The sequence below is a fragment of the Esox lucius genome, chromosome 20, assembly GCF_011004845.1.
Source record: "Esox lucius isolate fEsoLuc1 chromosome 20, fEsoLuc1.pri, whole genome shotgun sequence".
NCBI classification, from domain to species: Eukaryota; Metazoa; Chordata; class Actinopteri; order Esociformes; family Esocidae; genus Esox; species Esox lucius.
The window spans coordinates 368,672-440,760 of NC_047588.1; the positions used below are offsets into that span (position 1 = coordinate 368,672).

General features: G+C 42.5%; 1 protein-coding gene across 3 annotated transcripts; it reads left to right on the forward strand.

The window, feature by feature from the left end:
* Window positions 1-2,674: 2,674 nt before the first annotated feature.
* Window positions 2,675-29,818, forward strand: serinc2l (serine incorporator 2, like). Of its 3 annotated transcripts, none has more exons than XM_013132828.3 (10): window positions 2,675-2,799; window positions 3,376-3,537; window positions 19,449-19,636; window positions 23,823-23,902; window positions 25,062-25,199; window positions 25,832-26,001; window positions 26,200-26,290; window positions 26,830-26,980; window positions 27,156-27,368; window positions 27,859-29,818. In XM_013132828.3, the coding sequence occupies exons 1-10, from the start codon at window positions 2,761-2,763 to the stop codon at window positions 27,995-27,997; spliced, it is 1,371 nt and encodes a 456-aa protein (XP_012988282.1). In that variant the 5' UTR covers window positions 2,675-2,760; the 3' UTR covers window positions 27,998-29,818. The 3 variants fall into 3 exon arrangements, with proteins under 3 accessions (XP_012988282.1, XP_012988284.1, XP_012988283.1); XM_013132830.3 differs by lacking the exon at window positions 2,675-2,799 and adding an exon at window positions 2,827-2,931; XM_013132829.3 differs by lacking the exons at window positions 2,675-2,799; window positions 3,376-3,537; window positions 19,449-19,636 and adding an exon at window positions 22,767-23,411.
* Window positions 29,819-72,089: the final 42,271 nt, after the last annotated feature.

The window sequence follows — 72,089 nt, forward strand, 5'->3', positions numbered from 1 at the left end:
GAAGAGGATCATTGGACTTTTCCATATGAATATTGAAATCGCCAAAAATTTTAATACTATCTGCCATGACTACAAGGTTAGACAAGAATTCTGGAAACTCAGTGAGGAACATTGTGTATGGCCCGGGGGGCCTATAAATAGTAGCTATGTAAAACGATTTATCGGCCTGGTTAACTTTCATTAGTAAAACTTCAAAAGAATGAAACTCAGTGATATGTTTGAGAGTAAATTTATATTTACGGTCATAAATATTAGCGACACCCCCTCCTTTTCGGGATGCAGGAGGGATATGATCACTAGTATAACCAGGAGGAGAGGCCTCATTTAAGACAGTGAATTCATTAGGCTTTAGCCACGTTTCACATAAACCAATAACATCTAGTTTATGGTCAGAGATTAATTCATTTACGGCAACTGCCTTTGGAGCAAGGGACTTAACATTTAGGTGTCCCATTTTGAGATGCGAGGTGATAGTCATTTTTATTTTTATTTCTGACCGAGGCGGAGGAAGGCTTTATCTCAATAAGGTTGTTTTTGTTAGCACTACCTTGTTTAACTTTTCTCAGCCTGGAACGAGTCACAGTGGCAATAGGTAAAGCTGTACTAACTACTCTGGCTATGCTATCGACAGACTCCACTATGCTAGCAGGCTGGCTAACAGCCTGCGGCCTGACCTGCACCCTATCTCATGTTAAGGCTATAGGAGTGAGACTCCTGTCAATGTTCCTAGATAAAAGAAGAGCACCACTCCAGCTAGGATGGAGTCCGTCGCTCCTCAGCAGATCAGGCCTGGCCCTATTTCTGGGAGAGTCCCAAAAAGAAAGCCAGTTATCTACAAACTCTCCTGCGACAGGCAGAACTCCGTTTTCAGCCAGCGATTGAGTTGCGCAAGTCTGCTGTAGAGCTCGTCACCACCCCTAGCTGGGAGGGGGCCAGAGACAATTACTCGATGCCGACACATCTTTCTTGCTAGTTTACACGCTGATGCTATGTTCTGCTTCGTAACCTCTGACCGTTTCATCCTAACGTCGTTGGTGCCAACATGAATAACAATATCTCTGTACTCTCTATACTTGCCAGTTTTAGACTTCGCTAGCACCAACCCCAGATTTGCGGCTACGTCGGTGGCTCTGTCCCCCGGTAAACAGTGTATGATCGCCGGCTGATTCTTTAGTCTAATACTGAGGGTAATGGAATCGCCAATGACTAAAGTTTTCAGTTTTTCAAGGCCACCGGTTGAAAATGCCTGCCGATCATTCCCCTCCGAAGACGGCTCGGGCCTGGGCTCCGACTCCAGTGGGGAAAACCTGTTGAAAGTCTCAGTTGGATTTAGCAACGATTCAGGTTTAACTGGTCGACGGCATTTCTTCCCAGTGACCAAGAGAAAGTTCTTGCCCGGCTGCAGGAGCTGTGCCGGGGGGCTAACAAAACTATAGTTTCTTCCTGGTGGCACTGACGCAGTTTTTTCTATTTCTACACTAGCATAATCCTTGCCTGACATTCTAACTCTGCTATCTTTAACTGAAGACGATAGTTTTCCTCCGTGTTGTTGCTACAACAATTACAGTGATAAGGCATTTTAATGATACTTAGCCTCGGGTGTTCAGGGGTGAGTAGTTCCGTTAATTATGTCCATAAAGAGTCCCGGTGTAGTAAAGTTGGGTAAGAGGTCAACAGATAAAAATATTGCGTTGGTTAAACTCTTAAAATAGAATTTTGACCAATTAGTTTATATAGAGTAAATTCAAAAAAAGTTTGGCAGGTAGCCAGGTAGGTAACAGCAGGCAGCATACAGCACGTCAACAATCCCACAATGCAGTTCGTGAAAACCAATCAAAATGTCTCAATCAATATCCATGTGAGCTGTCTCAAGGCGGCTGGGACAATAGTCACCAAGAAAACAATTGGTAACACACTACGCTGTGAAAGACTGAAATTCTGCAGCGCCCGCAAGGTCCCCCTGCTCAAGAAAGCACATGTACAGGCCGTCTGAAGTTTGCCAATCTGAATGATTCAGAGGAGAACTGGGTGAAAGTGTTGATGTCAGCTTAGACCAAAATCGAGCTCTTTGGCATCATCTCAACTTGCTGTGTTTGGAGGAGGAGGGATGTTGCCTATGACCCCAAGAACACATCCCACCATCAAACATGGAGGTGGAGACATTATGCATTGGGGGTGTTTTTCTGCTAAGGGGACAGGATAACTTCACCGCATCAAAGGGACGATGGACAGGGCCATGTACCGTCAAATCTTGGGTGAGAACCTCTGTATGAGTCAATATGTATTTTATATCAATTGAGTTACATTGTGGAAAAATAGGGTGTGGAAATATTATGTTGCTAGATGTAGCACACCATTCCCCATGATCAGACAGGTTTGTCTTACTCTACACATTCTCCTGGACATTTCCTACACTGCTTTCTCTGTGGAATATTCAAAAAAAGTTTATGAGCAATGAGGCAATATGTACTCCATATTCTATCATTGGCATTGAATTTTACCCTTGGAACGTGTTGGATACGCACTTTTTATCGAAATTACTCTTAAATATGATCATATTTGAATTGTTGTCAATGTTTTGAGCGGTACATTTTCTTAAACAATTAATAAACTAAATGTATCTCTTTTATTTTGAAAATAGTTTTTCCAGATTTTCGTGACCCGGAAGTGTTTCTTTAATGTTCCTCACAAGACGCTGATAGAAAGAGGACCAGGAATAGTAGGCGACGTTATCATCAGCCCTGTCAAAATCTTTCGAAAATGGGGGCCTGCATGGCCTTGTGTTCCCTTGCTAGCTGTGTAAGTACCGTAGCTATCGTCACGGAATCATTTCCTGCTTCGGTTTCTGTGTTGAAATTTCGTGGCTAGCTAGCTAGCAAGCTAACAAGCTAAATTACCTAGCAAAAACATCTCAGCTACACCCCACGCCAGGTATCTGTACAGTAGTATATTTGACATTACCTTCAGTTTGCTAACAGCCAAGTAAAGTTACGTCTATCTTGTAATGTTTGAATGTACCTTAATACCTTATCTTGTTAACTAAACTGTAGCCACAGATTACATAACATCTTTGCTGCAGTTGAACGTAGTAGAGACACGTAGTACTGCATATAACGTCTTCTACCACTGTAAGTTATAGTAGTACTGTAGCTAGCCAACCAGACGCAAGAAGGATGTTTATTCTAACCATTTGCGGTGTTCGGGATAGTGTGTACTATCAACAAACCTGAGTTAGTGCTTCTAGCATAATATCTTGCTGCTAGAAGAGCAGTAATGAAGTTTCGAATGGCCATCACTATACACCAATCTGAAATTTCCACCAGACTACAGTATTGATGGCGTCTTATTGTCGTACATTCTTTTTAATTTCTTTAGGCCTCCTGTCTGTGTGGCTCAGCCCCATGTCTTCTATGTAGCTGCTGTCCCTCCTCTAAAAACTCCACTGTCACCCGGTTGGTGTTCTCTTTTTTCCTACTCCTTGGGACCCTGGTGTCTGTCATTATGATCCTCCCTGGTATGGAAGCACAGCTCCAACAAGTAAGCATTGGGGGTGGGTTTTTGTCACACAATTGTAATAATGCAAGCATTTTTAAGGTTAGTAATGATATACAATGTCATAATTTTGTTAAATGGTCAATATCTTGTGTATCCTCTTTGTTTGAATCAGGTATATTGTAAACTGGTTGCGTTGAATCTGATGACAGCCTTAGGGAGAAGGGAATATGGCTAATAACTGCCCAATAACCAATAACTGCCAAATACGTTTCTTTTTTCTAATGCATCATTTCACACTAAATCACACAAATTCACAAAAATGACACAAATACAGACCAACAAACACAATACTATGTAAATGGTGCATCGTCTCTCTTATATCTGGGAGATGTGAGGGTCCATGCTCCAGGAAAACCACAAAAACAATCGGCACATGGGTTGGTGCACCAATCTCAAGTGAGACTGTAACAATGTGTGGAGTTGGGAATCCAGTGCATTTGTCTGAGTGGCACTTGACAACCTCTCCGGACTTGGAAAGCACCACATTCTTGGTCTAGTCATTGTGCTATTTTTGCCGGACTGCGTAAGCGGAGCCAGTTAAGAAAAGCAAATGTCTCTTACTGACTGACTGAGTGACTGACTGACAACCCCTTGTTAAATAGCGTAGTGGTTAGAGAAGCAGACCTGTGAACTATAGGTCCCAAGTCTGTATCTCCTCGCAAGCAAAGTGATGTACGCATTATGAATTATTCCGTATAGATGAAAACTTTGCTGGCTAAAACATAATGTAGGTAATATCTACATTATAGTTAGCCTGAAATAAAACAGTTTGCGTTTATATTGTGACTATTTCTGGTGGATTTTCGAAGTACGCATTCGTGCATGCGTTTTGGGTCAGGATAAACAAACACATTTGCTGGCCTAACAATGTAGTTACGTTATAGTAAGCCTTAATTGATACTGTATACAGTTATATTGCGACTGTTTCTGGCATGGAATAGTTCATCTTCAGTCTCACTTGCCATTGCTCTATTCTTATGATTATTCCTCGGAAGTTAGTAGAAAGTAGTAAGCCTATTACTGGCTAATAAGCTGTTAAAACAAGCAGTGGCAAAAGCAATACAGTTCATTGACACTAGGGTGGAGGTAAACTTAATAAGAAACGTTAGTCAGTTTAACACAATCCTCAATGGAGTCTAGCGACTGCTGAAACGTGTAATGTCGTGGCGTAGTGGTTACAGACGGTGTCTCTCAAGTGGAAGACCTAAGTTTGAATCTATTGAGAGCAACAACATTTATGAATTATTTCTGGTATATTACAAGATTCTCTCGTCTTTTCACTTGATGAAAAAATTTGTTATTGTCGCCTTTATTGATAGTTATTGTATAAATGTCATTCACAAATGAAAGAAAAAAGTATGCTGTTTTGCCATGAAAGAAAAAAATATGTTCTTATGAAATGAAACTGCTTTGGCAGACTCGCTAGCAATTGGAAAATTTATTCCAGTAATATAGTAGAGACTGGTAAAGCATATTACTGGCTAATACGCTGTTAAAATGGCCAGTGGCAAACGGCATACATAGACGGTGGAGGTAAACTTAGTAAGAAATGTTAGTCAGTTTAACTGTATCAGTGTTATTCACATATGGCCAGTTAACTACTAAAACGGCCAGTGGCAAAAGAGGATTTGTTCAGGATATACAGATGCCGGGTGTCAGTATAGACAAGAGGCTATATTGACAGGCGGCAAACGTACTGCTCTGTGTTGTAGTGGTTAACGACACAGCCATTCACAAGATTAATTAATTTACTGCATCTGCCTTTGGAGCAAGGGATCTAATATTTAGGAGTACCATTTTGAAATGCAAGGTGATAGTAATTTTTATTTGTGACAGAGGTGGAGGAAGGCTTGATCTTAATAGGGTTGCTATTGTTAGCACTACCTTGTTTAACCTTTCTCAGCCTGGAACGAGTCACAGTGGCAATAGGTAAAACTGTACTATCTACTCTGGCTATGCTATCGACAGACTCCACTATGCTAGCAGGCTGGCTAACAGTTTTTCTGGGAGTGTCCCAAAAAGAGAGCCACTTATATACGTACTCTACATCCTGCGACGGGCAGAGCTCAGTTTTTAGCCAGCGATTGAGTTGCGCAAGTGTGCTGTAGAGTTTGTTTACTCGATGCCAACACATCTTTCTAGCTAGTTTACACGCTGATGCTATGTTCTGTTTCGTAACCTCTGAGTTTTTCATCCTAACATCGTTGGTGCCAACGTGAATAAAAATATCTCTGTACTCTCTATACTTGCCAATTTTAGACTTCACGAGCACCACCCCCAGATTTGCTGCTAGGTTGGTGGCTCTGTCCCCCGGTAAACAGTGTACGGTCACCGGTGGATTCTTTAATCTAATACTGCGGGTTATGGAATCGCAGAGGACTAAAGTTTTCCGTTTTCTTCCTGATGGCACAGACAGTTTTTTTTTCCATATTTTTTTTCTTCTTCATTTCTACACTAACAATCTTTGCCTGACATTTGCGTCTGAAGCCGAGCCTCTAACTGTGCTATTTTAACCTGACGATAGTTCTCCGTGTTGTGTCGTGGAAAAATATATCTTCTCACCAAAAAGGATGCAACAACTCAAATGGATGCAATAACTTAGGAGTTTGTGGATTCAAATTAGACTTTTAATTAACAATCATAAAAGCAGAGTTAACCTGCAGGGTCAACTGTCTTGCCAACTCAGGATACACACATTTATACAGTGTTATCTTGCATAACCTTCCTGGCCATCCCCTTATGCTAATTCCTGGGCGGATCCTTCTCCCCATCCGCCACCATTGTTTCGCAACCTTCCAAGATCTGTTCCTTGTTAAATATTGGTGGTGCAGGCTTCAGAAACGTGTATAAAAATAATAGAGCCATTAGGGCCATTTATGTTACTTGATTATTATATTTGATTTGTTACCCATGCATTATTATTTCACTTGATTACCTTACATTAATGTAAGGTAATACATTAACATTAATGATTCATAATTCGGTGATGATTATACTGATGCATATACATTCAAAGTGTGAGTTCAGAGTTCAGAAACATCCTATGACAAACCTCTTATGTTTTTATATTCTATAGTTGTAGCTACAACAATTACAGTGATAAGGCATAGTAATGATAACTAGCGTCGGGTGTTCAGGGGTGAGTAGTTCCGTTAATTATGTCCAAAAAGAGTCCCGGTGTAGAAAAGTTAGGTAAGAGGTCAACAGATAAAAAATATTGTAGTAGAATTTGACCAATTTGTTTTTATAGAGTAAATTTGAAAAAGTTTGGCAGGTTGCCAGGTAGGTAACAGCAGGCAGCATAAAGCACGTCAACAGTCCCATAATATACAACAGCGTGTTCCAGGTCCTGCCAATATCCAGCAACTTTGCACAGCCATTGAAGAGGAGTGGACCAACATTCCACAGGCCACAATCAACGACCTGATCAACTCTATGCGAATGACGTGTTGCACTACATGAGGCAAATGGTGGTCACACCAGATGCTGACTGGTTTTCAGACCCCCCCCCAATACAGTGAAAATGCACATTTTAGAGTGGCCTTTTATTGTGGCCAGCCTAAAGTACACCTCTGCAATAATCATGCTGTCTTATCAGCATCTTGATATGCCACATCTGCGAGGTGGATGGATTATCTCGGCAAAGGAGAAGTGCGCAATTACACAGATTTAGACAGATTTGTGAACAATATTTGAGAGAAATAGGCCTTTTGTGTACATAGATAGTCTTAGATCTTTGAGTTCACCTCATGATAAATGGGGTTGCGTTTATAATTTTGGATTATTGTATAATAATAATTGTATTTGTATCCATACATTTGAATGCGCAGCCTGTGGCGCCCCCTGTGGAGCAATCAGGTCGGGTCTGTGGAAGGTATACACTCACCTAAAGGATTATTAGGAACACCATACTAATACTGTGTTTGACCCCCCTTCGCCTCCAGAACTGCCTTAATTCTACATGGCATTGATTCAACAAGGTGCTGAAAGCATTCTTTAGAAATGTTGGCCCATATTGACTGGATAGCATCTTGCAGTTGATGGAGATTTGTGGGATGCACATCCAGGGCACGAAGCTCCCGTTCCACCACATCCCAAAGATGCTGTATTGGGTTGAGATCTGGTGACTGTGGGGGACCTGCGTGAAGTTGGCCCCCCCACCAACGCAAAACGTAGTCAAACTATGCTCGTTCGTTTGTGCTGGTTTGTGCTGTAAAAAGTTTTGTTTGTGCTGCTTCCGTTTTTTAGATATTAACATAATATTTTTAGGTCAATCTGAGGTCAACCAGCCCCCCACATTCTCCAAATTCACCCAAAATAGTCTCGATCGTTTGTGCTGGTTTGTGCCGGTAAAAGTTTTGTTTGTGCTGCGTTGGGTTTTAAAATATTCAACATTGAATTATAGACGATGACGTCACCAGCCCCCCCACATGCTCCAAATTCACCCAAAATAGTCTCGTTCGTTTGTGCTACGTTAGTGCTGGTTTGTGCTGTAAAAAGTTTTGTTTGTGCTGCTTCGGTATTTTAGATATTAAAATAATATTTGAAGGTCAATCTGAGGTCAACCAGCCCCCCCACATTCTCCAAATTCACCCAAAATAGTCTTGATCGTTTGTGCTGGTTTGTGCCGGTAAAAGTTTTGTTTGTGCTGCGTTGGGTTTTAAAATATTCAACATTGAATTATAGACGATTACGTCACCAGCCCCCCCACATGCTCCAAATTCGCCCAAAATAATCTTGTTCGTTTGTGCTGGTTTGTGCTGTAAAAAGTTTCGTTTGTGCTGCGTTGGGTTTTAAAATATTCAACATTGAATTATAGAAGATGACGTCACCAGCCCCCACATGCTCCAAATTCTCGTTCCGTTTGTGCACAACTAACTGTATGGGAAAGACACTGAATGAGAGAGAATTATAGACGGTGCACCAGCCCACTTTTTTTTAACAGTAGGCTAGTTGAAGTAACAAGGTAAGACCTAAAGAATCGGCAAACCAAATGACAATATTCACTTATTGTTATTGTTATCCTGTGCGTTTTCAACTTTTAACGAACACTGATGCGGATCACAGGATGTGTGGATGCAACATAAACTTCAAGGTAAGTGTTTTTACTTACTGTATGCTGTGTTTTGTTAATAATATAAAAATTGTCACAAATACACACACCATAATCTGTTTGCTGTGTTTATACACATGTGTATTGTAAAGGCCTATAGGCCTATATGTCTCTTAAGCTCACTATATGGCTTTTTTTTTCTATTAAACATGACAAGCTCTATTTGCTATTTGCTTCTAGCCTTTAAAAACTTAAACTTAAAAACACTTAATACTGACAAGTTACAATCTGTCTTCAAACCAAATATACCACACAAAATAATAGACTTGAGTGCAAACTTCCATAAAATAGCACACTACTTCTCCTAACAGGAGTAGGAAAACAAGGGTGTGTGGCATACAAAAAAGTTCAACAAAAATAATTAAACAGTGCAATCAGTCTTTTGTGTATAATACAGCTTGTGGGCATATTTTGCTTTTATCTGACGCTCCTGTCACTCCACTTCTCAGGCCGTCATACATCTCCCAGACACATGGAGACCTCCTGCAATAGGCCACATAATTTCCAAGAGCATCCTGGGTTAAGCCTCCTCTAAAAGCAATGACTGCCCGTAAAGTAAATCTCTTTCGTCATTGACTTTTCAATGATAGTGGAGATGTGGCATTGTGCATCAATTTGGAGAGCACCAGACTTCAGTCGGACAGCTTTGAATATTTCGCTCATCATTTCTGCCCTCTGTATGTAGGCCTGTGCATTCAGACCCTTTGTGGTGATGGATTTCACTAGCTGGAGGAGGTTGTTGGAATCCTCATTGCAAACAATTTTTTCAAAAGTTACACTATAACAGTAAGCACAACATAAGCATTGACAAAAAGCATCAAATGCACATGTGTTCAGCACAGGGATTCTTGATTGCCTGAGTTTAACAAGCTGTTGATTGTTTCCATTTTTCAACAGGTCCACTTTGAGTCTTTTCCCTCTCACAGATGGATCTGCATGGAGCCATTCAGGACAAGGAGAGATGTATGAACTCCTCTGCCTCTTTTTGGGTGGAACTGCTAAGCCTCTCCAGTTTTCAACAGCTTCTTCATCTGTTGGATGGATGTTTGTGACAGTGTCAGACTTCCCAGAGCAGGAAGCATCCACCTCTGGCCTTCCATCAATCCTGCAGGTTGTGGTGGGTAGTGGACTGACTACTGTGTCGATCTCTGTTGCAACAGCCTCATCCTCTTCACCTTTTTCCACACTCTTTTGTTTTGCAGAAAAAATGCGCATGTTGCCTTCAATGAAGGACAGATGTCGAGCAATGAATCGATCCACTCGAATAGGCAAGTGTTCATGCTTGAAAAGGCAGCGTTTGATGTTTTTAAACTCGGCTTCGACATTGGCTGAACTTGCAGTGATTTTGGAGCTCCGGAAGTGAGGGATCATTACCCCTGTCCAGAGAGGTAAGTAATTTGCAAGCCAGATTATATTTGGAATAATCTCAGGGAGGAAGTGCATATTGTCATGATCACCATTAGATGTGGCAAGTGACCTGCTCTCCTCACATATATCTGTTACCCACTGCTGCAGGTCTGTCTGTGTTTGGTCACATGGATCCACTTCTTCCTGGTCCGCACCCTCTACATATGGAATGATGACACACTCTTCTGCAATTCTGGCTTTTAGGTATTTCTTGCACCTTTCTGAAATGAGGGGGGCTCCAGAGCTGTCACTGCCCTCTGTTTCGCTAAGAGCCACAATAGTAATGCATCTTAGTAGTTCTCTTGCATCGTCCATGGATTGTGACATAAGCTGAGCTATTGACCTAACAAAGAAATCTTTAATGCAATGTGTTTTTTTTTTTCAAGCAGTCCCACCGGCAGATCATCTTGATGCAGAGAGCAACATCAACCCGCACGAAACAAGGTGGGACTTTTGCTGACTCTCTACCGAGTAAGACACCACAACATTCATTGATGTAGGTCTTAAGATCAGGATGAGAAGTAAAAGCCTTGACCAAAGCTCAGAGCAAAGCCAGAGAAAAGTCACTCACAACCTCTTTTGGGGTAGGTGCACCGGCGCGTATCCATTCTGTCAGCCAATGTGTTATGGCATTAACATCATGTCTCTCTGACAGCATTTGCACCACTGGGACACTTGAGCTCTCACCCCCTGCCACAACACCCTGATAAAGGAATACATGGCCAGACTTGCCATTTGGTCTCTGTAGTTTCCTCACCACTGAGCCAGTTGCATCAAAACTCACAGTGGGGTTAGTAGATGTCTTTAATAATGTCTTGTACACATACATTTGTGTTTGGCTCCAATAGTGACAAAAAAACTTGTCTAGTCCAATGTCTTTAATGCTACCACTGTGAGGGGCACTATATTTTAGCATCTGCAATGACAGAATAGGATCCTTGTCGCCTAATTCCAAATCATTTCTCTCCTGCTTTGCTTTGCGCAGGGTGGCCAAATTAGGCAGATGACTTGGCTCAGGATCTCCAAAATCCATCAGCTTTATTGCCTCTGATGCCCTCCATACATGGGGTTCCTTTCTACCCTCACACAGTTCTTTGGATATCTGCACACGCAAGTTACCAGACATCGGACGTTTGGAACAGCCAGTATGCAGGGTGTCATCAGTGTTTTTTAGCGAACACCTGAACATCATTGTGCTGTTTATTTCATGCTTTTTGTCACATTTTATGTGAATTTGGCCACGACACTCCTTACAGTTGCCTCTGATTACAATATATTTGTCTGTGACTGATGGATAGACCTTGGCTCTTTTAAAAGTAAATGTGCAGGGGCATTTCACTTCTTGCCAAATGTGATGATTTATCACATGCGTCCAGATACCAGGCTTCAAAATTGTGTATTCCTTTTTTTTTGTTTTAGAGAACTTGTTTTTGTATGTCACTGTTTCAGGCATAAATTCAATCCATTTCTGAAATGGAACTTCAAAATCAAAAGTGCAGCAATCAAAAGGGACCCTGGCTCAAAATCAGTGTCATCACTACTGCCACTTGTTTCATGATCACTTTCATGAGTAAACCCTAAAGCATTCCAGATGTTGTGTCTGTTTAATTTAACAAAAGTGTATAGTGCCTTTGCAGTGATCTTGTTGTCTAGCTGTTTACTAAGCTCTGTCCAGATGCTCTCATTAGGAGTAGCTATGTTGCCATTTTGGATTATGGCCTCTTTTGATGAACACAGGACTGTGATAATGGAATCCCTGTCGACTGCTGGTTTCTTGGGCATCTGGCATAAGCAAAACATAATTACACTCAATTATTCTGATTCCAAAAAATATCATGTACAGCATAAATTTGTTTTAATATATTACTGTATTGGTCTGAATATAATGATCATATAATATAGTAAGAATAATGTAGATGGATAATATATCTTATATTAGGACCCATATGGTAAAGTTCACCCCTAGATTGTCATTTTTTTATTGAACTGAAAATTCATTTGCTAACACTATCACTAATTTAGCTATGAAATGTTAAATACAGTTGCACCATGGTCGTTTTTTAATACTAAAATGAAACTTTGTGCAACTGTAAATAGCATTTCATAGATAAATTATTAATAGAAGTGTTATTATTGAGGTTTCTGTTCAATAACAAGGTTAGCTCTCTTGAATGTTGTACAATATTCTTGCAGCTACTAGTATTGTAACAGACAGTTTTAAAACAATGTATACTTACATTGTTCAGAAATTTGGATTAGTAACGACTTTTGTAGTTTGATTTATATCGACCTTTTCTCCACTAACTCAACACAATTTTATACAAGAGCATTCTTGAATGGAAGTGTCACTTGCCCCTAGTGGTGGGAGTGGAGTGTAGCAGATGAGACTCGTAAAAATAAAAATAAAATACAATCACAAGACACTGAAGTGAGGATAATTGTTTATTGAACAAATTATGTGATGACAGAACGTCTTCGTCAATTCTACTTTAAAAGTGTGCTCTCCTCGAGGATAGTTTAGCTGTTTTCTTGCCCAAAAATGCTGAAGTTACATTTAAACTACGACTTGATGGCACACGCGCACAAATCCATTTTGCTCATAGAGTAGCAGAAGATAAGAGTGACATAGGCCTAATAAAAGAAAAACATTGTTTTTATTAAACACTACAGGACTACAAAAAACCTGATAAGAAATTGCATGTTCTATTAAATCATCTTTATTAGCATCTAACATTTTGGAGATTGAATAGACAAAGCCGAAATAAAATGCTCATAGGCTATAGGCTACTGACTAACTACAAACCAAAATACAGAGCTGTCTGACTATTTTTGATCTTGTGACCATTGATTTATCTATTATATTCAGTGAGCCTTGTTTGTAGCCTATAGGCCTAAATATTAATTTGATTACATTTCTGATATTTTAAAACCCAACGCTGCACAAACGAAATTTTTACCGCCACAAACGTAGCACAAACTAACAAGATTATTTTGGGTAAATTTGGAGAATGTGGGGGGGCTGGTGACGTCACCGTCTATAATTCAATGTCTAATTTTTTAAAACCCAAAGCAGCACAAACGAAACTTTTACCGGCACAAACCAGCACAAACGAAGCACAAACGATCGAGACTATTTTGGGTGAATTTGGAGAATGTGGGGGGGCTGGTTGACCTCAGATTGACCTAAAAATATTATGTTAATATCTAAAAAACGGAAGCAGCACAAATGAAACTTTTTCCAGCACAAACGAACAAGCATAGTTTGACAACGTTTTGCATTGGTGGGGAGGCCAACTTCACGCAGGTCTGTGGGGGCCATTTCAGTACAGTGAACTCATTGTCATGTTCAAGAAACCAATTTGAAATGATTTGAGCTTTGTGACATGGTGCATTATCCTGCTGGAAGTAGCCATCAGAGGATGGGAACATGGTGGTCATAAAGGGATGGTCATCGTCAGAAACAATGCTCAGGTAGGCCGTGGCATTTAAACGATGCCCAATTGGCACTAAGGGGCTTAAAGTGTGCCAAGAAAACATCCCCCACACCATTACGCCACCACCAGCAGCCTGCACAGTGGTAACAAAGCATGATGGATCCATGTTCTCATTCTGTTTACGCCAAATTCTGACTCTACCATCTGAATGTCTCAACAGAAATCGAGACTCATCAGACCAGGCAACATTCTTCCAGTCTTCAACTGTCCAATTTTGCTGAGCTCGTGCAAATTGTAGCCTCTTTTTCCTATTTGTAGTGGAGATGAGTGGTACCCGGTGGGGTCTTCTGCTGTTGTAGCCCATCCGCCTCAAGGTTGTGCGTGTTGTGGCTTCACAAATGCTTTGCTGCTTACCTCGGTTGTAACGAGTGGTTATTTCAGTCAAAGTTGCTTGAATCAGTCGGCCCATTCTCCTCTGACCTCTAGCATTAACAAGGCATTTTCGCCCACAGGACTGCCGCATACTGGATGTTTTTCCCTTTTCACACCATTCTTTGTAAACCCTAGAAATGGTTTTGCGTGAAAATCCCAGTAACTGAGCAGATTGTGAAATACTCAGACCGGCCCGCCTGGCACCAACAACCATGCCACGCTCAAAATTGCTTAAATCACCTTTCTTTCCCATTCTGACATTCAGTTTGGAGTTCAGGAGATTGTCTTGACCAGGACCACACCCCTAAATGCATTGAAGGATCTGCCATGTGATTGGTTGATTAGATAATTGCATTAATGAGAAATTGAACAGGTGTTCCTAATAATCCTTTAGGTGAGTGTACATGGTCTATATTTTCAGATTTCCAATTTATATAATTTTGAGTTATTCAGCAGTTTCAAGGAATTTAAAAACAATTAATTGTTGTTGCAAGCAACCATGGGACGGGGTTCTCCTGTGACATTGTGAGCATGTCAGCAGTTATAACATTGTAAGCATATGGCAGCAGAAATAATCCCATAGTAAGGACTTTAATATCTTTTTTTTATTGTGGTCAGCCATATTATCCGCCATCTTGTATTATTTCTGTTAGCTTTAAACACCCTATAGGGAGACATGTATAAGACAGGTATGCCATTGGAAAGGTCAATAAGAGTTTACTGTTAAGAAGAAGATCATTTGTATAGGTTTTATGATTTTCAATGTAAGGGAAAATTTAATAAAGCATCTTTTTACTGATGTCACTGTACCTCCATCTTTCTTATCACGGTATAGGAAGGCACTTATGACACACCTACTGTGGATATAAAAAGTCTATACACCCCTGTTAAAATGCCAGGTTTTTGTGATGTAAAAGAATGAGACAAAGATAAATCATGTCAGAAACATTTTCCACCTTTAATGTTACCTATAACATGAACCATTCAATACATAATCTCTCATGAATGTTAAAATGGCTGACATTATAGACTTTTTTTTAGGTTTTGTTAAGGTTAACTAACCAGGCATGCAATAAAAACCAAACTTTTCTAACAAAGGGGAATGTCCAAAATATGGGTTGTTTCATCAGACTTGGGTCTTGGGCACCAATGTTTTCTTTCAAGGAAAAGCTTTTTTGGTAACCATTCATGCTCTATTTGCGAAGTAATATCCTTATTGGTGTTCAATAAGAAGGCATGATTCACATTGTTCCATACAGAATGTATTTGGGCTTCAGTAAGGACCCCTACTGCAGTTAATTTTGTGATCTCGGAATATAACATCTGTATACGGAATATAACAACTGTATACGGTTATATTATGACTATGTTTGGCATGGAATAGTTCATCTTCAGTCTCGCTAGCAATTGCTCAATTCTTATGATTATTCCTGGGAAGTTAGTAGATACTAGTGTTAGAAATCAGCCATTTTATTTCGTATAGTGGTTGTAATAATTAGCAATTTAGCATACCCATTTGTCAAGGGAGAGAGAAATTATATTATTTATTGCAGCATTAGAAATTGTTGTTCATTAGGTTACGGACCTGGTCTTCCTTACACAACTTCAATCTCATCTCACTTAATCTCTTCTCAATGTAATGATGGTTACAAGCTCATATATACATTGAAGGGTGTGTCTACCTAGCAAAGATCTGGTTTCCAGGACAGTAACCCCCATGCCAAATGGCCATCGTAAACATTCCTGTGGTCATTAGAGCACAACCTACAGAGAGATAATCTAAACAGAGAGGTTTCTGTTGTTCTCATTCACTTCCAATGAAACGTACATTCATATTGTAATTGTTAATGCTCAAAATCCACACTAGTAAGCCTATTACTGGCTAATAAGCTGTTAAAATGGCCAGTGGCAAAAGCGATACAGTTCATAGACGCTTTTTGTGATGGAGGTAAACCAATTTCACACAATCCTCAATAGAGTCTAGTGACTGCTGAAATGTGTAATGCAGTTGGATTTTTCAAGTTTACTGTACTGACCGATTGTCAGTAAGGAGGGCTGTGAGGTCATCCACATAAATTGACAATTTAGCCTCTCAACCTCCACTGCCCAGGACTAACAGATCCTTAATAGCGGAATCTTTTCAGAGTTCTGATTTGCTAAAGATCACATGAAGTAGCAAAGCATACCAAACAGAATGGTCTTCCTTTCTATGGTTGGCACCCAAAAACCACCATAATTCCCCCAAAAGACCTTCTAGTGTACCAATGTACATAATTACAAGATGGCACAAAAAACAAAGCTCTGTCACCTTCTTATCAAGGACAATAAACATGAACAAATTGAACAGCCGCAAAGCATGCTGGGATATTGATAATAAAAATGAAATACTCCTTATATGTACAGTTTATTACAGTGAATCAAAGTCTGTGGAAAACAGATCATTCTTGTGCTTCCTGATAATGCTGGCCAGGTCAATCAGATTTATATAAAGTCCACCTGCTAAAGGCATAGACCATTGAGGGGTAACACTCTAAGGCCATAGACAAAAACACTGGCAATGGAAAACGCCATTATTATTTTTTTTTATGTTTCACAAGTGTGTGTGTGTGTGTGTGTGTGTGAGAGAGAGAGAGAGAGAGAGTGAGTGTGTCAAAGAGATACGGATAGCATAGTTGTTGGTTACTACATTTTATCTACCTTCTATTGTCCAATGTACTTTAATTAACCACCTTTTTACTGATGTCATTGCTCCACCATCTTCCAATTTATCTCTTATTCCTTAACTCTATAGAGTGGCACCTATGAGACACATGTACACTGACAGTCAGGTCAATATGACTACTGGTTGAGTTTAATATAATTATAATAGTGGTCATTAGAGTTAGCATAAAGGGGCTAACTTTGAAGTCATAGTTCATTAGATTTTTGACTAGGCAACTAGTTTCATTAGCAGCCCTGTTCAGAAGTATGGCCTAGAGTCTGTGGGAACAGGATCAAAGTGCCATCATTTTGATATTAGCAAACGGTATTGTGTGCAGGTATGCCAATTTGCCAAGTCAATCAGAGTTGTTATTGATTTCAAGAACATTTTAATAGGTTTCATAAAATGTTCACTGTACAAAAAAATCCAAGATGGTGGACATGACTGCCCTGATAGTGTTACACGTCCTCGGGAATTAGGCATGTAGATAAAGAATCTGCATAATGGGTCAATCGGGATGTAAATTGTTTCATTGTGGAAAAAATGTATTAGCCTGTGGCGCCCCTTGTGGGGGAATCGGGTCTGTGTGGATAGTATACCTGGTCTATATTTTCCTTGTGCCATAGTATAATGCACACATGAAGTGTATGCATCCATGAGTCTTACACTAGTCAGCCAATTTGTCCACCATCTTGTAATATAGCTCTTAGCAATTACCACCCTATAGGGAGACATGTATAAGACACAGGCATGCCGATTGCCAGGTCAATCAGAGTTAATGTTTATTTAATGTATATTTTTGTAGTTTTCATGAAATTTTCACTGTACAAAATATCCAAGATGGCAGACATGATAGGTCCTTGGTGCAGTTCTCTACCTTCTGGGGAATGAGGCATGTACACAAAGAATCAGCATTCTAGGTCAATCGGGGTGGAAATGGATTAAGATGTGGTCTGTGGCGCCCCCTGTGGAGGAATTGGGTTGGGTGTCAGTGTGGTAGGTTTACGTGGTCTAAATTTTCAGTGGTCCAATTTATATAATTTTTCACCAATACATTTTTGAGTTATTCAGCAGTTTCAAGGATTATTTAAAAAAAAAAATAATAATCATAATAATACTAACAATAAAAATAGGGGTTTTTCATTTGGAGAACTCCTAACTAGGTTTAAACATTGAAATGTAGAAGTGAATGAGTTTCAGTAAATGATCTGTGAAATAAAATGGTTGTCTATAAAATAATTGCGATTTGAGTATTGAGATCAGGCAATTATGTTATAGACACAGCCCTAGTTGTAGCCTATATGCTATATTAATATATATAAACAACGTGTTGGATCATAGCGTTTGTTTTATTGCTGTTTAAATGTAGGCTGTTGAAAACATGTTCCCGTAGCTGTTCTATATGGCCGCATTTCTGGAATTGTAACGGCCTAATTGGCTGTCAAAATATAGTCTAATGTAAATTCTGATATAGCTCCCACCCGCAATATACTTACGTTGACTTAAATGTTCAGTTCAACAGATGTCCTGTTTGTAATAGTCAAAGATTATTCATTTCCGACAGTGTCACTTTTTTTCACGGTGTGGGGATGTGTTAGCGGCCAATTAATCGACTATCAGCTTTTTCTTGCTTCATACTATCGTTATTATATTGGCCTTTAAACATCCATTATCGGTTGACCTCTAGTAGAAACATAATGGTCATATCCAAACCATCACACCATGAAGACCAAGAAGCTTTTAGGAAGAAAATAATGGAAAAGAACTCTCCCCAAAGCATGTAAAAAAATAATGTTGGTTATGTTAACTCTTAGAGCAGGCCTGTGAAGAAAGTACAGAGTTCCACTTCCTGGATGGTGGAAACTTTCCATAGTTTAACTATTATCTGGATGCTCCAGGTGGCAATATGAACTTGCATGAAGCTGTGGAATCTGAGCATTAACAATTACAGTATGAATGTACATTTCATTGGAAGTGAATGTGCCTAGATAATAAGAACAACAGAAACCTTTCTGATTTCTAACAAAGCTATTGTTAAAAATCTGTCACCAACAATCCTGTGTGGAAGATACAGCAAAGATGGGGAAATATATTCTCTGGTGAGATGAGACCGAAGTGTAACTTTTTTGCTCTAACTCAAAAGTTAACGCTGAAAACCGCTATGATGGATACATTGTTTTATGGTGATACTTTTTGTCAGCAAGGACTAGCAAACTATTGTCATTGTCATCTCCTGCGACATTCTGTGACCTACGGAAGTGCCTGCCGTACAATATTGACAAACTTGATAGGCATTTTTGCTTAATGTATTCTTGAAAGGTGGTTTGATACAAACATCAAAGTTGGATCATGGCTAGTAGTAGGTGGCCTACAATCATGTTGAGTGCATAGACTTACTGTGTTGTGTTTATATTTGCGCCAGATTTCTGGCCAATGACTGAAAAACATTTCAGACTACATTTATTTGTTTTCAAAATTTGAAACTCTTTTGGACTGAATGCAATGGACACAGAAGTATTACCTTTGTTTTGTTTGTGGTAACCAACATTACTAACGGGTGAGAAAACAACCTTATCTTAGCTCACATTTTTTGTATACAATTTTGTCAATTTGATGTTATGTTTTTGTCTATGTCGACCACTAGCAGCACTGTTACACCAAATACAATTGTCCGTATGAATGAATGTACTATGGAATACAAAAAATACCAAAAAAAACACATGCTTTTGGCATTTAATGTGAAGGTGTCTTAGAAATGCTTTTCCAAATTAAATGTGAATGGCATTTTCTGATTTTTCTTCTGTAGATCCCAGGCTTCTGTCAGGGTGGGAGCACCATACCGGGCCTGGAGAACCATGTAAACTGTGAGGTCATTGTGGGCTACAAGTCTGTGTACCGCATGTGTTTCGCCATGACTTGCTTCTTCTTTTTCTTCTCTGCCATCATGGTCCGTGTGAAGAGCAGCAAAGACCCACGTGCAGCCATTCAGAATGGGTGAGCTCAAATCAACCTTCATTGCTTGGAAAACAGGTTCTAGTGAAAATATTTATTTATATTTGTTCTGTAATTTCAACCTGTTTTGCCTGTTTAGTTTGTTATAGGTTGCACACAATTAGACTGCTTTATGACATTTAAACTCAAATTTAGAAAATATCCATTATTGTTATTTATTGTTAGATATTGTTAGAAACATTTGAACATTACAAAAAACAGCAACAGTGGCATGTAGCCTCTGATTGATACTGTGAAAGGAAAATTGAGATTTCAGTTATCAGCTGAATAACTGTAAGAAAACAGTAGAGGCTACACACATATACACACACACACACACCTCTACTCAGAGTGCAGTCGTTTACATTTACTGACATGGTGACTGACCATTAGTCCGGAAATATTTATTTAAAACACAAACGTTATATTTTGATGACAGATGACACACTGAACGGTAAGGATAGTAGCCTACTACTATGATCTATGGTTACATTACATTAGCCTTAACATGGTAGCCTTTAGCGTTTAGCCATTGCAAACGTCGTATGGAACATAATTGGATAGGCTACACAGCATTGCCAGCTGTCTCAAACAAAAATAATGGTAACGTGTATTTCAGGATAAGAATATAAGCAAGCACGTTTATTTATATAGCATAATTCATACATTGAAGCCATTCAATGTGCTTTACAAATAATAATATATGAAAGTAAAATAATAAAAACAAATAAATACATCATAATAATAAAAAATACAATAAGAAAACATATAAAGATTAAAAAATGGGATAAAAACATAGGAAGCTGTACGGCTAAACAGTGTGGTTAAGTTTAAGTGCTCAGTCATAGGCACGTGAGAAGAGAAGTGTTTTTAACCAGAATTTAAAAATGTATACGTTTGGGGCACATCTAAGATATTCTTGTAGTTTATTCCAGTTGTGTACAGCATAAGTGCTAAACGCAGCTTCTCCATGTTTAGTTTGGATTCTGGGCTCTACTAGCTGACCTGTGTTCATGGATAAAAGAGCCCTGCTCGGTTTATATTCTTCATATCAGAAATGTATTCGGGACCTAAACCGTTCAGAGATTTATAAACTAAAAGCACCACTTTGAAATCTATTCTGTAACTGACTGGAAGCCAATGCAAAGATTAAAGAACCAGTGTTGTGCTCTGTTCTCTTGATCCTGGCTAGCATTCTAAATGAGCTGCAGTTGTTTTACAGTCTTTAACAAAGATAACTCTTTGGATCCGTTGTTAATGTAACATGAATTGAAACTAACGCACCTTCAATTATTTAAATAAATCTGGATGTTTTGTCTTTGAGTTGCTTCGCAAGTTGGAAGTGTTTCCTTTAGTCTTGAATGTTTGAAGGCATTGTTTTTTATTACTCACTGACCATCCGCATCGACTTGGTACCGAAGTATCGGTTCTCGTGACATCCCTAATCCAGTTGCCTTCGAAAGTCACAGTTCAGTAGACTCCTCTTTTTTCCAAAAATGACACAATGTCAGATGAAATATCCCTGTTTCTGGAAGGCCCCAGAGTATGGCAGAGAATGTATCTATACCATTACACCATGGACACCAAGAAGCATTCTAAACAAATCAGGAAGACATTTCTGGAAAAGGGTTATATTTATAATCTGCTATATTAATAATCTGCTCAAAAAGATTAAGGGATCACTTAAATCACACATTGGGTCTTGATGAACAAAATATATTAAAGATCAAAGTCTTTACTGTACAATGTGTAAATCGTTGAGACCAAAATGACGTAACAACAATCAATGGAAACCGATTGAGGGGTAGATTCAAACTCACACCGAAAATTTAAGTAAACAGTTGAAATCACAGGCTGTGAATTTCATTTCAAAATGTGACTCAGTAGTGTGAATGGCCCCCACATGCCTGTATGCACTCCCGCCAACATCTGGGCATGCTCCTGATGAGCCGGTGGATGGTGTCCTGGGGGATCTCCACCCAGACCTGGATCAGGGCATTAGTGAGTTCCTGGAAAGTCTGTGGGACTACTTGGCAGTGTCAGATGCACCAATCCATAACGTCTCAGAGGTTGTCAGTTTGGATTCAGGTCTGGGGAGTTTGAGGGCCAGTCAAATGGCATCAATGCCTTTGTCATCCAGGAACTGCCTACACACTCTGGCCACATGAGGCCGGGCATTGTCCTGCACCAGGAGGAACTCGGGGCCCACTGCACCAGAGTTTTTTTATAAACTTTTTGTGAGCCTGGAAGTGCGTGTCCTAATGCTCCGGTAACGTCTGCCCGATGGCAGGAGTGTGAAAAGATCATAGCCTGGGTGGCTGTAGTCTTTTATGATCTGTGCTTTCCTAAGGCATTGTGTATGGGAGATGCCTTGCTTGGAGGGGGGAGATTGCAGCTGATCATGGCAGGCCTTGCAGCCTGCAGCAGATCAGCTGCCATTCCAGGCTGTAATGTAGCCTGACAGGATCCTCTCAGTGTTGCACCTTTAGATGTTGGTGAGAGTTTTGCCAACATGCCAAACATCTTGAGACTCCTCAGGAAGTATAGGAGCTTTTGGGAAGTTTTTTACAACTGAGTCTGCTTGCCTGGACCATTTGAAGTCATCTTTGAACACACATATAAACTTGAATTGGGAGACTCTCTCCACTTCAGCTCCATCAATGTGTATGGGGGCTTGGTCCCCCCCTCTGCCGGTTCCTAAATTACACAATCATCTGTATTCAATCAATCAATCAAATGTATTTATAAAGCCCTTTTTACAACAGCAGTTGTCACAAAGTGCTTTACAGAGACACCCGGCCTTAAACCCCAAGGAGCAAACAACAGTAGTGTTGAATTTCAGTGGCTAGGAAAAACTCCCTAAGAAGGTCGAATTTTAGGAAGAAACCTAGAGAGGACCCAGGCTCAGAGGGGTGACCAGTCCTCTTCTGGCTGTGCCGGGTGAGATATTAAGAGTCCAATTGGAATAATAAATACATTTCTCTGGGCTAAATCCAGAGTCTATTTGATTTTAGACTAGGTCAGAAGTATGACCAGGTGGACAAGGACAGGGACAGCAACGGGCCCCCCAAACCAGGTAATCCGCAGGTGTGGACCAGGACCTCATCTCCTTCTAAAATTTTAAACTGGAGGAAACTGAGAAAAGTTAGTAGTACATCCCTCATATCCCCCAGCACAATAATATAGCAGCGTAATATAGCAGCGTATTCGGTTTCATCGTTTTTGGTGATGAGACCCAGGATGGTGGTGTCATCCGCAATCTTCAGTATGATGTTGGAGTTGTGTGTGGCCATGCAGTCATGCATGAACAGGGAGTACAGGAGGGGACTGAGTATGTAGCCATGAGGGGCACTGATGCTCAGGGTCAGTGCAGAGGAGGTAAGGTTTCCCATTCTCACCACCTGGGAGTCTGCTCGTCAGGAAGTCCAGGATTCAGTTGCAAAGGGAGGTGTTAAGACCCAGGGTCCGGAGCTTGGGAATGAGCTTAGCAGGTAAAATAGTGTTGAATGCAGAGCTGTAGTCTACAAACAGCATCCTCACGTATGTGTTATCCTTTTCAGGCAGGCGATGGGAGGTTTCATTGGTATGGGGACCTCAAGCCAGCAGTGGCTAGGGACAGTGAGCAGTTGTCCTGGTCCTCAGCAAACCTCACATGGGAATGGTGTTGGTCGCCTCAAACCATGCATAGAAGGTGTTGGAGAAAGGCGGCGGGACAGGCATCACTGCTATTCCTCCCTTTTGTAGTCGGTGATGTTTCGCAGTCCACACCACTTATGGGGTTAGAGCTGTGGTATTTAAACTTATTCCTGTAGTTTCTTTTTGCATTTCTGATAGCATTCCATAAGTCATATCTGGACCTCCTCAAAGCTTCCAAGTCCCCAGAGCTATAGGCAGAGCACTGTGCTTGCTGGTAGAATTAGCTGGTAGACTTACTAAAAAGACATGCCGCTGTAGTTACTGACAAAAGTGGTTGAAGCAAGTATTGACTGAGTGGGATAAATATGTATCCAAATAAAACACATTTATGCTTTACATTACATTGTTTTATGTTCGAAGTGATGTATATATGGTGTTAATATAAGAGGGAATCAATTTAATCTATTTTAATTCAAGATTGTAGTAACAATGTTTTTGTGGCCCAGTTTGTGAAACCACATTGGATACACCTATGCTTGTATTTTGTTTCTAGGTTCTGGTTCTTTAAGTTTCTGATCCTGGTTGGAATCACTGTGGGAGCCTTCTTTATCCAGGATGGAACCTTTCATACTGGTATAGACTACCTTGCATCATCATCATTGTTAAACTTCAGTCGTACAGTCGTAACTTCTGACTAAACTGGTTTAATCACTGGCAAGTGAGTCACATAACAGGAACATTTATATTTAAAGTTTTTCATTTAATGTTATACTTGAGCCATATGTATCGCACGAGAGACATGCATTCACCAGAGGCATGGAAACTCAGTTTCAACCCAAACAGCACCCGAACGGCCGCCATTAACAAAATGCATAACTAAAGAAGAATCAATCAGGAAGGGTAAGGAGAGAGCAATTGTCTGTGGCCACCACCTGCAAAACCATTCCCTTTTTGGGGGTTGACTTTCTGATGCCTCTCCAGAGAACCTTTTGTTACTTTAATTTCCACTAAAACAGGTGACATTGATTCACAATCGCTTTATTCTTCCTTACTGGACAGATTGTCTTGACTGGAAGTTTAATTCATTTGGTGTTTTACTGTGATTATCTGTTACCTTAATTTTTTGTAACAGTCTAGTTCCATACGAACGTAATCCCTGAGAGGCACGGTTGCTGAAGAAGCGGAGGTCTATGGTTTTGATGTCGTTTTTTTTGTGTTCAGGCTCTATGTATTTATCTGATTTGAGCTGGGCCTGAATGTGTGCTTCAGGTAATAGGGCTTGGGTTGGACCGGGCTCAAATTTTCTGGCCCGCAGAGAACTCAATTGGAAACATGCACATCTGAATTTAATCTTGCTATTTCAGTACACAACTTGGAAACAGTCTCATGTAATCCAAACTTGCCAAGCTGAATTGTAAACCATTTGAATACCACCACACAATTTAATAAAAGGGGGAGAAAGACATTTTACTCTGAATATGCAAGAACTAAATCTGTAGTGAAAGCAAACCCCGTTATTATACTTTTAGAAAGAATGAAAAAATACATTTCATAACCTCACACTCAACCACAGTATAGTGGTTGTATGATTTGAATTTCATACCACCACTACACTGGTTATAATTTGGTAGCCATGTACTAAAACACAGGTGTAGTTGCACATAATTCTTCAATGTTACTTTATAAATTTGCTGTTCACTTTCTGAATATACATTTTGGTAAGTTTGCCTTCAAATTCTCTTCTTTTCACCCCATGCTTTATTGCTGTATTGACCGGTCTTATCCCCCCCAGTGTGGTTTTACTTTGGCGTGGTGGGTTCCTTCATCTTCATCATCATTCAGCTCATCCTCCTCATCGATTTTGCCCACTCTTGGAACAAGATCTGGGTGGGGAATGCCGAGGAGGGCAACTCAAAATGCTGGTTCGCAGGTACATTTACAACTGCATTTCCAGATGTAGTATATCCGTGCTGTTTTACGTTACCGTGGCAGTTTGTAGGTTTAGGGCAGCAGAGGCTAATACCTAATTTCAATATAGCGCCCGTGGGATTATTTAGCAATTTTACATAATTTTTGAAAATATCCATAACGTATTGCAATTTTGTTGTGGTAAGAAAACATGCAGTTATATTTTAGGGAAGTGTTGACTATCTAAATATTTGTGAAATAAAATTTCAAAAACAAAAATATATTGTTTTTAAATTTGTGGATCAAACTGAAAGGAATGCTAACCCTAGTTTTTACTCTGTTAGGGAACGGAAGCATGAATGAAGCATAATGTTTTTGTAAATAGCTGATCTTCCACAAAGGGTTGAAATCCCTTGTTTACAATATTTTTATCTAGCCAAGGAACTTATTATTCATCCCTCGATGAGTTTGATGCATTGTTAGGCAAATGAGCTGGAACTAAAGCCTGCATACAATGTGGCTTTCCAGGAATTGGTTTGAAGGACGCTATTCCAGAAAGGACATAGAATAAGTATCTACAGAGTATGAAGTTGTATGCCAGACATGACAGCATTAATGTACTCTCTCCATGTTGGCCCTTTCTCTGTACCTCAGGTCTGTTATTGTTTACCTTCCTCCACTATGCCCTGGCGCTCACTGCTGTGGTACTGTTCTATGTCTACTACACCCAGTCTGACAACTGCACAGAGCACAAGGTCTTCATCAGCCTCAACCTCATCTTCAGCGTCATTATCTCCATCATCTCAGTCCTGCCCAAAGTACAGGTATTCTTGTTGTTTTCGCTGCCTTTCTCCCCATCAAACAAAGGGGCTTTAGCAATTATATCCAAAACGACCAGTCCAGTGTTCAGTAATGGAATGCTTTTATTTGTATATGTCTAGTACCGTTTAGTTGTGTGCATCGCATTCAACAATAGCTTTGTACAAGTGTTTACCAGTGCCTGTGCTTTTTATGTGTCACAGGAAGCCCAGCCCCAGTCCGGTCTGCTTCAAGCCTCCATCATCTCTCTCTACACCATGTATGTCACATGGTCCGCCATGACCAACAATCCAAGTGAGTCTCTGCCCCCTGACCCCACACCAGTATCAGCACAGATCCTGCCATCTGTTGTTATTCTCTACGCCATTTTAACATTCCCTGACCTGTTTTGAATGTCTGTCTTAGCTGTTCTTACCACTGCAGCACCGTCTTAGCCTAATAGTGAGTTTGACATGATTTGGTAGTTAACTGACCTTTTTTGAATGAGTCAACATTTACAAGGGCCTGAAGGTGATTTCTGGTTAGGTCACAGAAAACAACCCTGGTTCTGCTAATGGCTTATGCTTGTAATGGGTCTGTACAAAACATCAGACAGTGTTTGTAGTGTAGAAGAGGCTGCACTGTTATATTTCAGAGAAACATGGCAAACTTTGCAGCATATCCATAATCCACCTTTCAGGATTTCTGGGAAACCTTGGATTTTATTGAACATTCCTGGAGTTTTGAACTCTAGATGGCTAGATATCTTTCTGTTGCTTTCTTCAAGACTGTAGATATGCTTTATGTGCATGTTTACTCCCATAACTGTATGATTATGTGTTGTGTTCTCACAGACCGTAAGTGTAACCCAAGCCTGCTGGCACTGGTGTCCAATGTCAGCTTGAGCGAGTCCACCCCCACCAATGCCCCAGGACAGGTGCAGTGGTGGGACGCCCAGAGCATTGTGGGTCTGGTAATCTTCCTCTTCTGCACTCTCTATGCCAGGTAGCTTGCTTCTTCAATTCAGATCAACATCATGACTGCTGGTTCCATTTCATGTTATGCTACGATGTTACAACATGATCTGGAGAGATCTCCATTGCTGTTACTATCTGCTTCTGTTCCAGCTTTTATTTTTGGTTATTTTTTCTTATGCTCTGTTCCTCCCTCGTTCCCCCAGTATCCGTTCTTCTAGCAACGCCCAAATGAATAAGCTGATGCAGACGGAGGAAGGCGGCGGTGGATATGGAGGGGAGGGCGAGGCTGGAAAGGACGGGGTGCACAGAGCAGTGGATAACGAGGAGGAGGAGGTCACCTACAGCTACTCCTTCTTCCACTTTCACCTCTGCCTGGCTTCCCTCTACATCATGATGACCCTCACCAACTGGTACCAGTACGTATTGAAGGCTAACTAGGGAACGTTAGGAAATGTCACAGCATACAGACAATGCCCAAAGGTATGGCATAGGGCACAGCAGATTGCCACAGTACTGGCAGTGGGGAGGGATGTCTGCCTTGTTACGCGGTTCTCTAGCGACTCCTTGTGTTAAGATCCAATGCGTGTGCTCTCAATTATGGATTTGTTGTTGGGGAATACGTTATATCAGCATATGTGTACAAGTTTTCCGGGTTGTGTGAAATACTTGGAGGGAACATATTTGCCTCTATGACCGTAATCCTGGCCTTCAAAAACTCTTTCCCCACTGTCTCCATTTGCGGGGCGGAGGGATTAACTACATGTTATTGAGGGTTAAAAGACTTAAGAAACCTGGAGGAACAAAAAAGCTGTTGTGTGTAATTGAATGGTATGAGACCAGGAAGGAAAGTCTCATAGGGTTATAAATACAGCCTTTGAACTGACGCCTTCCTACTTCCCTTTGCAGGCCTGACACCACCACCCAATCCATGCAGAGCACAATGCCAGCTGTGTGGGTGAAGATTAGCTCCAGTTGGCTGGGCCTGGGTCTCTACCTCTGGACCTTGCTCGCCCCTCTCATATTCCCTGACCGAGACTTCAGCTGAACAGTCTCCTGGTCACCATGAGCCTGTAGGCGATCCATTATTTGTATCGGTCTTGGCTACATATGAAATACACTGTATTTTTAGGTATTATAAACTTGGTGCTTTGAATTCTTATTGCTGATTGACTGATGGCTGTGGTATATGAGACGGTATACTATCGGTATCACTTTTTAATGCTCTAATTGCATTGAACACCTATTTATAATACTACTAAGGCGTCTCAGGGGTTTGTGGTATATTGTCAATATACTCCACGACGCGTAGTGCCAAAGAACAACTCTTAGCCGTGGATTAGTGGCTGTACCACACCACCTCGTTCCTTACTGCTTAATTATAGCACAATGTTAACACTTAAAGTCCTTACTAAATACCTTTTTTTTTGGGCCATTATTATGCAAAGCTGCACTTAATGTTTTCTAGCTTATACATTTTCTGAGATCAGTTTGTCTCAGTATGCACATTACTAAAGTATAGCAAAAAGCTAGTTCACCCAAATGACAAAATGGTGTTCCTACCCTGCCAGCAATCTGTTGACAAAGTATGTTTTGGTTTAGTTTCCCTGGTTGTATTTTGTGGTGCAAGTCCAAACTCTTTGAGTAAAGAAAACTTTGCTGGTATTTGTGCTACATATTAATATTTTGAAACGGTGCAAAGAGATTTGACACTACATCCAGAGACCACTTGCAGAGTGAGGATAGCAATGTGACATTTTGTAATTAGAGTCCTTACAAGGTTCAGAAACCTATTACCTCACATTGATAATAACATCAGTCAGGATTCCGCAGTTGATAAAGTTGGCCTACCGACAGGCCTAGTTGTTGTTGATTGGCTAGTTTAGGGATTTCCCCATCATTGGCACAGCTCCCACAGTGCTGAATCTTTAAGAGTCACCCTGTCCAGAGCCTCAGAGAAATAGTGTATGAGGGAGATAAAGAGCATCGGGACACACCCTAATCATTGTAATATCCTTACCTATCTCACCCTAAGGCTGAGCTCTGCTAGGTCTGATTAAGCTAACCTGAATCAAACTGTGCACGCTCAAATACAGTGTAGTCTATAAGCATTTGGACAGTGGCACAAGGTTTTTTGTTTTAGCTCTGTCTGTTGAGCATATTCACCTACAATCTTCATGGTTTATAGATTTATTTAATTTATAGTTAAGTCTTCACTTTAACCTCTTAGCAATTTAATTTCAACTCCAGTGTGCTGGAATACAGAGCCATAACAAATGTACTTGTCATTGTTTGAATGTTTATGGACTGCACTGCATTTTTTGTTAACAATCTTTTTCAACATAGTAACTATGGAGAATGTGCATCCAGGTTAGGCCAATAGAGCTTAGGTTTGACTCAGCTCAGGAGTGAAAAAAGGCTCTGTTAACCCCAATTGTAGCATATTTAACTCTGGGGCTACACACAGTCCTCTCGAAGACATCTGTGGTTCTGTTCCATCAATTGAAGTCTTTCTGGGACTTCTATATCCATTGTCGTAGATCTGTGCCAGTGTATATTTGTGTCTGAGGAGATGTAATTATGATTAGTTGCAGTCCATCTCTTGGGAGTATCTTTTTGGGAGCAGATTCTGAATAATCCTGGACAGAAGCTATTTCTGTGTATTTTATTGTAATAGTTGGACTAGGCTTACTCTCTGGAAAACTGGCGACCTTTATGTCTATGGGGATTTAGGTGAGGAAGTTGGATTCTGAACTGTACTATGAAATGCCATGTTGCCACAATATTACTGAGTAAGCTTATTAAACCCATTAGTTTACAAGCTCTATGACCATGTATTTCAATAAAGGTTTGATTATTGGTCACATGATTGCCGTGGTATCGTTTCAGATATAAGTATTGTTTCAGTTTTTCACAATCGTTTTGGTATTGAGTATACCAAACTATACTGTATCGAAGTATTGGTATTGTGAACCTCACTTGAACTAAAACAGTTCAAACACTGTACTTTTTTTTAAATTATTGTTTGTAAATACATGTGAATGGAATTAGTAAAGTGTTATGATTAAAAACATTAATTAAATTATATCCCATCGTATTACTTGAATATAATATAATATCTGATTAATGGCCCACACAGATGATTAACCCATGCATGATTTCAAGTGATGATCCTTCAGTATTGAATGAAGGTATTGTTGTTAAGAATTACATTGAGTGCCTTGATATTAATTTCAAGTTAACTACTTTAAAATTTTAACAGGCACTAGACTTCCACTATTGGGCGAAAAGGTTAGGAGACTGGTATGTGGAGTGTATGCTCATTTCATAGTTCATGAATATAGGAACTGCAAATTGTCTTTCAATAAAATCATTGATAGAATCTTATACATCTTATGTTAGTCCACTATCAATAATACTTTCACAATTGTAGAAAGACTTATTTGTCTTAGTAGCCACTAGGTGGAATTGAAGCTCCTTAAACTGATTTCTTACCATACTAAACAGATATAGCAAGCTCTATTACAGCAAAAATCTACAATACAGGAATGTATATTTCTATCCAGTTGCATTAGATTGGGGTTGTCTGTGCACTGCAAGGAGCATGTAATGTGAACTATACAGGTGCATCTCAAAACATTAGTATATTGTGGAAGAGTTCATTTAATTGATTTCATTTAATGTAATTAAAATCAGAAAGTGACACCATACAGTATATTCTAGATTCATTACACATAAAGTGAAACATTTCAAGCCTTTTTTGTTTGTCTTGATGATTACCTCTTACAGATCATGGAAATCAAAAATCCAGTATCTCAAAATATTACAATAAAAATTTCAACCTGAGAAGAGGAAAAGTGTGGTAGGAAAAGGTGCACAAGCAACAGGGATGACTGCAGCTTTGGGAGGATTGTCAAGCAAAGCCGATTCAAGAACTTCACAAGGAGTGGACTGAGGCTGGAGTCAGTGCATCAAGAGACAACACGCACTGACATGTCCAGGAAATGGGCTACAAGTGTCGCATTCCTAGTGTCAAGCCACTCCTGAACGAGAGACAACTTCAGAAGCGTCTTACCTGGATGAAGGAGAAAATGAACTGAACCGTTGCTAGGTGGTCCAAAGTCCTTTCTTCAGATGAAAATAAATTTGACATTTCATATGGAAATCAACGTCCCAGAGTCTGGAGGGAGATTGGAAAGGCACATAATCCAAGTTGCTTGAAGTCCAGTGGGAAGTTTCCACAGTCAGTGATGGTTTGGGGTGCCATGGCATCAGCTGGTATTGATCCACTGTGTTTTATCAAGTCCAGAGTCAATCCAACCAAGTATTGAGATCATAAATTAACATACTTAGGAAACCTTTGCAGGTCTTTTGAGTCCATTAACTGATTAGAGCTCTTCTCAGGTCGACATTTCTGTATTATCATTTTTTTATTCTAATGTTTTGAGATACTGGATTTTTTATTTCCATGAGCTGTAAACCATAATCATCAAGATTGGAGGAAAAAAAAAGCCTTGAAATGTTTCCCTTTGTGTACTGAATCTAGAATATATGAAGGTGTCCCTTTTATATTTGAATTACAGAAAACTTATATCATGAATATCATAGCATTTACAGGCCTGTCCTCTGTGGATGTTGCTTAATGCCTAGTTTTCTGTTCATCGTTCTTGAAACTGAAAGTCTTGAGTAGTTCATTAGGACATGGGGCTGTTACCTAGGTGCTGGGTTTATCATAGTATTTTCGATTATATTGCTCCTGTTTAGGGACCCCAAAGTTATCACGGCATACTCAAGATAAGACTAGAGGATGCTATGGGGATGGATGGCAACATCAGTGGACCAAATAGGAGCAAAGCGTCAAATGTCAAATTTTATCACTGTAGCCATGGACCATGGACCTCTTTAAGTGTACAACAGCAAACCTGCACCTGTGGGATCATATTATTTGACTAATCCACAGCAACAAAAGGTTTATGGTTTTCAGCAACAGGACTTAATTACGTAGACCTACATTGCAGTCCAAATGTATTTCCACAGCAACACAAGTTCTGTTGTTTCGGCCCTGTGCTTCATTGGATTTCAAATAAAACTGACTAAGAGGTTAAAGTGCAGACTGTCAGACATTGAGTGTCTTCCCTGCTGATGTTCTTCCAGGCCTTTACTGTAACCTCTTTTAGTTCCTGTTCATTTTGGGGCTTTTGTCTTTAGTAATGTCTTCAGCAAAAGAAACACATGCTCAACTGGATTCAGGTCAAGTGATTGACTTGGCCTGTCAAGAACTTTCCACTTTTTGATACTGAAAAACTCCTCAACCTGTTGTTGCATCATCAATGAAGACAAATGAGCCAGTTCCACTGGCAGCCATACATGCCCAAAATGTTAGACACCTCCACCATATTTTACCATAAGGCAATAACACTTCAAATTGGTCAATAATCATTTTGTATGGGATCTATATAGTAAGACACATCAATAACCAGATTTGTCCTAACTGGGCTAGATGAAATACTATTGATTTTTAAAATATGACTGATCATGCAAAAAACTTTCTTTTATTTAAGGATAGTGTAAGTCATTATCCTTTATTTTGGAATCTGTTTCAATCTGTATATTATTGATGTATGCAATTTGATAATCATTCATTCAACCAATTTGAATTGAGAAGATTACTCATTCTCTGATGTTGTGTCACTGCGTGTACACTATGTGTAGCCAATAATGGACAGTCTCAAGGCTATCTCCAGAGATCTTGATGTTTCCCTTCCATTGTACGTAATGTTATCAAGATGTTTAAGGCCCATGTCACTGTAACCAACCTCCCTAAACGTGGTTGCAAGAATGGGGGAGAAACCACCTTGATCAACTGCTACACAAATTCAATCAACAGTTTCAACTCGCATCATCCATCGCCAACTCACTTGAAGGGGTTGTATGGTGGGAGACCCCACTGCTTTGAGAGAGACATAAGAAAGCCAGACTGTAATTTGCCACCTGAACATGCCACAATCTCTTGTGGTCAGATGAGACCAAATTAGATTTTTTGGTATATCATTAGTCCTTACCTGGAGTCACATCGAGCTGGTTTGATATTTTGGGGTTGTTTTGCTGCTTCTGAAACTGTGTGCTTTGAATGTGTGCATAGCATTATGAAATCAAGAGAATACCAAATTGCAGTGTCAAACCCAAAGGCATAAAGTGGGTCTTCATCAAAAGTCATGGTCATTCCATTAGTTCAATGACCCCAAACACACTTAAAAAAGCAGCCAGGAAGGGTTCAAGACCAAACGCTGGACTGTCTTGAACTTGTCAGCATTGAGTACAGAACTAAATTGAGAACCTGTGTAGAGATCTGAAAACAGCAATTGGGAGGCACACCCTTTTAAATCTGGGCGAACTGAGGCAGATTGCGCAAGGGGACAAATTGCCCGGACAAAGGTGCAGAAAGCTGATTCATGTCTATAGTTGCTTTTATTTTAGCCAACGGCAGTGCTACCAATTATTGTTCTATCTAGGGTGGCAATCGTTTTGTCAATGTCATTTCAAATTTTTGTCTTTAAAATATACACTAGCACCTGAATGAAAAAGAAAGGTCCTGTAATATTAACAGTGAAATAAGGAATTGTGGAGATCAAATACTTTGGTCAATTTAATGTTATTTTCTGAGACACTTTTTTTTTGTGACTTTTTTTTTATGGAAGTGCAAGAATGCTAATACATTTGGCCACAACTATATGACTATTGGAGTATGCTGAATTTAAGATCAGGTTTAAAAGCATGGCCAATACATTTTTTATTTAATTCTCAGGCTTTATTTAAGTCTATGGCTGCAGCCAAAGACTTAGACATGGCTGCATGCAGCTGCCTGCCTCTGTGTTATTTCCTTCTCGCCTCGCTGGCAGACGGGGCATGTTGACTTTGGCTGGTCCTGTCACAGACTCCCGTTGGCACAGGCTGTGACTGCCTAGGACATTCTTCCTCTCTTCTCTGCCCCTCTGCCTGGCTTTCTTCCCTCAGCTTTCATTTCGTCCCAAGGTTGATGCATTGTGTCACATGCTGACTTTGGAAAAGACTTACCAGACATGTAGAGCGGAGCCAAATAATCATGCCTAGAGAATTCAGCACACAGTGTTTTAATTATTTGCTCAACATTACCTACTGGGATTTTGCCTTAAATACCATAACTCTAGAAGAAAGTTTGTATACAGACAGGTTGAGTGGCAAATCATGTGTCCTCAAGGTTTATTTAAAAAAAGCCACTTTCCTGCCCATTGAAGATTCTTGCTTCACCTTGTCTGGCATTTCTATTTTGTTGCTTAACTGTTCACAAGTGAACCATGAAAGGAATTGCTGCCGAGCGTTGGACTTTCTGTACTGACATTTTATTCACTATGTGCAGGTATCATATTTTCTACTTGTCATTTTCCATTGTTACCTTCAAAAGCTTACAAACCCCCTTGTCTTCTGAGCATTGCAAACTGTTGACTAGGGCAGGTTAAATTAAGGTTTCTCAAACCAGCATCATCCTCAGTAGCCCCTCTTACCTACAAGCCACTAGTAGAAGTGGAAGATCAGCTCCCCAGAACTGAGATAGGGGACGACAAAATAAATGTATATCCTCCTCAAGCATGTTTCCTCAAGTTTTCCTTTACAACCCCACCACTCCTCTGAAATGTGGGTTTCTCGATGTCTGCAAATAAGCTGTGGCCAGACTTAATATCGGCTAGCACCCTAGATGTCTCACAACCTTCCTACAATAGAGCCAACTAACTCTTCACTGCCTCCATTTTCAGAAAAAACAAAAGTCTCCGTTTAATAAATCAGATCTCTCAATGTGACCTCCTTATTGAAGGCTTATCAAACCAATTTACTAGAAGAGTGGAAACAATGGACCTCAGACTCAAAATCCCCAAATTTAGGAAGTTTTTCCTAAACTTTTTGGTTAACCTGTTTGGTTAAGCTTTTGCAGCTTTATGGAGATAGTTCAGAGTTTAGGTAGAGGTACAATTTGCGGTGACATGACGTGCCTGATTGGTTGCTCTCATATTTTTTACAGTAGTATCGTAAACTATTCATGTTTGTATTATTATACACATATGTGATGTTCAGTGATAAACGTGTTAGGGGCAACAAGGCATCTGAGGTCTTCACCATCCTTAAACAGGAGGAACCCCATGTCCCAAACACCGTCCCCAAACAGGAGGAACCACAAATACACTATTTCCAAACACCATTCCCAAACTGAAGGAACCATAATTCCCAAACAAGAGGAAAACATGAATCTAGGAAGAGTTATTGCCAAAACAGCCCATACAAGTCATTGAATTTTTTTAGCCTTAATTTTCAGTTTGTATTCAACTAACATATGAAATTGTTTAAAGATGGAGATTCCATGGAGATGTCATGGAAATTACAGTGAATCAGCCTTTTCTTCTATTGTGAATGGCAATACATGTGTAACATGTCTAAACCTTTTTTAAGGAAGTTTGTAATGCAGTGAAATTTCAAAATTTATAAGAAGCGATGTTGCGTCTGACAGAAATGTGCAACATTAGGGGGAAAATAATTCTGTGCAGAGACTCTCTGCCCACATCAGAAAATGCACTTTTCCACTAGAGATTTTTTACTCTGAGGCTATCATCTGGCACCTCCTCAGGTTCTCAGCCAGGTGCAGATGTCAATGGGTCAGATCTCCTTTCAGTCTCTATTGCACTTGGACCACAAAAAAAGCCCTATGGCCTTGTATGCTTTTTGCTGTTCTTGGGCAAGCAATCTTAAAGCAAACTGTAGAACCAAAACAACCCATCTTTACAGCCAGAGGGGTTCACTCTATATTCAAGACAGAAGAACCCAATTCTGATTCACTTGCGAGAAGATGGTTATAGGGCTAACCGAGGAACCTTGTCAGCACCTTATGGTTCTGAGGGGTCATTCCTCCATCAAGGCAATGTTTTCCCTTTGATGGTATATAACAGAAAAAATACATCTAAATGTAATGATATATGGACAAACACTCAGCTCAAAAAAGTTTAGGGAACATATAATTATCACAGTATAACACCAAGTCAATTAAACTTTAGGGATATCAATTCAGTTCAGTTAAGAAGTATAAGCCATAGTGAATCATTGTCAAATGTTTGGGTACAAATGTAAGTGACAACAGGTGCACTGGAGATGCAACAGCAAGACAACACCCAAAATTGAATAGTTTTATAGGTGGGGGTCACAGTTGCTCTCTCCTTGTCCTTCCTGACTGATTCTTCTCAAGTTTTGCGTTTTGCTAGTGTCCTTGTCACTACTGTTAGCATGAGGTGATACTGGCAACTCATTCAGGTTGCACAGGTAGTCCAGCTCCTCCAGGATGACACATTCATACATGGTTTTACAAGAAGGTTTGCTCCCAGTACAGTCTCAAGAGCAAGGAGGAGATACCAGAAGATGGGCCATTACACAAGGAGACAGGGCATCAACCCAGCAGCAGGACCGGTATCTGCTCCTTTGTGCAAGGAGGAACAGGAGAAGCACCGCCAGAGCCCTACTAAATGACCTCCTGCTGTCTACTGGTGTGCATGTGTCTGACCATACTGGATTTCACCAGAGAACACCAGAATTGCCAGTTCCGCCATTAGCACCCTGTTCTCTTCATAGATGAGAGCAGGTTCATACTGAGCACATGTGATGGAGGTGAAAGAGTCTGGAGATGCCGTGGTGAACCTTATGCTGCCTGCAACATCATCCAGCATGACCGGTTTGGCGGTGGGTCAGTGATGGTCCTTGGCGGGTCACAAAAACTTCCACATGCTGGCCAACGGTACCCTGACTGCTGTTAGGTATCAGGATGAAATCATCAGATCTGGGTTCCTCCTGGTGCAGGCCTGTGCCTGGCCTCATGTTCCCCAGACCTGAATCCAATTGAGAACCTCTGGGATGTTATGTATTGGTGTATCGGACACCGCCAAATATCCCTACAGACTGTCCAATAGTTCACTGATGCTCTGATCCAGATCCGGGAAGAGATCCCCCAGGACACAATCCGTTGTCTCATCAGGAGCATGCCCAGACTTTGTCAGGAGTGGATATACAGGCATGTGGGGGCCATACACACAACTGAGTCACATTAGGAATTGCCGTGATGAAATCCAGTGAGTTTTTGTAGGTTGGTGACATTGACTGTTTTTTTTGTCATTTTAGTGTCAATATAATTTTCGTTCACCAAGCCCCAATGTGTGAATGAAGTGTTCCCTTAATTTTTTTAAGCAGTGTATATGTAAAGTTAAATAATACTGGGTAACACTGTTTGTGGGTAACTGTCATCTCTTTCATCTTGGAAGAGTAGGGAGTTCTCCATATCCAGAGTGTCTCATCACAGCCTGATTTAAGTGACCATTAGACTATGACCTGTGATATTCTGGTCGGTAGTTATATAGTACAACTATACTTGTTCTGGCAGCTACGTTTATGAAAGGTCCTATCTGGCACCTTCTGCAAATAAAGCAATTTTCAACTTTATACCCAGAGTACAAAGTATGGCCTTCTGAACATAGCTCGTGAATGAGGTAAAAAGACAATAACTAGAGAAGACAAGCCTCGAAGTCTGTAAAGACCACCATCCCACTTGGATACACATCATTGTCTGAATTTATGAGTTATCTTAGTGGTGGGACTAGAAAAAATCATTCTTCCTGTGCCCTATTTGCATGACTTTAATTCTTCGCAGGACCTTTTGGACACAGGATGGTATTCATCCTGTAACAAAGTCTTCCAGCCATGTTGCTGGCTTGCAAAGGCCCCAAACCTCTGTTGCTTACATTTGGTACCTTGGTGGCTTATTGACAAGGTATGGACAATTAAATTAAATGCTTACTTGCCTGTACCCTCAGGACAATGCAACAGCAATAGAAATTATAAAGTCTCTCTCTGTTGGATTTACTGCATCGCTAGAAAAGAGAGTGAGCACAGTGTGCTTGGTAGAGTGTAAGTCCTGTCTCGTCACTGAGTTTAAGTGCACAGTTGCTTTGACATACAGCTTTGCTCAGCGGGTAACTGTGCAGGGGGTCTGTCAAGTCTTATGTCATCACACAGATGCACACAAGTACAAGCAAGCAAATTATCAGAAATTCCTGTTGGCTGTCACTATTGTCCTAGAGCACCAAGTCATTGCACAGTATATGATGTGAATAGCAGCTGGAAAATCTCTATAGGCCAGGTTCAAACCTTTTAGGACCTTTGGCTGTTGATTGCTTTTATCTTACAAGACACACTTGAAGGCTTTTAAAATAATTGGCATCAAGTTCTGTAACCTTCTGCAAACCTCTGCAATGTTTCTTCATTCTTTTCTCCCTCATTCTTTCCCCCTCTCTTTATGAAATATATACAGTGCATTGCTCTCTGAGTTGCTGGGCTGTAACTCCTTGTGAGAAAAATAACTCCCACTCAGTTCGGCTTCAGATGGCTCATCTTGGCTCTCTATTTCAATTGCTTTTTCTCACAGAAAAACTGGACTTAACCAGTGTACCAGATACACACAAACACCTACACATCATACTTCTCACCTCATACACTCTAGCTATCTAAAATGTCCATTCTAGTTGAGGTGTAATGTAACATTCTCAATGACAATGTAACTCAGATGAGCTGCAAGCATCTCCATAATCCCTCTGTAACGAATAGTTTCAGCGATAAACCAACCTTCATTTTCTCTGTGGATAATTGGTGTAATTTGTAGGCAAAATGAGGTATGGGGTGTAATGGATTGACAACGAGCCATTCTGTGGAAGTTCCACACCATGCTTGATTGAGCATCATTTTATAGTTAATTACAGGCTTTTTCCCAGCTACTGCACCCCACAAGAGTGGTGTTACAGGGATTTTAACAGCAAAATCCTATCATAACATAAGTAGTTATACTGACCCCAGTCTGGGAATTTAGGTCAAGCATGTACAAGGATCACTTTGCAAGGGAGCAACAACACAAACCATTCCCGAAAGAAATATATTGAACAAATATTATATGTCAGAAAGAACAGAGAATCGTGTTTGCTTTGTCTGTTACACTGATCAGCCATAACATTATGACCTCTCACAGGTGAGGTGAATAACACTGATAATCTTGTTATCATGGCACATGTCAGTGGGTGGGAAATATTAGACAGCAAGTGAACATTCTGTCCTCAAAGTTGATATGTTAAAAGCAGGAAAAATGGGCAAGCGTAAGGATCTGAACAACTTTGACAAGGGGCAAAATGTGATGGCTAGACAATGTTATGGAAATTTTGAACTAAGGTGCATTTGAGAAATGTCTGTCTTTCCATTGGCTGGTATGTAAATCTTTACTTTGATTGGTGACATACATGTCTGTATATCAGAGGGATATATAAGGTATTTGGGCCATGACCTCCTGCCTAGACAAAGAAGGGTGTCAGTCTTTTGTTCCTCAGGAATGTGGTCCTTGGGGGGAGTAAGGTCAGTTGGCCCCTTTAGGTAAACACTACAGTAAACATTATGTCAGGAAGGATAAGGTGGGGGATTTTCCCCTACATGAGTATGTTTAGTTTTGGGATAATCAGGCATTAAGTGCAAGCTAGCTTTCTTTTCCTTTCAATGGCTTCATGTCGAAATGTATGGTTTTGCAACCTACTTGTAGTAAGGGTGGAGACCTTAAGTCATCCAATATTGTTGATTGCTCGTACATTCTTGATGTCGTTGCATGACAGTAGCGATTTTTGACTGATCACCGCTATTTTGAATAACATAGACTTGCATCTAAGTTGAGAAAATTCCCTAGACTTTAGGAGGTTCATTGTGTCATGTTACATGTGTTGTTTCACCTTGGTTTGGCCGTTGCCTGTGGAAAAGCAAATTTTGATATGCTAATTTGGGAGTTGTTTCAGTATACTTCCTTCACACAAGCGACCGTGTGGCACAGTTGTTTTTTGATTTTCTTTGTGGATGTTTTTATCATTTTCACATTTGTTTTTGTTAGATGTTCGATTTGCGACTTTTACTGAATGAATTTTAGATTCCTCCCAGCTATCTATTTTCTTTTTCATGTCTGTCCTGTAATGGTTCTGCTTTCACGCTTGGAGTCATTTTCCGTTGACTCTGTCGTGAAAGCATGGACTGTATGAAATTATTATCTATGACAGTTGAACTTAGAGTTCAAAGCGAATTACATGGGTATTTAAAGAGTACAAGAAGAATTTTGTTTTTCTGTTTCCATAGTTACAGCAGAATATTGGAATATCCCTTAAGTGTCCGTTCACAGTGTTTGTTTTATACAAAATCTAACATGATTATGGTTGAGTAGAATAAATCTTACCATTTTAACTTGGTTAGATAAGAAATAACTAATTTGATGGGATGAATAAAGTGACTATGGGATTGTTACTGTTGATATTTGATTAGAAGTAATCATATTAAATCTCGTGCATTATGCAGGGAGCACATTTTGTTATTTCTTACATGTTTACAAAATGTTGCCATGTTTTAATTGATACTGAGAAAGTAATTCTGAGAGGTACAGACACCCTGGAGCGCTCCAGTCACTGACACAAAAACCAGTGTGTGGGGTGGGGGGGCTGTTTGAAAAAGGTCTTTGTCTTGTTTGAACTCTTTAGAAGAGAAACAGACTTACTAGTGACATTGTCAAAATTGGGTATTCTAATTAGGGGTTCAAGCACGAAGTGCTGAAACCCTATTGTTAGCATAGCATGCATAGCATCATCTTCCGCTCATCCGGGGCCGGGTCGCGGGGGCAGCAGTCTAAGCAGGGATGCCCAGACTTCCCTCTCCCCAGACACTTCCTCCAGCTCTTCCGGGGGGACACCGAGGCGTTCCCAGGCCAGCCGGGAGACATAGTCCCTCCAGCGTGTCCTAGGTCTTCCCCGGGGTCTCTTCCCGGTGGGACGGGACCGGAACACCTTCCCAGGAAGGCGTTCCGGAGGCATCCGAAACAGATGCCCAAGCCACCTCAGCTGACCCCTCTCGATGTGGAGGAGCAGCGGCTCTACTCTGAGCTCCTCCCGGGTGACCGAGCTTCTCACCCTATCTCTAAGGGATCGCCCAGCCACCCTGCGGAGAAAGCTCATTTCGGCCGCCTGTATCCGGGATCTTGTCCTTTCGGTCATGACCCAAAGCTCATGACCATAGGTGAGAGTAGGAACGTAGATTGTTCCCTAAATCTGTACAATAACCCTATTGTTATTGTACAGATTTTTATTATTATTCTTCTGCCGTAAAACGCATCGTGCAGCCCAAACCGTAAGAGCTGGAGCTTTGAAACTTTGGCATATGGTAGTACAAAAATCGAGGAGAGGTTATCAAAATATGAGCCCGATTGGCCCATAGGTGGCGCTATAGCGACCTAAAGCGCGAAAGTGGTCATAACTCCTAGACCGTATGTCGTAGACTCAAGTGTCTTATATCCCTGTAATCCTTGGCTCAAGACGAACAAAACGTATATCTCCGATTTCATTTACGAAAAATAATACGAAAAATGTATAGACACCTAAACCGTTTGTCCAAATTACTTGAAATTTGGTATGCAGTGTCTTTGCCCAAGGGGCCATGTATGCCTAAGAGGATATTGGCGTATCTCAAAAAACATGGCCGCCATTGGCCAATGAGATTTGAGCACCTATTAAACCAGGTTGACATACTCTGATCAGAACGAAACTTGGTGGGCATGTTTGGCACAAGGTCCTAGAGGTCTGTAAGAATTTTGAAAGAAATCGGCCACTAGTTGGCGCTAACGAGTTTTAAGGCTCTCTAATCACGTGTTGTTACAAATTTCGTCAAAAAATGCATATCACTTGATAGATCTCCTCATGCTGAAAAACTTTGCCTCAAGAACCACTACTGTCAATCAAACTGTTCATTTAATATTCGCGAATATGTTAAAAACCTACTTTCGCGAACTAGTACCTGGACTTTCGGCCTTTCGGAACCAATTCGGTCTACGATGATTCTCTGGACTCTCTAGATCAATAATTATCAAAAAAAAGTCATTTTTTCCATTTGCCTGGCTGTAACAGGATAATTTATTCAAGTGGCAGGACAAAATACACTCAAAAGCCAATAAATCCCATAGAAAAACCCCAAACTTCACAAAAATAGATGAGCATATGTGTCATAACATAGTGAAGAAGCATGCAGAGTTTTGTGGAGATCAGACAATAGGTGCAACTATAACTGTCAAAAAGCTTTGAAAAACGTACATTTCCAATGCTACAATGCCTGTATTGGCTGTGAATGGACTTTTCCATTTATTATTTCAGTGGTTAAATGCTTGCTAAATAAAACGTAATGTCTTTTGATGTTTGGGTGCTTAAAGGCCTTAACAGCTTGAACCCCGATAAATGCTGCTTGCAGCTTTAATTCTAATTTAATCTTTGTCCTAGTAGGCAATCATTGGAATGTTAATGGTTAACAGATGTTTCTGTGTGGTGAATGAAAAAAAAAGGTTTGTTCACTATTGTCTGGCCTGGGTTGTTTCTCAAGATAACAACAATGTGTCCCTTATTGATAAGGTGACCATTCTTCAAGAACAGGGTCTGTCATCCTTAGGTTAGTAAACCAACCCCCACTCCAGGGAGAGCTCTGGGGAGATATAAAGGGGGGGGGGTCATGATTGATGACAGGATTACAGAGTGTCTCTGATGTGCTAGGATGATAAGAAGAGATTTGGAGAAGTTCACACTGAGTTTCATCTTGTACAGAAATTAGGCTAAATAACAGTTATTAGCTGACCTTCAAGATGGTGTGACATGTTTTGATTTGCAATAAGGTATTTGAGCATTTATGTGAAACAATGGTGAATTTGATTGTAGTTCCGATACAACACAATCAGATGTAAATTATATAGCAACTGTGATCTGGTTGGATGGTGAACTGAGAATTGTTCATGAACTACTCTTTGAGAGTGATACTTCAATGTAAGCAAACTATCTTAACTGATGAGTAACTGAAACAGTAATGGAAAATGAGAAATTCTTCTGTTCTTTGTGTTGGTTGTTAAACCAATTATAGAAAAGAGTGGAATTGTTACTTTGCTACACTAGCAGAACCAAAGCACCAGAAATGTTAATGTTTTAACAATACTGTTTAATCTATTTAGACAAAGGAAGTAGAAAGACATTGTAAATATAGGGTTTGAGTGTTTGATAGTGTTTGGTTCTAATGCATCAGCAAGATGCAACAAGCTAATGTAATGTACATATTTGTGATGGTATACTGTGCAGTTACAACTAATCTTCTCAAGGAGAATTTCATGACAGGTACAGGACAATTGAAAGTGATTCAGTGATAGAGGACTGGTTTGATCCCAGAGAGAGACTGAGTTTGACTTAAAGGACAATTTGAGGTGGGATGAGATAAGATGGATCACACAAACACACACACAGACTGTCCTACAGCTAGGAGCGGAGTCTACTCTGGGGCACTGCATGTCTACAGGATGCCGGGTTCCTGTGAGCTGGACTAATTCTAGGCCTGATGATTCTGCCATGTGATGGAGAAGGCAACCTCCAACCGAGAGGATGGAGGCAAAGGAAAGCTCCGGTTCTGGACAACGTTTACGGGGGCGCGGAGAGACCAACTGCACGACATCATGCCACGCTGATTGGGTCCATACCAGGTACATCTCATCTGCTGTCCAGGTAGCTGAGAGAGGAACCTGAGGTCGACGGCACACGCTAAAGGAGGGCTTCGGTGTTTAAAGGTTAGGCACAGTGAATTGAAGTCACTGAGGGAAAGGTGAATTTTCTGGTGCTAGTAACCATCACTTTGACCCGGCCTGCAGCTATAGAGCCTTTAGCTAAAACTTGTCATCTTGGCATTCACAAAGGAGAACACACAGATTCTCCTGACCTGGCTGATAAAGCAGCTAGTATGGAGACAACTAGAGGTGTGTCATTTGAGCTATGAAGGACAACACCTTGGAATATACATCTGACTTTTACGTTCTGTTACATCGACCTGCCAAGAAGTGGTTCATAACTGACTGTCTGGAGGAGAAGAACATTTGTGATGACTTTGGAAGTACATCTAATTGGAACCATGGAGAGGACTTTTCAGTGAATCGAGTAATTGGCATGAGAGGACATTGTAACAGTGATAGATTGAAGGATGTATTTAGTAATAGGTGTTTACACACCCACCCACATGTCGATGCTACATACCCCACACTGTCAATATATGTGTCACCTGAATTCATTTCCTTTGACCTATGATTTTAACATAAAAGGTTTTGTTGTACTATGTTATATTTCTGAATAATGTCAATGTGTGATCTTGGAGTTAATACGAAGGTTTGACATGGTATCAAGAGGATGGATTATTATGGAAATTTTGAACTAAGGTGCATTTGAGAAATGTCTGTCTTTCCATTGGCTGGTATGTAAATCTTTACTTTGATTGTGATACACATGTCTGTATGATATCAAAGGATTATTAGGTATTTGGGCCATGTCCTCCTGCCTAGACAAATAAGGGTGTCATTCTTTTGTTCCTCAGGAATGTAGTCCTTGGGGGAGTAAGGTCAGTTGGCCCCTTTAGGTACACACTACAGTAAACATTATGGCAGGAAGAATAAGGTGGGGGGACAGCCCGCCCTTTGGTTAAAACCTACGTGACACAAGACAGATGAGTAACAAATTACCACACCCCTTTTAACTGTAATAAATACGGATTGTTAATGTGTTAAGTCAGAGACTCCTCTGACAATTATGTTTGTAAGTGTTTGATGCGTCTCTCTTATTTGCAAATAATGAATAAACTGTTAACTTGTGCCACAGTAATTTTGTCTCTGTTTCTTACTCCTTTAAGAGTGTCGATCGATGGAATTGCCATCGCAACAACTGGGTCAAGGCATGTCCAAAACTGCAGCCCTTGTGGGATGTTCCCGGTTGGAGTGGTCAGTACCTATCAAAAGTGGTTCAAGGAAGGAAAAGTGATGAACCAGTGACAGGGTCATGGGCGGCCAAGATTCATTGATGCATGTGGGAATCGAAGGCTGGCCTGTGTGTTCCGATCCAACAGACAAGCTACTGTAGCTCAAATTGCTGTAAAAGTTAATGCTGGTACTGATAGAAAGGTGTCAGAACACACAGTGCATCGCAATATTGGGCTGCGTAGCCACAGACCAGTCATGGTGCACATGCAGAACACTGTTCACTGCCGAAAGCACCTAAAATGGGCACTTGAGCATTAGAACTGGATCACGGAGCAATGGAAGAAGGTGGCCTGGTCTGATGAATTACGTTTCCTTTTACATCACGTGGATGGCCGGGTGTGCGTGCATCGCTTATCTGGAAAACAAATGGGACCAGGATGCACTATGGGAAGGAGGCAAGAGAGATATACTTTATACGGGGCCCCACACCACAATGTGATTTATTGCTTTGACCTTTGACCTTTTGGTAGCTGCATCTGTGTGAGAATATGAAAATTATTTTTAATTTATGACCAGATGGTAGCAGTTGTTTTTCCGGGAGGTACATATCCGGTTAGAGAGGGAGGGGTAGAGTAGGTGATTCTGTGGGATGAGAGGGGTTAGGTCAAACAGATTATAAAAAATGACATATTAATGGTTGTTAATTTATGTCTGGGTTGTTAATAGTTGTGTTTTTCTGGGGGGTCCATGTTCGGTTAGGTTGGGGGTGGTTAATAAAAGTGTTTTATGGTTATGTTCTTTTAAGTTAGTCTTGAGATGAAAGGTGGTGAGGAGAAGAGCAAAGGGGGTTGTGCAGGTTTGTCCGGGATTTCATTCTCTGGGAAAAGAGGGTATGCAACTGGGGGGTGTAGGGTTTCTTGAGATGCAGGGGGGGGGGGGGGGTGAGCAGCAGTTAGCTTTGGTTCATTCTCTGACAATTACCAATACGTAAGAGCTAGACTTCTCCTTGTTTGCAGTTGAAATAGTTTTTTACTTTATATAAGAATCAAGATGGTGTCTGTGCTTAGTGATACACCTGTGACAACCCAGACTTACAAAATAGGCAGCAGAACGGAGGAACGTAAAAAAAGATACGTTCCAGAAATATACGATGCACCAAAGAAGCGTTTTCTTAATGTTTATGGAACTCAAATACAGCCATTTAAACAGCTGATGGATCAGCATGACATTGCGGATGGAAAAATGGTTGGCTTGCGTTTGATTATCCGGCTTCTAAAGTGAAGTTGTACATTTTAAACATGGGAGTTGAATATACAAAAGACAACTGTGGCATGAACCTCCACAGTAGTCATCACAAATACATAAATTCCAACGGGGGTGTCAGAGTATCCTGTGTCATGTGTAGTGATCAGTTTTGATCATTGGAAGATCATTGTCTTCCTAAGGTGTCCATGACAGCTGTTGGTTAGGGATGGGTCTTGATATAGCTCTTCCCCGGAGGAGTGTTACAACCTCTTTGGTGAGTAATTCTTGTTACTTGAAAGAGGTTATGTATTTGAATGGATCTAAAATATGTCAGTTAGAACAAATAATGCATTCTGCCCGAAATTGCCAGGGTATACAGATTCAGACGTTGAAAGGCTCATTCATAGACTTACCAGAGAATTTTCAGTGCGAGATCAAAACTAGTGATAATAACTTAAAATATATTTACGATCCAATCAATTCACTATTACAGATCTATTCTACTAAGAAAGAATCCCTACATACAGATTCTACAGGGTGCATTTAAACCCTTGCTAGGGGTTTACGAGTGGTATAATTTGAGTATAAATGTGTTTAGCATAGTCAGTAGAGGTCCAGACTTTACTACAGAGTTTGAAATACACGGAAAACCGTTGAGAGCTATAAGAGTGGCATCTCTAAGTCAGGATACTAAAGTTAAGATCTCCAGATATGGGTGTACGGTTTACAAATGTCAGCACTGAAAGGAACCCAAATGCAGACCGGATGAGTGAAGTAAAAACAAAACGAGTTTATTATGAGCGGGGAAGATTGAGGAAAGAGAGGGGTAGATTTGAGGGCTGGAGCAGGTGCAGAGTAGTCGTGGGCAAGCAGGGGGGTCAGTACACAGGCTGGCGGCAGAGGTACAGGCAGGTAGTAGGCAGAGTAGTAGTGGACGGGCAGGAAGTCAATACACGAGCTGGCGGCAGAGGTACAGGCAGGTAGTAGGCAGAGTAGTAGTGGACGGGCAGGAGGTCGATACACGGTGTTGAAGTCTAACACTTCCCGAGTTGGTTTGTTGGAAAGGAGAATAACACACCAGGAGTCAGGTCAATTACTGTACCGCATATTCCGTTTATTACAAAAGCTTTTGGAGACAAGTGTCGCCGCACAATGTCTGAACATTGACAAAATGTAGCAAGCGATAAAAGAACAGACATTATCAAACCTTTCCACTGGCCAAACATCGAGGTCATCCATTCCTCCAGCGGTTTATCTTCCCCAGAATGCTCGTATGCGACCCCTTGACATTCCAATTCAATGCCCCCAAATTTCCTCAAGCAGGTGTCCTCAGGTGGGGTCGCGAACCTCTTCGCTGGGGGAATGAAGACCCGATGCCAACCTGGGAAACCTGTAGCAACATACAACACACATCATTATTCCACCAATGTCCATGTACCACTTCAATCTATCATCTCCCCAGACCTTTCTCTGTAACCCTGTCATCTTGGTACGAGTGGTAGGAGCCACTCGGTGTCCTAAACCCCCTTTTGTTTCAGTATTCCTCAGTTCCTTCCCCTAAAAGTCTATTCCCCTGGCGCCGTCCTTTGTCTCCTTCTCTCGCTCGTAGTCCCGCAGTATCCTGGGATCCGCTCCTGGCTCCTGGTTTTGGTCCTCCTTCCGTCCCCACTGGGGCAAGCTCCTCCTTCCCGGTTTGGATTAGGTCCGTCAGTGATCTCCCTGGCTCCTGCGCTGGTGTACACTGGCTCCAATGGTACCACGTCTCTCCTTTGTCCCTCAGGCGGACTGCATGGCTCGTTCTCTCCACCACCTGATGAGGACCCGTCCACCTTGGCGCCGACCACTTTCGTTTGATGACCTTCAGCAGGTTCCTCCATTCTTCGAGTCTGTTGGTGAATTCTGAAACGAGAGCTCGCAATTCATCAAAATACACTCTGTGATCTTTGGGCCACTTTTCCCCTTCCGGGACCGCAGGCCCCGCAGCTGTTCCTGGAAACTGTCTCCCCGTCAGCAGCTCGTATGGGGTGAACCCAGTGGTCTGATTTAATGAGCATCGAATTGTCATGAGTGCCAGTGGCAGTGCATCCACCCAGTTCAATTTAGTCTGTGCACATATCTTAGCCAACTTGTTTTTTAAATTTTGGTTAATCCTTTCTACCTTTCCCTGGGACTGTGGGTGGTATACAGTGCCAAAAGCATGTTTTAGGCTCAATAAGCTCTCTACCTTCTGTAAGTCACTATTCTTAAAGTGAGTCCCATTGTCTGACCTGATTTTCTCTGAGAAGCCGTGTCTGGGAATGTACTGGTTCACTAAACACTTGATCACTGTTTGACTGTCCTCCCTTCTTGCCGGCCAGGCTTCTGGCCACCCTGTGAACATGTCCACACACACTAACATGTAACGCCACCCCCGTACTGTTTCCCCCATGTCCGTGTAGTCTATCACTATCTCTTGTCCAGATCTCGTCGTCATGGGGAACGCCCCCTTTTGATGTCTCACTAGCTCGTCTCTCTCAGGGCCTTCTCCCCACCCCACTTCCTCTTCTGCTCTTACCATCATTACTAGCTGAGTGTACCCTGCTGCCTGTTTCGCTGCTGTGTCTGCTGCTTGATTTCCCTGAGCTACTGCACTATTTGAGTTATCGTGTCCTTTGCATTTTATGATTGCTACCTTTTCGGGCAGGTCCAGGGGCTCGGCTAGTTCTGTCATCTCCACCTCGTGTTTAATCGGTTTGTCCCCTGCTGTTCTAAACCCAGCTTTTAACCACTGTCCTAGCTCCACGTGCGCTGTGCCTACCGCGTATGCCGAATCTGTGTAAATGTTTACTCTCTTCCCCTTGGCCTGCCTGAGTGCCTCTATCACTGCTCTCACTTCTGCTCTCTGGGCTGACTGCAGCCCCTGGAGCCTCTCTGCTTTCACTGTGACTAGACCCTCTGGTGTTAGTTTCACTACCGCAAAGGCCGCCCTCAGCCCATCTTGTTCGTGTCTGAAACAACACCCATCAGTGAAGAGGTCCTCTGCCCCTTGGAGGGGTTCTGCCTCCAGATCGGTTCGTATCTGACTCTCTCTCACTACCTCTTGCGCGCACTCATGTGGTAGCCCCGTCCCCATCCGGTCTGCCATATTTATCCCCTCGTGTGCGAAAGTCAAATATGGAGCCCTGAGAATTTTGCTTAGGTGTTGTTGCCTGAGGGAAGTCCTAGTGAACATCTGTGAATGTACATACGCCACTACACTGTGTGTTGTAAGTATCTGAAGTTGATGTCCCATTACTATGTGTGCGCATTTTTTAATGAGTCTCGCCACCCCTGCTGCATGCTGTGTGCAGGTGGGGTGCCTTTTTTCGGTTTTGTCAAATTCTACGCTTATGTACATAAGGATGTTCCTATCTCCCCCTTTTTTCTGAAACAGGACCCCGTTCATGACCTGTTTCAGAATCATCTAGAAAAAAGGGTTTTGTGTAGTCGGGAATTGCCAAATCAGCTGCGGTGGCTAGTTGTTATTTCTGCATAATGAAAGCCTGGTTGGCTGGGCAAGTCCAATTGAGTGTGGCTTTAAGTTTACGCATTCCCTGCTCTTTAACTAGCGCTCTAAGTGGCCCTGTGAGCCCTGAGTAGTTAGGGATGTCATTGTGGCTGTACCCCGTGAGCCCCAAGAATGATAGCATTTCCTGAACTGTAGTGGGTTTGGGATGGTGGAGAATGGTTGTGCGGTGTGCCGGTGAAAGCCCCGCTCCCTTCTGCGAGATTACTCTGCCCAGGAAGGAGACCTGTGTTCTTACCAACTGTAGCTTTTCTTTCGACACCTTAAACCCTTTCTTAGCCAGTCTGGTGAGGACCGTCATTGTAGCTTGGATGCAGGCGGCCACCATCGGGGCCGCCAGCAGCAGGTCGTCTACGTACTGGACCAAAGTTACCCCTGTCCGTAGGCAGAATCCCTGTCGGTAGGCAGCATCCCTGCAGCACTTCTCTCAGTACCTGGTTGAATATGCCAGGGGAAAGCGCGAACCCCTGTGGTAGTCTCGTGTATCCCCATTGTCGACCCTTATGTATGAAAGAAAAGATGTCACGAAGTTCCTCTGCTAGTGGAAGACAGAAAAAAGCATTAGCCAGGTCAATGCAGGTGAACCATTTTTGATCAGGGGTCAAATTAGTGAGTGCTACATACGGGTTAGGTACCGGTATGGTGGGTGTGAGTAAAATGTTGTTAATAGCTCTGAGATCATGGGCCATACGGAATTTCCCTGTCCCTTTCTTTTCGACCGGGAGGATAGGCGTGTTCCACGTGGAACATGACTCTTCCAACACCCCTGTGGGCCACAAACCATTCAGTGTTACATCCGACCCTTCCTCCGCCTCTGGTTTGTGTGGTTATTGGGGCAGCCATATGGGTTCTCCCGGGCTGATTTTAAAGGTGACTGCCCACTGTGGTCCAAGATTGCCCTTGGACCACAGTGAGTCCGGCAACTCATTAAGTTTTGCCGTGGCTACAGGGTGATCCATCTTTTCCCTCCCATGATCCCGAGTTATCTCCCTTCACTCTAAATATACCCAATCAGTCCCTGGTGCCTCTAACCGATACGTCTTACAGCTGGGTGAGTACCATACGTTTGGCGCCCGAGTGGGTGTCCAATCAGTGCATTCGACCGCCCTTTTTACCATGGGCCCCAGGTCTTTTGCTTGATGTTTAGGATGCAGGGCCAGTGACACATGCGGGACGGACTCCTCCGCCATCATGTACCACTGTTCCTGCTCGTCTGTCAACTGTACATCTGCCGCAACCCCTTCAGGGCCTACATATATGAATTTAGAACCGACCTGCCACATGTCCCCACACACTACATCCCCAAACCCCACTCTATACACCTCATCGCCCTGTGGATCATAAAATAGGGTTACATGTGGGGGTCTGGCGGAGGAAAATACAGCTCGAGGAGGGAGATCCACGGCCTCCACTTGAAGTACTAGGACAAAATGCCCTGTTTGTCCGGCTCTTCCGGTACCAATAGTCTGCCTCTTCCGGCATTCTGTGGGCACTCCCTGGACCAGTGGTTCGGGTCCCCACACGTAAAACAGGCTCCGTATGAGACTTGGGCTCCTGGAGCCCCTCTGCCTCTACCCCGCCCCCTCCCCCTACCGTAACCTCCCCTCGGAGTGCCTGGTCGATAGGGCGCGGTGAATGCCCTCTGGCCACCGTGAGGTTGGGGTGCCCATGTGGGAACAGTGCTGCGCTTAGAAGAAGGAATATTGTGTGTAGACCCAGAGGGCAGAGAGCCAGTAGCTCAGTTGACTAGAAAGCAAGAAAAGAGGAAGTTGAGTAGAAAGGCAAAGTCAGAGAGCGAGACAGACACTGAGGAGGAAGTGAAACGGGAGGTATGAGGAGAGAAGTGAGAAGGTGAAGAAACTAGGAGAGAATAAACATAATGAGCCTACGGCCTACAGGCCGAACGGCAGTGCAGAGTACCCAACCTTCTTGGAGTCTCTGGGAGGGGTGCTGGAAAGTGCTCCGACTGTGGATTCTATCGTTCTACTGGGGGACTTCAACGCCCACGTGGGCAACGACAGTGACACCTGGAGGGGCGTGATTGGGAGGAACGGCCCCCCTGATCTGAACCCGAGTGGTGTTCAGTTATTGGACTTCTGTGCTAGTCACAGTTTGTCCATAACGAACACCATGTTCATGCATAAGGGTGTCCATCAGTGCACGTGGCACCAGGACACCCTAGGCCGCAGGTCGATGATCGACTTTGTTGTCGTCTCATCTGACCTGCGGCCGTATGTCTTGGACACTCGGGTGAAGAGAGGGGCGGAGCTGTCAACTGATCACCACCTGGTGGTGAGTTGGATCCGATGGCGGGGGAGGAAGCTGGACAGACTCGGCAGGCCCAAGCGTACTGTAAGGGTCTGCTGGGAACGTCTGGCCGAGTCTCCTGTCAGAGAGATCTTTAACTCCCACCTCCGGCAGAGCTTCGACTGGATCCCGAGGGAGGCTGGAGATATTGAGTCCGAGTGGACCATGTTCTCCACCGCCATTGTCGAAGCGGCAGCTCGGAGCTGTGGCCGTAAGGTCTCCGTTGCCTGTCGAGGCGGCAATCCCCGAACCCGCTGGTGGACACCGGAAGTAAGGGATGCCGTCAAGCTGAAGAAGGAGTCCTATCAGGCCTGGTTGGCTTGTGGGACTCCTGAGGCAGCTGACGGGTACCGACAGGCCAAGCGGGCTGCAGCCCGGGTGGTTGTGGCGGCAAAAACTCGGGCCTGGGAGGAGTTCGGTGAGTCCATGGAGGAGGACTATCGGCTGGCCTCGAAGAGATTCTGGCAAACCATCCGGCGCCTCAGGAGAGGGAAACAGTGCCCTACCAATGCTGTTTACAGTAGAGCTGGGCAGCTGTTGACCTCAACTGAGGATGTCGTCGGGCGGTGGAAGGAGTACTTCGAGGATCTCCTCAATCCCGCTGTCACGTCTTCCATTGAGGAAGCAGAGGATGAGGGCTCAGAGGTGGACTCGTCCATCACCCGGGCTGAAGTCACAGAGGTGGTCAAGAAACTCCTCGGTGGCAAGGCACCGGGGGTGGATGAGAGCCGCCCTGAGTACCTCAAGTCTCTGGATGTTGTGGGGCTGTCTTGGTTGACACGCCTGTGCAACATCGCGTGGCGGTCGGGGACAGTGCCTCTGGGATGGCAGACCGGGGTGGTGGTCCCTCTTTTTAAGAAGGGGGACCGGAGGGTGTGTTCCAACTATAGGGGGATCACACTTCTCAGCCTCCCCGGGAAAGTCTATGCCAGGGTTCTGGAGAGGAGAATACGGCCGATAGTAGAACCTCGGATTCAGGAGGAACAGTGTGGTTTTCGTCCGGGCCGTGGAACACTGGACCAGCTCTATACCCTCTACGGGGTGTTGGAGGGTTCATGGGAGTTTGCCCAACCAATCCACATGTGTTTTGTGGATTTGGAGAAGGCATTCGACTGTGTCCCTCGCGGCATCTTGTGGAGGGTGCTTCGGGAATATGGGGTCCTGGGTCCTTTGCTAAGGGCTGTCAGGTCCCTGTACAACCGAAGCAGGAGCATGGTCCGCATTGCCGGCAGTAAGTCAGACTTGTTCCCAGTGCATGTTGGACTCCGGCAGGGCTGCCCTTTGTCACCGGTTCTGTTCGTAATTTTTATGGACAGAATTTCTAGGCGCAGCCAGGGGCCGGAGGGTGTCAGGTTTGGGGACCACACAATTTCATCTCTGCTCTTTGCAGATGATGTTGTTGTGTTGGCCCCTTCTAACCAGGATCTTCAGCATGCACTGGGACGGTTTGCAGCCGAGTGTGAAGCGGTGGGGATGAGAATCAGCACCTCCAAATCCGAGGCCATGGTCCTCAGTCGGAAAAGGGTGGCTTGCCCACTTCAGGTTGGTGGAGAGTACCTGCCTCAAGTGGAGGAGTTTAAGTATCTAGGGGTCTTGTTCACGAGTGAGGAAAGGATGGAAGGGGAGATTGACAGACGGATCGGTGCAGCTTCTGCAGTAATGCAGTCGATGTATCGGTCTGTCATGGTGAAGAAAGAGCTGAGCCGCAAGGCGAAGCTCTCGATTTACCAGTCAATCTACGTTCCTACTCTCACCTATGGTCATGAGCTTTGGGTCATGACCGAAAGGACAAGATCCCGGATACAGGCGGCCGAAATGAGCTTTCTCCGCAGGGTGGCTGGGCGATCCCTTAGAGATAGGGTGAGAAGCTCGGTCACCCGGGAGGAGCTCAGAGTAGAACCGCTGCTCCTCCACATCGAGAGGGGTCAGCTGAGGTGGCTTGGGCATCTGTTTCGGATGCCTCCGGAATGCCTTCCTGGGAAGGTGTTCCGGTCCGTCCCACCGGGAGGAGACCCCGGGGAAGACCTAGGACACGCTGGACTATGTCTCCCGGCTGGCCTGGGAACGCCTCTTTGTCCCCCTGGAAGAGCTAGAGGAAGTGTCTGGGGAGAGGGAAGTCTGGGCATCCCTGCTTAGACTGCTGCCCCCGCGACCCGGCCCCGGATAAGCGGAAGAAGATGGATGGATGGATGGATGGAGGTGAAAGGGACCAGGAAGAAGAAGTCAGGCAGTGGTAAAGGCGGGTTAGGCGAGGACACGGGGTCGGGGTCTGACGGGAGTGACAAGCAGAAAAAGGGACATTTACACAGGGGACGGGTGTTACTCACGAGGAAAGCAGTAGGGAGATGGATTGACTCAGACGAAGACACTGACTCAAACAGTAGTAGAGACTGGGGGAAGGGAGACGTAGATGTAGACCCGCTGCCGCGTTCGCCCCCCACCAGAACAAAAAGTACACCATGACGCAGTAGAATCGGCTTAAAAGACTAAAAATAAAAGGTACACGCGATCACAAGCAGAAAAAGGGGTAGCTAGTTGCGCTCGGTTTCAGCTGCCTCTCTTTAGAGTGGGAGGCGGCAAACCACAGTATAAACCATTGGTGCTGGGAGACGTACAGGCGCTGGTAGATAAATTACCCCCGATGGGAGAGGGAGGTGGACTATGGTTGGAGCAATTTGACAAACTCACAGCCGGTCAAACATTGGCATTGCCCAGGCTATGAATGTGATAGAAAAAAGGGCCGCCGCTAGGCAGAACCCTGATGACACCCCTTTCAGTCAGGGGTGTCATTTCTCCCAGACATAATTTGCACAGTGGTTCTGTTTACTACACCTTCCACTATGGTCCTTATAAAGAGTTCATAATTGTCCTGTATATCTGGGCGAGACTGAAATTGTGAAATAATCCCAGGGATAAACAAAGAAGCAGCAAACAGATTTTCTGCTCAAGGGTGGTCTTACTTGGCGAATGTTGCTATCCCATATTACTCCTCTACATAGGGCATTGTACAATGTTGGATTTTTCAGCATTAAGGCTGGGTACTGTCTCTCCCAGTCTATAAGGGGTACCTGGGCCTGGCTAACTTGTGGATGAATAGTGTTCATGGACCACTGTTCTCCAGCGAGCAATGTTCTGTCCATCTGTCCTCCTCAGAGTTAGATTTACTTTGGCTATTACACCGCTATCACTGATTAAATCATAATAAATACAAACCTGATTCCAAAAAAGTTGGGACACTGTACAATTGTGAGTAAAAAAGGAATGAAATATTTTACAAATCTCATAAACTTATATTTAATTCACAATAGAATATAGATAACATATTGAATGTTGACAGTAAGACATTTTGTAATGTCTTGCCAAATATTGGCTCATTTTGGATTTCATGAGAGCTACACATTCCAAAAAAGCTGGGACAGGTAGCATAAAGAGTCCGGAAAAGTTACATTTACAGATAAGGAACAGCTGGAGGACCAATTTGCAACTTATTATGTCAATTGGCAACATGATTGGGTATAAAAAGAGCCTCTCAGAGTGGCAGTGTCTCTCAGAAGTCAAGATGGGCAGAGGATCACCAATTCCTCCAATGCTGCGTAGAAAAATTGTAATATCAGATATATATATATATATATATATAAATACTAATATCAGAGCAATATCAGAAAGGAGTTTCTCAGAGAAAAATTGCATAGAGTTTGAAGTTATCATCATCTACAGTGCATAATATCATCCAAAGATTCAGAGAATCTGGAACAATCTCTGTGCGTAAGGGTCAAGGCCGGAAAACCATACTTGATGCCCTCAGACGGCACTGCATCACATACAGGAATGATACTGTAATGGAAATCACAACATGGGCTCAGGAATACTTCCAGAAAACATTGTCGGTGAACACAATCCACCGTGCCATTCGCCGTTGCCGGCTAAAACTCTATAGGTCAAAAAAGAAGCCGTATCTAAACAGAATACAGAAGCGCAGGCATTTTCTCTGGGCCAAGGATCATTTAAAATGGACTGTGGAAAAGTGTTCTGTGGTCAGACGATATCAAAATGTGAAGTTCATTTAGGAAAACTGGGACGCCATATCATCCGGACTAAAGAGGACAAGGACAACCCAAGTTGTTATCAGCGCTCAGTTCAGAAGCCTGCATCTCTGATGGTATGGGGTTGCATGAGTGGGTGTGGCATGGGCAACCTACACATCTGGAAAGGCACCATCAATGCTGACAGTTATATCCAAGTTCTAGAACAACATATGTTCCCATCCAGACGTCGTCTCTTTCAGGGAAGACCTTGCATTTTCCAACATGACAATGCCAGACCATATATACTCCGCATCAATTACTATGTCATGGCTGCATAGAAGAAGGATCCGGTTACTGAAATGGCCAGCCTGAAGTCCAGATCTTTCACCCATAGAAAACATTTGGCGCATCATAAAGTGGAAGGTGCGACAAAGAATGCCTAAGACAGTTGAGCAACTAGAAGCCTGTATTAGACAAGAATGGGACAACATTCCAATTCATAAACTTGAGCAACTTGTCTCCTCAGTTCCCAGACGTTTGCAGTCTGTTATGAAAAGAAGAGGGGATGCCACACAATGGTAAACATGGCCTTGTCACAACTTTTTTGAGATTTGTTGATGCCATGAAAACTTATTTTTCCCTTAACCTTTTCACGCGTGAGTTTCAAATATTCCTTACCGACCCCCCAGCGTGAGTTTTTTTGCACGTGACTTCAGTACTCTCCAGCATTTGAACTCACGCCAGCATTTGAACAGTCACCTTGCTAGGTAAGGAACACTACATGCATTGCATTGCAAGCTTCTCTCGTTGACTCTAATTCTAAGAGCTGCAAAAGTTGGTTGATTTATAACTGTAGCTAGCTAGAAAACGTCAGCTAACTGCTAGCAAACATCAGCTGCCCGCTAGCTAACAAATCGTGACCAGTAATTCAGTGCAGTGAAAATGAATAAACTATATAAAATGCATACAACAGATAACGTAACTTCTAGAAAGTTTTTGCAATGGTTTTGATCGGTAGTAGTCGCTAATATAATTCGTTTTTGTGTATTAAAGTTGGCTGTCTGTTGGTACGTAAGTAACACTTCTTGTCCCGATTTGAATGCTTTCTACCTGGTTAATATCATAGTATGGTCTTGAAACAATTACAATCAGGAAATAAAGTTATAAACACTGTTTGAGCTAAATGTGAGTAAATAACAGCGCGGTCTGACCAGCCATTGTTACGTTACTTGTAGCTAGGCATGCTAATGGTGCGTTCTAAACATGACGTTCTAATCACACCAGTGTAATCATACGCTTCAGGGACCACTCTAGATTGATCACACCGGTGTGATCGTACGCACCAAAGGGTTAAAGTGATAAGTCTTCTCAGTTTAAACATTTGATATGTCATCTATGTTGTATTCTGAATAAAATATTGAAATTTGAAACTTCCACATCATTGCATTCTGTTTTTATTCACAATTGTACAGTGTCCCAACCTTTTTGGAATCAGGTTTGTAGTTATGCAATGGCCATTTGTAACTGTAATCCTATCATCCGTGGTTAAACCCAATATTGGGTAATGGTATGGGACTATCGATATAGGTAACCCTGTTGCCAATACCAGGCTAGCAAGGGGTTTAGATTTAACAAAGACTTTAAACTTTTTAGTCTGCATAGCCGTAGGCCAATTTTTTATCCAGGTTGTCTTGTCCCAATTCGCCCAATGATAACAATACAGTACAACCAAAGTTACCACCTGCAAGATCTGTCTCAAATGGGTAAATCCATGAGACTAAGAGGTAGATTGCCAGGGAGTGATTATACGGCTTGCTGGCATTCATTTTGTTAGTTAACCTTGTCTTTGTCCATGTGGTATTGGATACTCTATATGTGGCTTTACTATTTTGGTCCCATCGTAAATATGTGTCCATCAGGGTCCAGTTGCCTTTCAATTGCCAATGTTCTCTCTCCCCTGAGTCCTTCATTACGTCTCTCGTGTATTTGTCCCAATACTGACCCATAATAGCATAAGCTTGTCTCAACTGTTTAGAGGTGGGTTTGTTTAGGACAACATATTGTTGCTTGACCAAAGTTAAATGTAATGCTTCTATGGCGATTGATAAATCTGTGTTGCTGGACTGGCTCCATGATCCATTTATCAACATTTTCTGGTTCCTGTCCAGGTGACATTTCAAGGGTTATCAGCCGAATATGCCACCCACCCTTTTCTGACAGTAAACATTGTCGATTTAATCTTCTTCCAGATTGGGTGTGGATTATATCCGTCATGGAGAAATATGTGGGTGCTATTTTGCTTCACCCATTCTGGGACTGGCCTAGTTTGCAGAATTGCCCTTCTGATCTTAGCTCTGCTACCATTCCCACAATGGATATCGCCCCAGCTTCCCTGGTCAGTGACCTGTAAGGCCCATTCAGTTTTATTCCTAGGTTCACACCATTGCTCTGAACCATCCGGATCTCTTTCCTCTAGTCCATATGGGTTGTATCCGGTAATATTCCCATAGGTAGTATCTTGCCCAGTGAAATACGTATATTTTCCTATACAAGCCTTTTGCCTTATTACAGGTTCCCATGTTACATTGACCCGGAACATCGTAACTAAGACCCACTTTATATCTACCTTTACATGGGTTATTACTTTTGAATAATTTGGGCTTCTATTCCAGCTATCCCACAAACACAACCAATATACACTCACCTAAAGGATTATTAGGAACACCTGTTCAATTTCTCATTAATGCAATTGTCTAATCAACCAATCACATGGCAGTTGCTTCAATGCATTTAGGGGTGTGGTCCTGGTCAAGACAATCTTCTGAACTCCAAACTGAATGTCAGAAAGGTGATGTAAGCAATTTTGAGCGTGGCATGGTTGTTGTTGCCAGACGGGCCAGTCTGAGTATTTCACAATCTGCTCAGTTACTGGGATTTTCACGCACAACCATTTCTAGGGTTTACAAAGAGTGGTGTGAAAAGGGAAAAACATCCAGTATGCGGTCTGATGAGTCTCGATTTCTGTTGAGACATTCAGATGGTAGAGTCAGAATTTGGCGTAGACAGAATGAGAACATGGATCCATCATGCCTTGTTACCACTGTGCAGGCTGCTGGTGGTGGTGTAATGGTGTGGGAGATGTTTTCTTGGCACACTTTAGGCCCCTTAGTGCCAATTGGGCATCGTTTAAATGCTACGGCCTACCTGAGCATTGTTTCTGACCATGTCCATCCCTTTATGACCACCATGTACCCATCCTCTGATGGCTACTTCCAGCAGGATAATGCACCATGTCACAAAGCTCGAATCATTTCAAATTGGTTTCTTGAACATGACAATGAGTTCACTGTACTGAAAGGGCCCCCAGAGTCACCAGATCTCAACCCAATAGAGCATCTTTGGGATGTGGTGGAACGGGAGCTTCGTGCCCTGGATGTGCATCCCACAAATCTCCATCAACTGCAAGATGCTATCCTATCAATATGGGCCAACATTTCTAAAGAATGCTTTCAGCCCCTTGTTGAATCAATGCCACATAGAATTAAAGCAGTTCTGAAGGCGAAAGGGGGTCAAACATAATATTAGTATGGTGTTCCTAATAATCCTTTAGGTGAGTGTACATTAGAGATTATTACCTGAACAATTAGACGCCTTTATCAGCAAAGCTTTTACATTTGCATTCAACCTATCACCTACTGTTATTACAGTGATGACATTTTCCCGGGTCAGATTTATAGTCGTTCTATAGTAACTTATATCAGACCCATCATAAGGGTTAGTATGAGTCGAGTCAAAACCCCTCGGAAACCTCCATGAGACATGTTCACCAAGTCTTTCAAGTGAGGTGTAGCTAGTCATCATACATCTTCTTCCTGAAATTTAAATTTGACCCATTTCGTCTAAAATCAAGAGGGTGAAACCTATACTTAATGCTACCAAGAATAGCATTATCAACCACCTCGATGGGCCAGGCATACCACCCCTGGGACTGTCCATGCTGCCCTCCCTGTAACAGAGAGAACATCATGTTGAGTCCAAGGGTCTCTACTGTTTTTTCTTCCTACTCAGTGGTAACAAGAACGGGAATCCGTCCCGGTCAGGGTTCTGTTCTGGGTCCTCTGTAACCATATGTTGCTGGGTTTTCCCAGTGTCCCAGGCCCACCACAACAGCTCTGTGCCCCTGGTCAGGCACCAGATAGTAATTGTCAGCTTATGGGTTGGGTCGGTTGGGAGTTCATCCCGATCTCCCGACTTCCTATGGGTTTGTCCCTCTATCTGAGATGCCCCAGCTATTAGGTATGTACTTTCCTTTCGAAACAATTTAAGCCCCAGTTACTTTGTTTGGCTCTGTCTCGAAGGTTCCTATTTGATAAGCTGAACTAGTTATTCTTTTGTCCAACTCATATGGTGTTTTATCCCGTTTCTTCTTCCCGTGGGACCTCGCATGAATTTATCTGTTCAATGAGAAGGTCCCCTGGGGAAAATATTCTATAATAGGTGTTTTTTCACCCAGGCAAACCCTGCTGCTGGGGTCAAACCTGGTAACACCATTCTAACTCTCCCAGCTACTCTAATTCCAGTGGTATTCAAAACCAGGCAAACTGACTGTTTCTAGTACAGCTTGGACTTCCCCAAGCTTTGGACACCATTACGGGTCCTCACCACTGGGGTCTAGGCAAGGGTATAGATTTTGAGCACCCATCACCCATTCCAACATTTTCTTGGAACTAAGGTACCCCCATAGCATTGCTGCGTCAGAAGGCCTGCTCCCCTAGCCATCAGGCAGGGTGTACATGATATAATTTCTCCTCCTGCCGTGGCACTGCACTCACAATGTAGTGGAGTCCATCCCTCTTCCCCTGAGGTCTGGACATCCACCCTGAGGGACATTCTTGGGACCCTCCCTTCTCGACACTGTCTGCACAGGATGACATCACCCACCTTGAGCTCCCCTCTCGGGGTGCTTTCGGCTTTCTATGGGTTTTAGCAGGAACCTGGGGCTGTCTTTACCTGAGCCCTCCCAGTACTTACCTGGAATAAGCATACCTGTAAACCCCGTCTCCTGTGGTATGCTGCCAAGGCATAGGTAACACACTAGCTCCGATTCCTGGTCCACTCCCACCGGAATCCTAGTCCAATTATGCTGCCAAGGCATAGGTAACACACTAGCTCCGATCCCTGGTCCACTCCCACCGGAATCCTAATCCAATTATGCTGCCAAGGCATAGGTAACACACTAGCTCCGATCCCTGGTCCACTCCCTCCGGAATCCTAGTCCAATTAAGTTTTTCTGGATTTGGGGAGACCAAACATCCAGCCAGAGCCTGATTAACATGCTGATCATCTCTGCCACAGAAGATTCCATGTTTAACCCTGACCATCCGAAGGACATGTCTGGGTAGCCACCCGTTTAGCCATTCTGCAGCAATTCTGCTGCTAGTTGACGCGACATTGGGATTTCCTACCTGCCAGAAGCGGCAGCCCGTGCCTCCTACCTGCCAGAAGCGGCAGCCCGTGCCTCCTACCTGCCAGAAGTGGCAGCCCGTGCCTCCTACCTGACAGAAACGGCAGCCTGTGCCTCCTACCTGGCAGAAGCGGCAGCCCATGCCTCCTGAGCCTGAGGAGGAGTGGCCTCTACCGCCTGAGCCAGAGGAGGAGTGGCCTCTACCACCTGAGCCCGAAGAGGAATGGCCCGAGCCGCCTGAGGCTGCCGGGGTCTGGCCGCCGCCGTGCACTCCTGTCCTGGCCGCCCCGGCGCCCTCTACCGGCCCGGCCGCTCCGCTGGCTCTCCAGGCTCCTGATCCTCCGCCGGCTCCTGATCCTCCCTTGCAGCGCCACTGTTTCGTACATTCTCACTTCCAATCATCACACAAACGCATCCCAGACTTGTTTTGTGTCACATGTCTTTAATCATCGTTCACACCAGGTCCCTGTTTGCTCATTAGTATGTGTTTAAATGTTTCCCCTATGCTCCCCACATTGTGGATCATTGTTGTCGTCACTGGATGTTGTTGTGTGTGTTGCTGTTAAATTTAAGTCTTGAGAACCTTCATGTATAATCGTTTTGCTGCTTGAGTCAGCCCTTTTCTTTCATTGTGTTTTTGTTATGCTCTGTGTTTGTTTATATTAAAAATTCAACACCGACTACCCCTGCCTGCACCTGGTTCCTTACTCCTGCAACACCGTACCCACTACTGACACAAAGGTTGGACCTTTTGAGAGGTTGGACCTCTTTAGATCTGCAGTAAAACCTTTGAAACTAGATTTACTGGGTAAATTGGGAACATGGGTGAGTGTGGCAGTAAGCCATTGATCGTCCCTCATAGTTACGTGGGCCGAAGGTTTGCGTGATCCCATCCTGCCCGGCAACACTGCAACGGTGGAGGTCATTTCCCTACAATCGACATAGCCAAACCCGCTGGTGACCGAGATTGCCCCCGACTCCTTTCACTCTATGGAACTTTTCGTTGTGAACCTGGTGATGCAGTAGGCCGTCTGGAGGCCGTTTTCAAAATTGGGTATTCTAATTCGGCTTCATTGAATACTTGATGTTCATTACTCTGGATTTGACTTGAAGGAACCGGGAATGTCAATTCCATGTTTATTTACATATTCAATGACTCTTCATTATTTGTTATAGACATGTATACCTGTGTACTTAATTTCTGTCCTATTAGGCAATCATTGGAATGTTAATGGTTGACAGATGTTTCTTTAAGGTGTGAATGATGAGACAAAAGGTTTGCTTGCTATTGCCTAGCTGGGTTGTTTCTCAAGATAACACCAATGTGTCTCTAATTGATAAGGGGTCCATTCTTCAAGACTAGGGTTTGTTATCTTTAGGTCAGTAAAGACTTTTTACAACTTTTCTAATCTATTTAGACAAAGGAAACAGAAATACATTGGAAATATAGGGTTGAGTGTTTGGTAAGACTGGGTTCTAATGCATTAGCAAGATGCAACAAGCTAATGTAATGGACATATTTTTGATTGTGTACTGTGCAGTTGCAACTTATCTTCTCAAGGAGAATTCTCTGACAGGTACAGGACATTTGAAAGCAATTCAGCGATAGAGGACTGGTTGGAGCCCAGAGAGACTGAGTTTAACTGTAAGCTGGACTAATTCTAGTCCTGATGATTCTGCCATGAGATGGAGAAGGCAACCTCCAACCGAGGTGATGGGGGTTAAGGAAAGCTCTGGTTCTGGACAACGTTTACTGGTGCGTGTTGACTGGTAACCATCACTTCTGACCTGGCCTGAAGCTATAGAATCTTTAGCTAAAACTGTTCATTTTGGCATTTACAAAGGAGAACACAGATTCTCCTGACCTGGCTGATAAAGCAGCTAGTATGAAGACAACTAGAGCTGTGTCATGGTAACCTGCATTTGAGCTATGAAGGACAACACCTTGGAATATACATCTGACTTTTATGTTCTGTTACAATGGTCTGCCAATAAATGGTTTATAACTGACTGTCTGACGTTTGGAGGAGCAGAACATTTGTGATGACTTTGGAAGTACACCTAATTGGAACCATGAGAGGACTTTCCAGTGAATCGAGTAATTGGCATGAGAGAACTTTGTACAAGTAACAAATTGAAGGACGTATTCAGTGATAGGTTTTACACACCCATGTGTCGATGCTACATACTCCATACTGTCAATATATACTTGAATTCATTTCCTTTGACCAGTGATTTTAACATAAGATTTTGCTGTACTATGTTATAATTCTGTATAATGAAAATGTGTGATCTTGGAGTTAATACGAAGGTAATGGTCTAGAAGCATGTAAATGAGGATCCAGATATTTCAGATTTGTTCCATTCTCTAATCATTAGAATAATGATATCGACAGGGTCATGTTGTTATGGAGTACTGTTTTGTTGCAGTGTACATCCTAATGAGTAAACTGTTTAAGGCAGAGGTCTCCAACCAGTTCCACAGAGGGCCATGTGTCTGCAGGTTTTTGGGTTTTCCTTTAAATTGGTTCCCAGTTCAGACCTAAACAACCAGGTGGGGTAGAAACGAACCAATTAGTGACCTAATTAGTCAATTAAGTACAAGGTGAGAGGGAAAACCTGCAGACAACCGGTTTGAGACCTCTGGTTTAAGGATTGATACCAAGGGTTGATTTAGTATCAAGAGGATGGACTGTTGTGGAAATTCTTGAACTGATGTATACTTATACATGTATAAATTGGTTACTAGTTAAAGGTACTGAGTCCCCATGTTTGGATAAGAGAAGGAATGTAGGAGATGTGGATCTGGTGTTTAGGGTCATTATTGACTGGTATCAGCAGATCATAGGGTTACTCGTATCTGTATAACCCATCAGAGTCTATCTATTTTTTGTCCAGATGATGTAAGACCTCTTAGGGGGGTGAAGATGTTACCCATCTGGGGCAGGATAGCCTGCCCCTTGTGTGAAGCCCAGGTAGTAATAGAACAAAGGGAATGAGTTCTGTTGAGTTAGGACAGCTGGGCAGCAACTTACCACACCCCTTTTTCCACTACAAGCACTGATGATTGTCATGTATTAAGTTAGAGACTCCTTGGATGATTATTTTGACGTTTGACGCATTTATCTATTTGCAATTAAACTGTTGATTGTGCAAGATAATTTTGTCTCTGTCCTTACTCCTTTAAAAGGTCTGATGAAATTTCCATCATGTCCTTTGGTCTGATGAGACCAAATTAAACCTATTTGGTTCAGATGGTGTCAAGCGTGTGTGGCGGCAACCAGGTGAGGAGTACAAAGACAAGTGTGTTGTCTACAGTCAAGCATGGTGGTGGGAGTGTCATGGTCTGGGGCTGCATGAGTACTGCCGGCACTGGGGAGCTACAGCTCATTGAGGGAACCATGAATGCCAACATGTACTGTGACATACTGAAGCAAAGCATGATCCCCTCCCTTCGGAGACTGGGCCGCAGGGCAGTATTCCAACATGATAATGACCCCAAACACACCTCCAAGACGACCACTGCCTTGCTAAAGAAGCTGAGGGTAAAGGTGATGGACTGGCCAAGCATGTCCCCAGACCTAAATCCTATTGAGCATCTGTGGGGCATCCTCAAACGGAAGGTGGAGGAGAACAAGGTCTCTAACATACACTAGCTCTGTGATGTCGTCATGGAGGAGTGGAAGAGGACTCCAGTGGCAACCTGTGATGCTCTGGTGATCTCCATGCCCAAGAGGGTTAAGGCAGTACTGGAAAAAAATGGTGGCCACACAAAATATTGACACTTTGGGCCCAATTTGGACATTTTCACTTAGGGGTGTACTCACTATTGTTGCCAGCGGTTTAGACATTATTGGCTGTGTGTTGTGTTATTTTGAGGGGACAGCAAATTTACACTGTAATACAAGCTGTACACTACTTTACATTGTAGCATTTCTTCAGTGTTGTCACATGAAAAGATATTATCAAATATTTACAAAAATGTGAGGGGTGTACTCACTTTTTTGAGATACTGTAGATGCATTTGTTTTACACTGCTCAGCCATTTTGTCCACCATCTTGCAATGTGTCTCTTATTACTAATCACCCTATAGGGAGGCATTTATGGGACAACTGTACGCCAAAGGACAGGTCAATCTGACTTATAGTTGATTATAAGTAAATTTATATAAGTTTGGCCAAATTTCCATTGTACAGAAAAATCCAAGATGGTGGACTTTATGGGTTATTGAGGCTTTTTTGTTCATCTTAAGACATGAGGTATGTCCACAAGGAATCAGCATTCTAGGTCAATTGGGGTGGAAATTGCATCATTGTGAAAGAACTGAATTTGGGCATGGCCTGTGGCGCCCCCTATGGAGCAATCGGGTCACATCACCTTGTGGTAGGTATACGTGGTCTAGATTTTCAGCGTTCCAATTTATATAACTTTTCAACAAAGACTTGGAGTTTTTCATCGGTTTCAAGGGGAAAAAATTACATTAAAAAAATTATAATAAATATAGTTGCAAGCAACAATGGGACAGGGTTTTCCTATATGGCAAGGATAGTGAAATAGGTCACCAGTTACAAGCTGGAAAGGTCAGATATGGTCAGACACTGTGACACTAAGGCTCAATTCCAATGTCCCCCTTAAACCCTAAGCCCTGAACCCTCACAGACTTAACTGATGTCACATGGTAAGTAATTGAGTGCAAGAGGCTGGATGGGCTCCAAATGCTATAAATTGTAAGCACTTTGCAACTTTATTATGTTACCTTGACGACGCTGAAACATGTTGCACACAATTGTGGGTTTGGGACTTTTTATTTAAAGTCTTTTTGCTATCTTTGCCTAGTTGAATATACTAGGTGTGTAATAAGGTGATTACATTACTCTGATTTAATGTGTTCTATGTGCCATCTTAAAACCTTGTTAATGTAGTGCAGTTCATTTTTCTCATATAAAGTGGTTTTGCGATTTTTCTCTCGCTGCTGGCTACACCCTGTATTGTCCCCCATGAATTGGCAGTTTATATGGATTCTTTATACCTTAGCGATAATTCTTAAAAACCATGTTCCACATCACAATGTCTAGGTTTTTTGATAAGGCAATTTGCAAAGGCCAAATTCAGGTGTAGTCTTGCACTAGAGCCAATGGAGTTTTTGGCTAAGAAAGTGCTGCTGGTGTAATATGCATTGAGATATACAAATACCCTAAAGAAGTTGGTCAACAGGGTATGCACGGGAAAATTGTCTGTCAGGGTTACATTTGTATCTGTATATGTATGGTCATACAGAATTCTGACTCAACAGTAACTCTCTAAGGCCATAGACAAAAACACTGGTAATGGAAAACGCAGTGATAAGACCCTGCAAGTACATGTTTTACCAAGTGTGTGTGTGTTAGTGACAAAGAGGTACAGACAGGCAAAGAAGTTGATTACTTCATTGTATCACCTACCATCTATTGTCCAATGGACATTAACCACCTCTTTACTCTAATCATTGTTCCACCATCTTTAAATGTATCTCTTATTCCTCACAACCCTATAGCAAGGCAAAATTAGACACCTGCACACCAACAATCAGGTCAATCGGACACCCTGTGATTTTAAGGCAATTTTAACAGTGGCCATCAGAGTTAGTAATTAATTTGCATTTTATTGCATGACATAAGTATTTGATACATCAGAAAAGCAGAACTTAATATTTGGCACAGAAACCTTTGTTTGCAATTACAAAGATCATACATTTCCTGTAGTTCTTGAACAGGTTTGCACACACTGCAGCAGGGATTTTGGTCCACTCCTCCATACAGACCTTCTCCAGATCCTTCAGATTCCGGGGCTGTCGCTGGGCAATACAGACTTTCAGCTCCCTCTAAAGATTTTCTATTGGGTTCAGGTCTGGAGACTGGCTAGGCTATTCCGGGACCTTGAGATGCTTCTTACGGAGCCACTCCTTAGTTGTCCTGGCTGAGTTTTTCGGGTCGTTGTCATGCTGGAAGATACAGTCACGACCCATCTTCAGTGCTCTTACTGAGGGAAGGTGGTTGTTGGCCAAGATCTTGCGATAAATGGCCCCATCCTCCCCTCAATACGGTGCAGTTGTCCTGTCCCCTTTGCAGAAAAGCATCCCAAAAGAATGATGTTTCCACCTCCATGCTTCACGGTTGGGATGGTGTTCTTTGGGTTGTACTCATCCTTCTTCTTCCTCCAAACACGGCGAGTGGAGTTTAGACCAAAAAGCTCTATTTTTCTCTCATCAGATCACATGACCTTCTCCCATTCCTCCTCTGGATCATCCAGATGGTCATTGGCAAACTTCAGACGGGCCTGGACATGCGCTGGCTTGAGCAGGGGGACCTTCTGTGCACTGCAGGATTTTAATCCATGACGGCATAGTGGGTTACTAATGGTTTTCTTTGAGACTGTGGTCCCAGCTCTCTTCAAGTCATTGACCAGGTCCTGCCGTGTAGTTCTGGGCTGATCCCTCACCTTCCTCATAATCATTGATGCCCCACGAGGTGAGATCTTGCATGGGGCCCCAGACAGAGGGAGATTGACCGTCATCTTGAACTTCTTCCATTTTCTAATAATCGCACCAACAGTTATTGCCTTCTCACTAAGCTGCTTGCCAGTTGTCCTGTAGCCCATCCCAGCCTTGTGCAGGTCTACAATTTTATCCCTGATGTCCTTACACAGCTGTCTGGTCTTGGCCATTGTGGAGAGGTTGGAGTCTATTTGATTGAGTGTGTGGACAGGTGTCTTTTATACAGGTAACAAGTTCAAACAGGTGCAGTTAATACAGGTAATGAGTAGAGAACAGGAGGGCTTCTTAAAGAAAAACTAACAAGTCTGTGAGAGCCGAAATTCTTACTGGTTGGTAGGTGATCAAATACTTATGTCATGCAATAAAATGCAAATTAATTATTTAAAAATCATACCATGTTTTAGATTCTGTCTCTCACAGTTGAAGAGTACCTATGATAAAAATTACAGACCTCTACATGCTTTGTAAGTAGGAAAACCTGCAAAATCGGCAGTGTATCAAATACTTGTTATCCCCACTGTATAGCCTACATACCCATGTGTTATTGTTAAATTGTTTAGAAATGGAATTGTAGAAAAATTAAAACAGAGAAATTACTTAACTACTGAGAATGGAAATGGAGGCTTGAACAAATACAGTGAGACATTTTTTTTTTGATCCTGTGCTAATTTTGCACGTTAGCCCACTGACAAAGTCCCACTATCAGTCTATAATTCTAATGGTAGGTTTATTTGAACAGTGAGAGACAGAATGACAACAAAATAATCAAATTTATAACATTTAAAAAATGTTATAAATTGATTTGCATTTTAATGAGTGAAATCAGTATTTCATCCCCTCTCAATCAGAAGGTTTTCTGGTTCCCAGGTGTCTTTCATACAGGTAACGATACACTGCTCTTAAAGGGAGTGCTCCTAATCTCAGCTTGTTACCTGTATAAAAGACAACTGTCCACAGAAACAATCAATCAATCAGATTGCCACCATGGACCAAGACCAAAGAACTGTCCAAGGATGTCAGGGACAAGATTGTAGACCTACACAAGGCTGGATTGGGCTACAAGACCATCGCCAAGCAACTTGTTGAGAAGGTAAAAACAGTCTGATTATTCGGAAATGGAAGAAACTTAAAAGAACTGTCAATCTCCCTTGGTCTGGGGCTCCATGCAAGATCTCACCTCTTGGAGTTGCAATGATCATGAGAACGGTGAGGAATCAGCCCAGAACTACACGGGAGGATGTTGTCAATGATCTCAAGGCAACTGGGACCATAGTCACCAAGAACACAATTGGTAACACACACCGCCGTGAAGGACTGCCTATGACCCCAAGAACGCCATCCCCACTGCCAAACATGGTGGTGGAAATATTATGCTTTTGGGGTGTTTTTCTGCAGTGGGGACAGGACAACGTCACCGCATCAAAGGGATGATGGACGGGGCCATGTACTGTCAAATCTTGGGTAAGAACCTCCTTCCCTCAGCCAGGGCATTGAAAATTGTTTGTGGATGGGTATTCCAGCATGACAATGACCCAAAACACACAGCCAAGGCAACAAAGGAGTGGAAACACATTAAAGTCCTGAAGTGGCCTAGCCAGTCTCCAGACCTTAATCCCATAGAAAATCTGTGGAGGAAGCTGATGCATCGAGTTGCCAAACGTCAACCTCAAAACCTTAATGACTTGGATAAGATCTGCAAGATCTGCAACTGTAACACCCTCTCTACTAAAGGCACATTTTTAATAGCTAAAACATTTGTAAAAATGTTAATGTCACCAGAATGATTTAAGGTGAACTAACGCTAGCTTAGACTGAGGCATTTAGAGGAGTTATTTTTGATTAAATAATCATGGCAATGTTGAATTCCGTAAACATTTGCTTATATAAGCAAATCACTGTACAAATTATTTGCTTATAAACACAGTGAATACTGCTTATTCACAGTTTTTCTGAAGTTAGCCCTGAAATGTCGGTGCTAACCCTGCTCCAGTGCATGTCCAGCTAGCCCTAGGCTAAGGGTGGTGCTTTCCCACTTCAAGATATGCAAGAACAAGATTGTGAGTACAAGTGGCTGAAATGGGTTTTCTCAGATGGGTAGGTGGCTTCTCCCTTAGGGATAGGGTGAGAAGCTCAGCCATCCGTGAGGAACTCGGAGTAGAGCCGCTGCTCCTTTGCATCGAAAGGAGCCAGTTGAGGTGGTTCGGGCATCTGGTAAGGATGCCCCCAGGACGTCTCCCTAGGGAGGTGTTCCAGGCACGTCCAGCTGGGAGGAGACCTTGGGGTAGGCCCAGGACTATGTGGAGAGATTATATTTCGACACTGGCCTGGGCACCCCTCGGAATCCCCCAGTCAGAGCTGGCAAATGTGGCTCGGGAAAGGGAAGTTTGGGGTCCCCTGCTGGAGCTGCTTCCCCCGCGACCCGATACCGGATAGGCGGATGAAGATGAGATGAACATCAAAATAGGATTTTTTTTTATATTAGATGTTTTCTACATTAGCTTAGATAAGCCCTAACCATTTCTCCTACCGGAGAACCCCTAATAAATATTGTTGCAAGCAACAATGGGACAGGGTTCTCCTATATGGCAAGGATAGTGAAATAGGTCACCAGTTACAAGCTGGAAAGATTAGAGATGGTCAGACAAGTATTTATATGGATTACTTATACTCTAGTGAATATTCTCGGAAGCCATGTCCCACCTCACTAAATTTTTTCATTTATAAGGCAATTTCCATAGCTGTGTTGGACTTACAGTGTATTGAACTGGAGCCAATGGAGCAGGTGATTTAAAAAAGTGCTACTGGCTATACCCTCTATTTTCTTTTATGAAATGACACTTTATATGGATACTTCATACCTTAGTGAGTAATTCTCGATAGCCATGTTCCACCTCACAACATCTAGTCCTTTTTTTATAAGGCAATTTGCCCAGCCATATTTGGCAGCCAATGGAGTGGGTGATTTAGAAATTGTTGCTGGCTGAACCCTTTATTTTTCCCCAGGAATTGACACTTTATATGGATTATTTATACTCTAGTGAGTAATTTTCACAAGCCATGTTCCACCTCACAACGTCTAGTTTTTTTCTTTTATAAGGCAATTTGCATAAGCCAAATTGAGGCATAGTCTTGCACTGGAGCTAGTGGAGTGGTTGGCTAAGAAAGTGCTGCTGGTGTAATATACACTCACCTAAAGGATTATTAGGAACACCTGTTCAATTTCTCATTAATGCAATTAACTAATCAACCAATCACATGGCAGTTGCTTCAATGCATTTAGGGGTGTGGTCCTGGTCAAGACAATCTCCTGAACTCCAAACTGAATGTCAGAATGGGAAAGAAAGGTGATTTAAGCAATTTTGAGCGTGGCATGATTGTTGGTGCCAGACGGGCCGGCCTGAGTATTTCACAATCTGCTCAGTTACTGGGATTTTCACGCACAACCATTTCTAGGGTTTACAATGAATGGTGTGAAAAGGGAAAAACATCCAGCATGCGGCAGTCCTGTGGGCGAAAATGCCTTGTTGATGCTTAAGGTCAGAGGAGAATGGGCCAACTGATTCAAGCTGATAGAAGAGCAACTTTGACTGAAATAACCACTTGTTACAACCAAGGTATGCAGCAAAGGATTTGTGAAAAGCCACAACACGCACAACCTTGAGGCGGATGGGCTACAACAGCAGAAGACCCCACCGGGTACCACTCATCTCCACTACAAATAGGAAAAAGCTCACCTGAATTGGACAGTTGAAGACTGGAAGAATGTTGCCTGGTCTGATGAGTCTTGATTTCTGTTGAGACATTCAGATGGTAGAGTCAGAATTTGGCGTAAACAGAATGAGAACATGGATCCATCATGCCTTGTTACCACTGTGCAGGCTGCTGGTGGTGGTGTAATGGTGTGGGGGATGTTTTCTTGGCACACTTTAGGACCCTTAGTGCCAATTGGGCATCGTTTAAATGCCACGGCCTACCTGAGCATTGTTTCTGAACATGTCCATCCCTTCATGACCACCATGTACCCATCCTCTGATGGCTACTTCCAGCAGGATAATGCACCATGTCACAAAGCTCGAATCATTTCAAATTGGTTTCTTGAACATGACAATGAGTTCACTGTACTGAAATGGCCCCC

What these genes read in the sequence shown, in the direction of transcription:
- serinc2l (XM_013132828.3), top strand. Translation starts at nt 2,761, where the DNA reads ATGGGGGCCTGCATGGCCTTGTGTTCCCTTGCTAGCTGT. An exon ending in CAGTCCTGCCCAAAGTACAG is followed by an intron (nt 26,002 to 26,199) that starts GTATTCTTGTTG and finishes TATGTGTCACAG; the next exon opens with GAAGCCCAGCCCCAGTCCGG. An exon ending in CGCCATGACCAACAATCCAA is followed by an intron (nt 26,291 to 26,829) that starts GTGAGTCTCTGC and finishes GTGTTCTCACAG; the next exon opens with ACCGTAAGTGTAACCCAAGC.